This window comes from Apium graveolens, unplaced genomic scaffold (genome assembly GCF_009905375.1).
Source record: "Apium graveolens cultivar Ventura unplaced genomic scaffold, ASM990537v1 ctg6989, whole genome shotgun sequence".
NCBI classification, from domain to species: domain Eukaryota; kingdom Viridiplantae; phylum Streptophyta; class Magnoliopsida; order Apiales; family Apiaceae; genus Apium; species Apium graveolens.
The window spans coordinates 2940-75028 of record NW_027419950.1 but is presented as its reverse complement, the minus strand read 5'-3'; the positions used below and the strand labels follow the sequence as shown (position 1 = coordinate 75028).

The following is a 72089-nucleotide window of genomic DNA, read 5'->3' as shown; positions in this document are numbered from 1 at the left end:
AACAGAAAAGAAGGAAGATAATTTTAAGAGATGACTATGATGATGAGGTACAGGTTCAACCATCAGAACCTGTTGTTGAAGTAACTGAGAAGGTCTCTTCTCAGACAGCTCAAGAAACTGGGAGTTCTAGGCCCCTCAAATGGCTTAGAAAGCTAAACTCTGATGATCAAGCTCCCAAAGTCTCTCCACCAACTAAGAGACTTAAAAAGCAAAGAGCAAGAAAGGCCGTAGAAGAATCAACCTCTGAAGAAGGAATGGAAGCAGTAGATGTGGAAGGGGGTCAGGAATCTCTGATCCCACAAGAATCTACTGTAGTTGAATCTCTTCCAAGTGTTGAGCCAGAACTTCATGAAGCTCATAAATCTCCAATTCAAGAGCCATAGACTACTCCAATGCCTACACCTCCTGTGTCTCCAATAAACTCTCCAGTACATGCTGAAATTCCAGGCACAAGTGCTGAAATTGATATCAATAACTTGGATGTGCCTATGGTCTTGTATCTGGAAGCTCCATTTATTTCACTTACTTCACAGTAAACTCCACCAGCAACTCCACTTCTAGATGCTGATGTTCATGCAGATGAATCTTCTATTGCTTCACATATAATTATTTTATCATAAGATGCTGATACTGAAGATTTTGCAAGTTCTGTTGAAGTAAATGCTGATAATACTGGTGAAGTTGCTACAAATGTAAATGTTGATGCAGCTGGTCCTTCAGGACATGCACCTTTACAAACAATTGATAAAGCTGATTTGATTAAGAAGTTTGTGAAAGAGGATGCACCAGTACCTTGGAGTGAAACCTCCAGAGGAAGAGAGTGGATCAAGGAGTGGAACAAAGTTGATTTTGTTCCTACTGCAAATATTCTTGTTGAGCACCTGGCTAAAGCTGATGAGATGCTAATGAATGATGACTTCAAAGCACAACTCAGAGTTACTGCATTGAGTACCAGGAACCTTCAAGGTCAACACTCAATAACTCAAGCCAAGGTGGACAAACTTCAAGAAACATTGATTGAGCAAGACATGAATTTCACATTGGATAAGAAAAGGTTTTTTAAGCCAGCCTTTGACCGCATTGGGTATATAAAAAAGACTCAAGAATAGCAGCAAGATCAACTATCTGATATTTTAAAGAATCAAGCTGCTCAACAAGACTAACTCAATGAAATCCAAAACTCTGTGGAATTGCTTGTCTCCCTGCTTCTACCAGATGATGCCAAAAAGGGGGAGAAAGTGATTAAGTCCAAATGCAAAACTGATCAACCACTGAAGGGTAAGGATGATGATAATGAAGACCAGGGAAACTCTGAAAGGAGTAGAGGTCTAAGTCAAGGCAGGGGTTTTTTATCAAGGGAAGCCAGAACTACAAGTCAAAGAACAAGTTCTGATACTGGTAAAAGGATGAGTTCTGATGAACAAACTCTGAAACTTGATGAAGAGATCTCCAAAAGGCTGTTCCTAAAGGACAATCCAGACATGGATATTGAAAGTCTGAAGGAAGAAGAGATTAGACTGAAAGCTGAAAATGAAAAATCTAAGTCAAAGTCTAAAGCTCAAGTCACAGCAAAGAAACCACATAAGCCTAAGGGCATTGTGATCAAAGAGAGGACAGATACTGAGGTATCTAAGGCCAAGTCCAAATCACAGGTGGAAGTTGATCCTAGATTCAAGGGTAAGGCAAAAGTTGATGAACATGTAAAGATATATATGCCAACCATGGATCTGGAAGTAAATGCTGATGAAGATACAAATCTGATTTTGAAGGAGAAAAGGAATATTCAAGCAACCTCTGATAGAGCTCAAGTTGTCTTGATATCATAAGAAAAGGAAATCTCTGACATTGCTCATGTTAAACCTTCAAAAGTTCTACTACTTGGATATACTAAAGCTCAACATCTGCTCAACCTATGAAGACTTCAACAAAAGTTTTTAAGGGTAGATTGCTCCAAGGGAAGGAAGCTAGAGATAAAACAGGACTGGGTAATGCTTATGAGATAAGAGTAAACAACTCTACCTCAGATCCTACATCTCTTTTTGAACCAGGAGTAGGAACAACTCCAGAAAGACTAAATCAATTAGAGTCTGTACAGCTGGTTTACAATTCCAAGCTGAAAGAAGACATAATGCTTTATTTTATGACAGATGGGAGAGTATTCCAGATAAGAAAGAATGCAATTCGGTTGAAGTATTATGAAGAACTGCAACATATTTTATTTCTACTTCAAGTGAAGAGCAGGTCAACAGATGGTGCTGCCAGTTACTTAAAAATCTGATATTCAAAGGCAGAAGAAACTTTACTCTGTAAAGTCTAACAGACCATACTATCTAAAGTACAGAGCTCACAATGGTGAATTAGTTGAGATGAAGCCCAATACTGCCAAGATCACTACTTTTCTGGGTATTAAGGGTGTTGAATTTAATCTGGAGTCTGACAAAGCTTATCTGATCAGACTGGATCAGGAAATAAGGAAAGCAAAGATTAATGATCTCAGGGCTGCTATCTTTCAGACAGGAGAAGATACAGTTGAACTTAAAGATGTTAAAAGGAGGATGATAAATGAACTTGAATATGCTGAGAGAACTCTTTTGAAGAACTATCTCAAAACAATTCCTGACATTCAAGAGATCACAAACTGAAGCCAAGTCAAGAACTGCAACTGTTAAATTTTGAAGGATATACAGGCTAAAGCTGATATCAGACTTTAAGGATGGTAAAAGCTACAAGGACTGTGAGTTGTAGTTATCTAGTCAAATTCTTATATGCATTTGTACTTAATGTTTTTGACATCATCAAATATCTATTGAACTTGTATATTATGCTAATTTACAAGTTGGGGGAGATTGTTAGATATATTTGTGATGTCATGTCTAATAATGATTTGTGTTTAGTTTTCAGATCTTGACTAACAGGACAAATCAGGACTTAACTGGAAATCAGTACTTATACTGAAGTCAGAACTTAAGATATCGGAACTTAAGTTATCATAACTTAAGATATCAGAAGATATTCATCAGAAAATAATATCAGGACTTAAGAAGACTTTCAGATAAGGAAGGCGACTGCTTGAAATGAAAGAAGATTAAGACTAACACAAGAAGATGTATGCATGGAGAAGAATATTATGAAGAATAGAAGACTTGGAGGAAAAGATAACTAATTGATATATTTTAGGATGCAGACTTATATTCGATATTAATTAGAAGATTATCTTGTAACTGTGTGGTATATAAGCACAGCATAGGGTTTACACTAGAAGTGTTATCATTATCGAGAATATTATTCATTGTAACCCTAGCAGCTCTCGTGATATTTGTTCATCACTGAGAGAGAACGGTTACATTGCAATACTGTTTTATTAATAAGATTATTCTGTATTTCATACTTGTGTTCTTAATTCGATTTGATTGTAGTATACACTGTATTCAACCCCCTTCTACAGTGTGTGTGACCTAACATATACATAACACAATGTTTAGCTAGTGTGATGCACTGAGCATTCTCTAAATATGTATAAATATATTGATTTGTTTATAATTATTTTATTTGTTTATATGTTAGAAATGTGATAAAAAAATATTTTGTGTATTTTCTGTGTTAAAAATGTGATTAATGAGTCATACAACACTTACTAGTTAATAAATATTTGTATTACACTTTAATACATGAAAGTTCTTTAATCTTTGTCAGAATTTAATTTCATTTGTACTATAAAAATATAATAGTTAAATTATGACAATAGTATATATAACTTATCTAATTAGATGCATAAACAGTTCAATACACGTATGTATGCTCGATATATAATTTTTTTCACTTGACATCTAACTCATACATTATTATTTATCAAATTAATAATATAAATAAGTGAATTTTAAATGTTGAGATTTAGAATTTTAAATTTCATTGGAAAATCAAAAAGTAATTAATTTGAATTAGATTTATGTTTGAAATGTTTCTCACGTATAGTTATTGGATGATATACTATTATGATTAATATTATTAGTATAATTATTATTGACAAATACATGTATATAAGAACCTACTACTTAAATATAAATCTAAATCAAAATAAGTATTTTTGATATGCCATTGAGATTTGAGAATATTAATATTAACGATGCGTTAATTGAGAGAATAAGTCTGAAATAAATATTATTAACTTATGCACGGGCATGAAAAAATATATATAATTTATTGATTTTTTGAGATTATTTTATGTGTTTATATTAGAAATGTGGTTAAAATTATTTTGTGTATCAAAAATGTGATTGATCGAGTAAAAATTATTAGTTCGGTCGAGTATTTAGTTCGAGTATTAGCTTTTGACCCTAGTTTGGTTCAAATAAGTACATGTGTGTGTGTATATCTGTATGTGTATATGTATATATATGTATTTAAGAATATGTATCTATGTGTCTACTAATTATGCAAAATTAATAGATTTTAACAAATAATGATATAATGTTTTAGTTAAGTAAATTTTACATTTATATTAATATATATATATATATATATATATATATATAAAGTACATAATGATGAATCATATTAATGATGACTCAATTAATATATATTAATTGTAAGCAATAAGTAATAGATATTAATAGTCAACTAACAAATATTAATTATGAGAATAAATGTAAAATAAATACTATTATATAAATATTAAATGAAAGCTAATAGTTACATGAATTAATTTGCTTAACAAACCATCTATTGTATAATCTACTATTCTTAATTCCTTCTAGTGAAGAATTCCATGAAATTACCTTTGTACCCAAAAAATTTAAAATCTACTAACTTTTTTAAAATATGGGCATATATGTAAATGAAGCATCTAAAATGGGTTAACGGATTGGGTTATGGACTATCCATGGGTAAAAATCAAATTCATGGGTAAAAATTAAATCTATACCTAACAGATTGTAACAAATTTTCAATTTTCAAAACTGATCCACAATTCAAGCACTTAATTTTTGCAAATTGACTATCTTCTCACCTTCTTGGTTTCATTCACCATTGATGGCTGCCGAAGGACTGCAAAGTTCTTCATTACTTTGTTTGGCTCAATGATTTTCATATAGATCATTCTGTAACCTGAAGATTAATGATGAAAGAACCAATGGATGAAGAACCCAAATATCGAACACCAGGAAATCATTCACATTAGAAATTCGTCCTCCTTCATCGGCTATGTACATTACATTTTCTCATTCCTTTCTTTCATGAATTATAGCTTTCAAACGACTGCCTATGGCCTTGCCACTGTCTCCACCTTCATTGGAACCTGGTAATATGAGTATTCTGATGTTTTTATTATACAGAGCATGTTCATGTTAGATTATACATATCTTGTTCATGTTAATCATAGATTATATCTCTGTACAATATGTTTATTTGTTGATCTAAATCTTAACAACATATAACAAGCGATGATTGAAATATACAACAAAATAACTATCTTCTCTTTCAAAACGAAGTCTGTTTAGGAGTAATAGTTCTTATTATACAGAACATTCAATGAGAGGTATGTGTGCCTTGCAATATTTGTTTATGTTTTTCCAAATAAGTATTATGTGCTCAGTTTATTGGACGTCATATAGCAAAGAATCGTTTGTTTTTTGGACGTACCAGGTTCATCAGGTTTTGCGGATGAAAATGCACACATTAATACTAGCCAATCTTTTGACATTACTGAAATTCCAAAGCATGGTAAGGTGTTTGTATTACTTTTTTACCGTTTTATTTCACATGATTAAATCATGTTTTTTATTCAAATATAGCCAAAAATCGTTGCTTTTGTATGAACCAGGTTCATCAGGTTTTGCGAATGAAAATGCACACATTAATGCTAGGCAATCTTTTGACAATACTGAAACGCCAAAACATGGTTTGTGTTTTTATTTATTTTTTCTGTGTTATTTCATATTATTAATTTATGATATGATTAATTGTATGTTCTGTTTAGTGTCCGAAATACTAAACAACCAGACATGCACACAATATTTGAAATCAAAAGAACAAAGTTCAGTGATCAAAAGCGCAAGATCTGATGCTACATCGGATGCAACGAAGCACGGTAGACATCCATAGAAAAATTTGTCCCGTCGTGTTCTCCGTTTATATTAATAAATTATTCTTAAATTATTGCAGGAACAAAATGAATACCCGTGAATCCTATTGATAAATTTGCAACTACCCATACTACTCAAAAACCGATAATGAACAGTACTAACAAGGTTTCTACAATAGTGAATTAGTGTACGTGTATTAAAAGAAACAATTTGTTAAATTGTTTATTTCCATTCAATGTGTCATGTACACATGATAAAATTATTTTAATTTTTCCTGCAGCACAGAAACGAATTCCACTGTCAACATTGAATCTTAATGATTTCTCACATGGATCCAACATAAATTGTGTCCACGTACATTTGAAGGATTACCTCCTAATCCAATGGGTAACTTAATTGACAGTGAGCGATGCAGATCTTCCAGTGCCTCATCTAATAATTTTCAAATACCACCCACATCGAAACTTGGTAATCATTTGCATTTATAGATTTTCCAAACTTACATTTAAGAATTGTTTGTGGTATAGTAACACAACGGCTAATTTGGAACTAAAAAATTACAGGTCCAGGTATATTTACGTTGTCACCATTGAGTGGAACCACATATACTCCTGTAAATTTTGCTGCATTTAAATCAATTAATTCCTCATATGGAGATGGTCAGTGTTTACAAATGTTATTCATTTAATTTCTTATATTCTGAATTGTGATATTATTTAAAAGCATCCTGAACATGTAGGAAAATCATCATGCATGGGTTAATTTGCAAGTGGGGTCACTTCTTCATCAAGAAAGTTATAGAACGTGAACTTGCAAGGTTTAACAATTTTATCCTATGAAAATTTGTTAGTTTTAAGGTGTTAATTTACCAGAATTTAATCCCATCTGAAGCAATCATTTTAATTTGCAGATTTACCGGAATTTAGGAAGAAACAAGTTCCAACTCCAAAATCCATGACACATGTGGGACAACGTAAGATTATTTTTGAACTTCCAACATTCTAACAATTCAGGTAAAATTCATTCAATACGGTGGATTGTTAAATTATATTGTGACTTCCGAATACTTATGTTTTCCTAAATAATTGCAGATATACCTAAACCAGTTCCAAAATGCACACAACAGCTGGGACAAAATAGGATAAATTTATAACTTTCGGCATCTACAATTATAGCTTCTACAAATCTAGGTACATCGTCTCATGAAAGCGTAAAATTTATTAAATATGGAACTAAATATGTTATTGTGTCAAAATCAATGGAATGCAGATAACACCTACCCGTCTGTGTCAAGATCAAAAAGACCTTTTAAAATAATGCAAAACCTAAAAGATTGCAATTAACTTGAGTTTTTTGATAATATGGAGGTGGAGGATCATTCCGAAGGTAAACATATAATAAACATGATGCATTGATACAGTTATCAATTTAATTAAATTTCATATATTTGATCATTACCATTAATAAAAAACAGAAATTATAATGGAATTCGGAGGATATGATTTTGACGAAGAATTTGATCTTCACACTAACGATATGATGCAAAACTTATTTTATAACTGCATTGAATGTAATATATTGATTCCTTTATATTGTGTTTTTTAATCATCTTTGACAGACCTATGCCAAGGATATATGGATTTTGGAAATCCCGACAAACTTTGTCCATACTATAAAGCCATCATGTGGAATAATGAACGGAATAACAAATCAAACAAGCATGCGTCGCCAACTTTTTCTGTTTGTTGTCAGAATGGGCAGGTCCAGTTACCACCGGAGAAACCTACTCATCCATTTTTAGCTAAATTGTTATCTGGTGGAAATAAAACTCAGCATTATATAATAAAGATCCGAATATACAACTCACTGTTTGCTTTTACATCAATTAGAGATAAAATTGATAATAGTATAAATAGAGGAGGAGCTCCTTATATTTTCAAGCTCTGTGGTCAAAATTATCATTTGATTGGAAGCATATTCTCGACGCCTGATGAATCTCCAAAGTTTTGACAGTTATACGTATATGATACTGAGAATGAAATAGAAAATAGAAATCGAGTGATTCATGGTAGCGATTTTACAGATGCAGACATTATAAAAGGTCTTTTGATGCTCGATGAGAATAATCGATTGGTTAATAGCTTTCGTATGGCTAGAGACCGGTTCAAAAACAATGAACCTGAGGAAGTTCAGCTGGAATTAGTTTCATGTAAAGCAGCGGATGGTAGATCTAATAATGTTGGACCTTCTAACGAGGTTGGTGCTTTTATTGTTGGTGACCTAGAAGACTCATGCGGAACCCGGGATATTGTTGTCCAGAAAAAACTAAAAAACTTCAGAGGATTTTCGAGACTAATGCCAATTTCATGCCTTTATAGTATCCTTTACTTTTCCCTCATGGTGATGAAGGATTCCACTTGAAAATTCCATTAATGGGAAAAAATGGTGGTCCACCTCCCAGAATTATTGAAGGTGAAGATGATGGAGAGGAATCAAAACAAAGATGTTATGTTTCAATGCGGTAATATTATGCCTACAAACTCATGATCTGGCTAACTGAAGGTACCACATTACTGTTATAAATGTTATAAAAATATTTGTTAATTTTATTATACTTTTATATAGGAATGTAAATTGAAGATCTCTATATATAGATTGTAGATTGGTATTAATAAGATTTTAAAATTTATTATGTAGGATTAACTCCTCACTTGAGTGGTCGTTTATGGCAACAATATATTGTTTATGCATTCACTGTAGTTGAACGGTACTGCCTGGAATGGATTAAACGGAATCAAAAAATTATTCGATCTGATCTATACAATTCCATATGTGACTCCTTGAGAAAAGGTGATTCTGATACAACATGCCAAGGGAAGAATATAATTTTACCTGCTACATTCACAGGTTCTCGGAGATATATGTCCTGGTATTTTAAGGACTCTCTTGCTATATGTTATAGTATTGGTCATCCATCATTCTTCTTGACAATGACTTACAACACTAAATGGCCAGAAATTCAGAGTATGCTCCAGCATATGTCTGGCGTTAATGTTGCAGATGCCCTGGATTTGGTTGCCCGTGTTTTTAAAATGAAGCTAGATCAATTGGTTGATTTAATAAAAAATCAAAATTACTTTGGAAGATGCACCGGACGTGAGTATTTTTACGCTTTTACAAAACAACCTATAATAGTTGATTTTATACTATATCCTCTACTAATTTATGAAATTTTTGTAACAGTCATGTATGTGATTGAGTTCCAGAAAAGAGGATTACCTCAGGCTCACATGTTAATTTGGATACATCTTGTTGATCGTCCAAATACGATAGAGCAGATTGATGATTTGGTGTGTGCTGAAATCCCGCATAAGGAAACTGATCCGACCAGGTACAATGCTGTTAAAAATTACATGATACATTGGCCATTTGGACAGGATTTTTCGTATTCTCCATGTATGTCGGATGGAAAATGCGGTCCTTATTTCCCAAAGAGGTATATTCAAATCAATTACATGATACATGGCCATGTGGACATACTTTTATGTATTTGCAATGAATTTCCCAAAGTTTTTTGGAAAAAAATATCATCATCATGGTAAATATAAAAGGAGACCTAATTATATTTGTATTTAAACCAATTTTACACATAGGTACAATGGTCACACATTCTTTGATGACTGTGGATTTCCTGTTTATCGGAGGAGAATGATGGACATGATTGTTGAGAAGAACAAACAACAACTAGACAATCAATTTATTGTACCTTATAATCGTGATCTGTTACTACGCTTTCAGTGTCATGTGAACTTGGAAATCTGCAACAATTCTCGCTCGTTGAAATATTTATTCAAGTATTGTTTGAAGGGACATGACACAGCTACAATGATGATACGAAGGAAAGAAGGATTGCCTTTAAATTTAGAAAAGGGTAAAACTATTGACGAGGTGAGACATTTTCTGGATGGTCGTTACGTTTGTGCATCCGAAGCTGCCTGGAGATTATTAGGATATGATATTCATTATCGTTATCCTTCCGTTGAGCGTTTGCCTGACCATGTAGAAGGAGGCAAAAATGTTACCTTCAATGTTAATGACACTTTGGAAGAAGTAGCAAATAAGGCATCAAACAGGAAAAGTAAGTTAGAAGCATGGTTTGTGGCCAATAAAACTATTCCCGGTGCTCGGGATTACACTTACCAGGAGTTCCCACGAGGTTTTACTTGGCTACATGGGCAGTCTAAGTGAAAACAATGTGAAAGAGAAATTGTCATCGAAAGGTTAACAGAAGTTCATGCATCACAAGTAGATACATTTTTTTTGAGAATGCTTCTTTTGTGCAATAAAGTTGCAACTTCTTTTCGTGATTTGAGAACTATTAATGGTCGAATATATAACACATATAAAGAAGCATATGAGGCACTTGGTCTCCTTAAGGATGACAATCAATGGCACTCTACACTTCGAGAAAATGCAGAATCTGGCATGCCTTTTCAGCTTCGTTCAATGTTTGTTCATATATTGACCAACTGTCCAGTAGCAGATCCTCTTAAATTATGGACCGATAACTGGAAATTTTTGTCTCATGACATTTTGTACAACAAACGGAAGAAGTCCGGTAATGTGGAGCTCAAACTTTCTGACGCTGATTTGGAGAACTATAAACTTGCAGGTACTTTTCAAATATAATTATTCACATATAGTTTATCTTTACACTTTTTTCAAAATAATTCACTTCAACATATACATGTTAACTAGAGTATTTGATGATAACATGACAGAGGTAGAAAAGCTGTTAAATGGTGTTGGCAAGTCTCTAAAAGATTTTCCAAATATGCCATATCCAGAAGATATCTACATGCATAGTACGACTAACCGGCTAATCGAAGAGGAGACCAGATATGACAAGAATCAACAATTTGAAGAGCATTCCAAAAACTTTCAGAGTTTAAATAGTGAGCAACTAGAGGTGTACAATTCAGTATTAGAAGCTCTCAATAAAGGAGAAGGAGGTCTCTTTTTTGTATATGGAAGTGGCGGATGTGGAAAAACATTTTTATGGAAAACATTATGTCGTCGTTTGCGCAGTGAAGGAAAAATAGTACTTCTAGTAGCATCATCCGGCATAGCTGCAACACTGCTTCCAAATTGTAGAACATCTCACTCTCGATTTCACATCCCACTAAAATTGGATCGATACTCTGTGGCAGGTATTAAGCACGGATGTGACATTGTTGAATTAATAAAGAATACCAGTTTAGTCATATGGGACGAAGCTCCAATGCAGCATCGCCATGCTTTTAAATCTGTTGATCGCTGTTTTTTAGATGCAATGGCATCAGTTCATCCTAGAAATAAGAATATTCTATTTGGCGGAATAACTATTATTTTTGGAGGATTTTCGGCAAATCTTGCCTGTTATTCCAAAGTTTTTGTGCTCCACCAGAATATGCATCTAGGATGCGGTAGGAATGTTGAAGAGAACCAGAAAATTGCAGAATTTTCAAAATGGGTTCTTGATGTTGGCGACGGCAAGGTGCAGAATATACATCCAGATAACATTTATAAGGATCCAGAAATCATCATTCCAAGGAAATATTTGGTGGAGAAGAAAACTAACGCAGTGAAAGATATTGTTGATGTCACCTATCCAGATTTTATGAAAAACTATACTAGTAAATCATATCTCAAGGAAAGAATCATCCTCACGCCGACAAATGCAATTGTTGATGAAGTTAATTCTCATGTTTGAAATCTTATTCCAGGTATGACGCATTCTTACCTTAGCCAAGATTTTATTGATACTGAGACAGTAAACGATGATAATGACTATGAATCTTCTTTCCCAATTAAGTATCTCAAATCAATTAATATACCTTCCATTCTGAAGCATGATTTGAAATTAAAGGTAGGAGTTGTAGTCATGTTGATGAAGAATCTTAACCAGATAATGGGTTTGTGTAATGGTACACGAATGGTTTTGACAAAATGTTTAAAGAATAATGTGGAGTGCCAACTTTTAACAGGATCCCATGCAGGAACAAAGGTTCTAATACCAAGGATCGAAATGGAACCGACTGATACACACTTTCCTTTTGTTTTCAAGAGAATTCAATTCCCTCTGTAAATCTATTTTGCAATGACAATAAACAAAATCCAAGGTCAATCACTTCAGACCATTGGACTTTTCTTTCCAAGACCTGTATTTTCTCACGGACAGCTGTATGTTGCCGTTTCAAGAGTCACTTCTCCAGATGGGTTGCATATTTTAATAGATAGCGATAACGGGAAGACATGTAACTTTACTGCTAATGTAGTATTTGACGAAGTGTTTTATAATCTTCCTATTTCAATATAGCATAATTGGTATTTTGATTTCATGTAATGTAGAGTGATATACAAATCATGTTTTTCAGTTATCTTATCTTATTTTTATTGATCATAATCATTTACATGTGTATATCCTCTTACCACAATGAAAATTATATTTAAATATCCAGCTCAGGAGTCTATTTGTATTTTATATATTTATTATATTAATACAAAGAAAATTGTATTTCACATGATTATATTTTTACAATGAGTTAGATAAAGACATAAATTTGACAAATTTATTTTAATAAAAAAACACCTACAATTTTTATAAAAAAATTTGCAATGAATTCCAATTACACGATTTTATGTATTTAGACTGATAATCGTGTAAACTATATTTTTAAAGTAAATCAAGGTATTTAGAGGTCAAACATATGGAGCTAAAAATGGTAAAAAATATTAAGAGGTCATGGTATATCAATTTTGGACATTGTAATTAATTGCAATAATAGACAATATAAATGTAATGTAAAACACATCTAGATTTGAAAATATTGTACAATATTTTTGTATATGATTGATAAACACAAAGATCCGTCAAACCAAATTTCTCCATCATTAACGCTATTATGAAACATATCTCATACAATATTTTCCTTAACAGATTTTTACTAATAAAAATATCGCTAGAGATATACACAATGTTGTACACTGATCTCACCCAAGCAACTTATTTCTTTCAAGTAAGTCATTCTTTCACTCTGTAACAGATGTTTAGTTTTATGTGTCCATTAATATACTATTTTTAATTATTTTCTAGGACTTATTGAACCATAGCCAAAATATGTTTCATCAATTATCTACTCTTAACACTTCATCAACTGCTTGGAGAGTAAAAGTACGAGTAACGAGAATGTGGTCGTCACTATCATCAACTGATACGTTGAAGGCATACAATCTTATATTTCTTGATGCTCATGTAAGTTTTTATACCTATGTATACTCGGACATCCACATATAGTTGTTATTAACAACCAATGATGTTCATTAGTATTTCGATATTTTCTTAACAAGACAGTCATGTACCAGTATTCGTGTATGCTAAGGACTGGCAAGCAATTTCCAGTATTTATTTGAAGGAGATGTGTATGTTATATCGAATTTTCATGTACGGGAAGCTCTTGGATCTTTAAGGCCTACACATTCAAGAATTATGATACAGTTTTCATAACTCACAACCATTGAGAAAATTGATGTCGATGATTTCATGATACTTGTTCACAAGTTTGAGATAGGTGACATGAACAATTTGTTTTGTGCTGCATCTGAACATGGAGATAATCACATCCCACCTTTCTCAACAGGTCAATAAACCTATCTTATTTATATTTCCTGAATTTAATTGATATGTATTAATTCTACTGTAATTTACTGTATATGTACTAAATTTTAAATTAATTTTGGTAGATATCATTAGGTGTTGTTGAGGATTTTGAAAGAGTAAAGTCAATCAAAACAATCTATGATGACAAAGATATTGTCCAGTTCTTAATCACTGATCGGAGGTAGGTTAAAATATGTGAATATCCTAATTCTCTATCTGGGATAATAGTAGGTTAAAAGTATGACTATTTACATCGGATTTAATACAGGTATTTATATATGGTTAGTGTTTGGGCTGATATGGCGAAGGATATTGACAGATAGTATGGCCAAGTTATGGAGGAACCAATTATAGCAATTGTAACAAGTACTAAGATGAAGATTTTTAGGAGTAAGCTCTATAATCTCAAAAAATGTCAAACACAACATACATGTCCATTGTTTCTGAAATTACCAATATACAATGTTGTACAATATACATCTTTTAAAAATTATCTTTGTAGACACTGTCAACTTCAGTACGCTACCACCATCAAAAGTGTATTTCAATCTAGATAACGATTTAGTTCACTCAATGCGCCAGAGGTATAGTTTTCTTTGTACTTTGCAATGAAATATACCGACCTTCTTACATTATGGTGGATTAATTATACTAAGGTTTAAAGTTGGTTGACTGTAATAATTGAGTCATATTTTATGTCATTTAGAGTTTCCAAAGTTTTTTTAGCATTACTGATTAACCAGATGCTCATAATTATTTGTATGATCACAAAGAACTGAAGTTAGTGCATTCACTGCAGACTTAAGAATGAAGGCTACATTCCTCACCAGACTGTTAAATATAAAACTGAATTTGTGAGTCATGTTCCACTGATCGAAATTGAACCAGTATTATGAACCCAACTCCTGAGTTACAGTTTGTCACATGAACTGGGGTTAAAGACAAATATTGATGATGTCAAGGTTTTGCTTTTTTATCTTTTATTTAAAATAGGCACCAAAGAATGTAGATAATGAAGATATATTATCATTTTTAATCCTGATATTTCAACGATGCAGAAAACTTTTTTATGTGATGTGAAGAATACAGATGTGGAAGAGATTGCAAACTGGTGGTATAACAGCTATGAAAATTGCGACAATGAAGAGATTGAGCTTGCTGACAAGATAAAGTGTTTAATTTTTTACTATTCCCATTTTTTTCTAAGTCCTATAAATTACATATTAATTACATAGATATGACAAGTGTTATATCATTGTTTGTAGGTATAGGATTATAGTAGTAGCAGAGGATGAATCAGCGGCATATAACTTCATCCTCATGGATCGTGCAGCCTAACATTTATTGCATAAAATAGCCACTGAACTTCTTTCTTAGTACAAACGGGTGTGCTTCTTTAATTTTTATATAAGTAGCTGTTAAGTATTAGATTAATAGTAGATTAAATAATTTCGTGTAGTGATGGATTTAATTATTTTTGGACTTGCAGTGTGAAACTTATATTCCATATCTAGAATGTATAAGAAAGATTGTTGGAAAAGAGGTTACTCTTAAAATAGAGATCAATGATGGCAATGTTCAGATAAGAGCAAATTTTTTACCGCAACTGATGTAGATTCTGATTCTGGGTGTTTATCATCAACTAATAATGCAGATACAATCAGCTCTTCTTCTAATAATTGACCTGTAAGTGTACAAACTAATGTCTTCTAATTTAAATAAACAATTAAAATTTGTAAATGGTTTATTGAAATGCTTAATTGATCTTTGTATTTTACAGGAAAAATGAATATGGTACAATTACAGGAATAGAAGAGCAACCAAATGGCGATTTTCAATTAAACTCATGGATTTTCTTGAAGTTCAACTTAAATAAATATTTTTTTGGTTTTCTGCGTATTTTTATTTAAGGTTTTTTCCATCCAATAAATTTGCTGAACTATTTCTTAGCGGAGATTTTCTGGGATTTTCGATCCAACATTGTGTTCCTTTTAATGATAAAAACAATTTGCATACTATAGCTCTTGCAATAAAATTTTGTCATTATTCTGTTTATTAGTTAACTATCTTTTGGATTAATTTAGATACATATATAATTGGTAATCTGCTTATTTGTGATTTTACTATCACTGCTAAATTTAATTTTATATAACATTTTATGTGTGATCTTAAATTTAATTTGTTATTTGATTTTTATATGTCTATGAAATAAATAATCTTTTGAACAAATCTTTATACAACCTTGCAGTCTAAACTATTCCAATAGTTTTAGTTATTTAAAATTTTACAGTTTTTTGCAAAATACACATCTCTACAACTTATTACAAAAGACACATCTCTTCAACTCTTTTATTTATTTTCTACAGCTTTTTGCAAAAGACACATCTCTACAACTTTTTTGCAAAAGACACATATGTTCAACTCTTTTGTTTATTTATAAATTCCAGAAATCTTTTTACCATTTATGATATCTTTATTTTGTAATCATATATAGTCAACAACTGTTTTATACATCTAAGGATAATGGAACATGTTGAGCGTATATGTCAATTTCCTCCTAATGGTTGGGTGAAGATCAATGTGCATAGTGAATTTATTCAAAATATTCCTGAAGGCCATAATAGAAATGGTATTGGTGTTGTTGTAAGAGATACATGAGGTCATCTTCTCAAACTGACTTATGACACTAATTCCAGGCCTTACAAATCTGACTTAACAGTTATGGGCTATTGTACTAGGCATGCGCCGTGCATTCCAGGATTCATACGAGCGTGTTATCATCGAAACCGATAATATACAAGCATATCGTGAATACAAATATCACAAAGAAGAAGGAATTACACCACATACTAGAAAGACATTCAGACTTATTCTTTCAAGGCTTAATGATAATAATATCCATTATGAACTTAATTTGGTTCACCCTCATAGGAATGCAGTTGCGTGTCGTTTGGCAACACTTGGCAAATAGAATTCACATGACCTTCGAACATTTGATAGGCCTGTTGCATATATACAGAATTTTCTAAACATAGATTTAGGTATTTGCCCAGAGCAAGCAAGATTTCAAGACATTGAGGGTGATGATCCCGAACCATCAATCGATGGTCAGGTCGTTCAAGCATAAAAAATCTTTCAGTTTATGTAAATTTCATGTAGATAGTTTGTTTCAGGTTATGTAAATTGTAATGTGATATAGTGCATGTAAGGAAAACTTATATGCAGATAGAAGTAATTGTTCTGCAATGTATATATATAGTTTTAATCATATATAACTAAATAATTACCCAATTTTTATCTGCCAAAATGGTAGTTTTCATTTATATTTAGTTTTGCTAATTTGAACAATCATGATATTTGTATTTTGTGATGTGTTTTTAAAGAATATGTTGATGATTTTAAATTAATCAATTTATAAAAAGCCTAAATTTTATAAATAATACATTTTATAAAAAATGGCAATAGTTTATCCATGGTGAATTTATTAAGAAATAGTAAATGACATACAAAACTGAAAGGTAATTAAGATTTATGTAATCAAATACATTGTTCAGAATTTGATTTATGATATATCTTTAATAATATATTCATACTTAGGAGGACATGTAAATAACTACTATTTCAGTATGCATTTGTTTGAATGTTTTATTTTTAATAATTTAAATCAATTCACTATTTAGTGTTTAACAATAATTTATGTGAAACTCACCACTTTCTAGGTGTATAACAATAATTTGTGTGATATTATTATTTTTAAAATTTTAATGTTTTCCTACGTTTGTTGAACATATATTAATTCGAGTATAGAGATTGAACCAATCGGCAAAAAATGACCATTTGATTTCATAAAAATTTACGTTATTTTATATGCTCCAAAAACATTAATATATGTTGCAAAAATATTAACATATATTTATGTTAATGTAATGAAATTGTAAAAATTGCATAATTTTTTTCATTTCGCATATTTTAAAATCTACTATTTACACACACATATATATAGTAGGCTGGATAAAAAAGAAAAACTAAAGGATATATTTTTAAAATATATTATTACTTATAAATTGAAATTTACATCACCCAATATTCCTGCAATTTAATTTTGTATAATTTGAATGTAACCAAGATTCTTGGAATCTTCATTTATTCACAAAATATGAAAAATAATGATATTTTTTATAAAAAAAATCGTTCCAAGTAATACCTACTTACAATTATTATAATTATATATCTTAATAAAAAATATTCCCACTGAACAGTGAATTCTAAAATAATTTCTAACTCCATTTGTATATATAATATATAATAATCAGTTTGTAGATTGGACATTTAATAAGTTCTGTTTCTTGGACATATAATATTTATGGTTCTACAAAAATTTAAGTATGGTAACTGACATATCAATATGTACCATGATTCACATAAATATTTTATAAAATCAATATGTAAACAATATTATTCATTTCATATGTTTTCTTATTATTAGTTTAAAAAGAAATCAATTATCATTAACATCATACTTATCATATGCTATTTGATTTTCTATTTGTAATAATGAAATTATAATTATCTGTCATTTGGATGTAAACTGATTGTAAATATCAACTGCAATTAATTATCACTTATATCATGTATATCACATAGCGGATTTTTTGGGTTTTGATTTATAAGAACCTAAATATAATGAGATTGAGTCAAGGTTATTCCTTCAGTGGACTGAATCAGTTTGATTCCAAGAATCACACTTGCCTCACCCATATCCTTCATTTCAAAATGCCTTTTCAAGAATTCTTTAGTCTCGTTAATAATCTCAATATTGGTTCCAAACAATAAAATGTCATCCACATATAGGCACAAAATAACACACTCATTACCTTTAACTTTAATGTAGACACACTTATCACTTTCATTAATCTTATAACTGAAAGGCAATATAGTTTCATCAAACTTTTTATGCCAATCTCTGGGAGCTTGTTTCAAGCCATAGATGGACTTGATCAACTTACATACTTTCCTTTCATTGCCTGATGCAATAAATCCATCAGGCTGATCCATATAAATCTCTTCTTCAAGTTCACCATGAAGAAAAGCCGTCTTTACATCCATCTGATGGATGATAAGACCATGGACTGAAGCCAATGCTATAAGCATTCGGATTGTTACCATTCTTGCAACCGGAGAGTATGTATCAAAATAATCAATTCCTTCCTTTTGCTTAAAACCCTTAGCTACCAATCTAGCTTTGTACTTATCTATTGAGCTGTCAGGGTTCAACTTCCTTTTAAAGACCCATTTGCACCCAATAGTAGAACACCCAGGAGGGAGATCAACCAACTCCCATGTTCCATTAGAAACAATAGAGTCAATTTCACTCTTGACAGCGCCCTTCTAGTGCCTTGACTCAGAAGAATCCATAGATTGCCGGAAAGTTAAAGGTTTGTCCTCGATATTGTAAATGATGAAATCACCTCCAAAATCCTTGACTACCTTTGCACGCTTACTTCTCCTTGGTTCCTCTAGTTCCTTAGGACTAGAGCTACTACTAGGTTCCGCCCCCACATTTGTCATCTTTTCCACATGATCAGGAATAGAACTTGATGTGTGAGTAGGATCTTCATCAGAAATCATTTCAGGTATTCCAGTTTTCATAGGGTAAACATCCTCAAAGAATGTCGCATCTCGAAATTCAACTATCGTATTTACCACTATACCATCTATGTCAGATTTTAACACTAAAAATCTCATAGCTGTAGTGGTTTCAAGATAGCCCAGAAAGATACAGTCAACAGTCTTTGGACCTAGTTTCTTTCTCTTGTGTTCAGGAACAAGCACCTTAGCAAGGCACCCCCACACACGAAGATACTTAAGACTAGTCATCCTGCCTTTCCATAACTCTAAGGGTGTTTTATCCATGTGTTTCAGAGGGACTCTATTCAAAATATGGCAAGCCATATTTAGAGCCTCTCCCCACATGTATTTAGGCAACCCAGAGTTAATAAGCATACTATTAATCATATCTTTAAATGTTCTGTTCTTTCGCTCAGCAACCCCATTAGACTCAGGTGTGTATGGTGGAGTAACTTCATGAACTATACCATTGTTTGCACAAAATTCATTAAAAGCATTACTCGTATACTCACCAACTCTATCAGATCTCAACCTTTTAAGTAACTTACTAGTTTGTTTTTCTACTTCAGTTTTATATATAATGAATTTACTAAGTGCTTCATCCTTATGTCTAAGTAAATAAACATAACAGTATCTACTACTATCATCTATAAAAGTAATGAAGTATCTAAACTGGTCCTTGGTCAACACACCACCAAATTCACAAATATCAGTGTGTACTAAATCTAACAAGTCTGAATCCCTAACAACGTTATGAAAAGGTTTCCTTATCTGTTTAGCAGACACACATACTTGACATTTAGAATTCTTTTCTATGGTATATTTTGGAATCAACTCTAAGTTCATCATGTTCTTAAGAGCACCAAAGTTTAAATGACCTAGTCTAGCATGCCATATATTTGAGGATTCAATACAGTTAACAGTAGGAATAACATTATTATTCAAATTTCCCAAAACGGGATCCGCATTAATAACAAATAAACCATTTGACAAGTAACCCTTGCCAAAGAATGTACCAGTGTGAATAAGAACTACTTTATTACACTTGAACGAAATTTCAAAACCACTAGAAACTAAACAGCTTCCACTTATTATATTTCTACGCATGTTGGGAACATGATGCACTCTCGTCAGAGATAGAATACGTCCTAAAGGGAACTTCAGATCCATGTTTCCAACTCCATGTACTTGAGCAACACTAGCATTCCCCATCTTCACAGTCAGGCTATGACTCTGTTGATAAGATACAAATAAACTAATATCAGCACAAATATGTACATTAGCTCCAGTATCTATCAACCATTCATTTGACAGATAGGTAGAAAATATTACAGGGTTGTAGGATACATACCGGTCAACGTCGGTTTCAGAAGCCGTAGCCTCACCAACAACCATGTTCACTACAGGCCCACTTGCGGTTCCAAGCACAACATTTGCTTGCGCTACCTCGGTTTTCTTCGCTTTCTTCGTAGGGCAGTCCTTACTCCAGTGCCCAACCTGCCCACAAGACCAGCATGGTTTGTTTGCCTTGGGTTTCTTGGCCTTGTCCTTGTCACTCTTAGGTTTATTACTATTAGCTTTCTTAGCAAAAGCCTTCCTCTTTTGTCCTACAGTTGCTATGTTTACCTTTGATGTACCGTGTTCAGTTGGCATCACATGTCCCTGTTTGGACTTGTGTTGTTCTTGCACCGAGATGTCCAGCATAAGGTTGGTCCAGGTGATCTCTCCTTTCTGTCTTTTCAGGGAGAGAGAGAACTCTTCCCAAGACTTCGGGAGTTTTTCAATCACACTCATCACCTTGAACTTCTCCGGGAGATTCATTCCAGACTCCTTCAAAGCATGCACTATCATCTCGAACTCATGCACCTGCTCAGTCATGGACTTATTGTCCACCAGCTTGAACTCGAGGAACCTTGCCACGGAATACTTTTCTAGACCTTGTGAGTCAGTATTATGTGTCTGGTCCAGCTTCTCCCATAAGAGTTTTGCGGAGTAGGCATAAGAAGAATAGACATCAAACAAAGTGTTTGTTAGTGCCGCCAGAACGGCCGCCCTAGCCACTCCATCCTTCTCAGCCCACTTCGCAAAAGCCTTAACTGTGTCAGCCTTCTCTTGATCCACTACTGGTTTCTCATATTCCACAACCGGTCACAGACCCTTTATAGTCAACCACAACTTCATCCTTTTCTGCCAGCGAGAAAAGCCAATGCCACCGTTGAATTTCTCCGGTAAACCGGTTAGTTCAACAGCCTGTGGGAAACTATAGGTGGTCCAATCAATGGCCCCAGCAGTTGCACCCGAACTGCTACCACCACCAACGATAACCTCACTTTCGTTAACCATTATGCTAAATTCTATATAACTAATATTCTCTTCAAGAATGTTGTAAATCTCACTAACAAATATAGCAACATAGAAGCAAGTGTATAAAGAATTTAGCAAGTTTAGGCCAAGACCACAGTTAACAAATCAAAACATGCAGGTAAACAAAATCAGTAACTGAAATAACGAAGAGAGAAAGAAAGATGTACCCGAAACCATAGCTTTTAATAGTGACTGAAATAAAGGTTCACAGATACAAAATGCCAAGAAAAATGATCACAGCTGAGTCACCAGGCCTTGCTCGAAGTCCTGGCTGCTCTTGAAGAGAATATTGCCCCTACCTGCTGCGTTTTGGATGCGCACAATATCTCCACCAGGATAAAACAGCTCGGAGTTTATGTTAACAGCAGCAACAAAAGCTCCACTTCGACCAGCACCTCAGTCGCCGAAAAAAATATCAGCACTTCAGGACTTTTGGGAGAGAAATGCAGAGAGGTTGAAGAGAAGAGAAGAGAATGTAGTGTGTATAATACATTCACTTTAACCTCTATTTATAGGAGAGGAAAAAATGAAACTGTCCACACACTTAATGTCTGAATTAAACTGCTTCATTAATAAAAAATCAAAACTGATCAGATTTTGAATTTAAATTACTTGTAACAGCTTTTCACATTAACACCCATTAAAACCCACATTATTATCAGACCTTAAGTTAAGTTCTGATCTGATATCAGAATTTAAGTTCTGATCTGATATCAGAACTTAAGTTAAGTTCTGATATCAGAACTTAAGTTCTGATTTTATTCATCAGTTACAGATCAGATTATATTTGTCCAGGTTCAAGGTATTTATACTAAGCCCACTAACAAAGTGACTTTCAGTATCAAACCCAGCCCAACAATTTATAATAATCCAATCACTGATAAATAAATTCGAATTAAAATTAATTCACAAATAAATAAAATCCTCGCTCAGGTCGCCTCGCGTACGCGAGACGCCGAGACATTCGCCCAAATCGCCCTTCGATCCGACCCGGTCCGGTGCGGTGCGTGGCGTGGCGTGGCGGGGCGGCGGCGTGTGTGTGTGTGTGTGTGCGTGAAGCACACAACAACACAATGGACCATCACACATCTTAGTAGTTGTATACTACTCATGTGGGTAATACCATATAAAGCACACAACCTCCTTTATTTATTTCAATGTAGGGACAAACATTCTCAAATTTTTCCAAGCTTTTCCAAGCTACTTTCAACTCTCATTTCATATGGATTTCATTAAGAAAATTCTTAAAACCATACATGAAAATTTAAGTTCAAATATCATTGAACAATTTTCAATCATTAGATTTTAGGATTAACATCAAGAACATAATTAAATTAAGCTCTAAAATCCTAATTTTCTAACAAATTGGAGATCTGTTGGCAAAGATATTGTTGAAGAAAATGTTTATATTTTAACCAATTTCTATACAAGAGAGGCAAAGGGAACAATGAAGCCTACCACCTCGAAATATCTTATAAATTTTTCTAATTCTACGTCAGTTCAGAAGTTAGTAGGCGACGACTTTACGATACCGAGACACAAATTTAAATTTGTTGACCTTGGTGAATTGTTTAGTATTGCATCCAAATATAAAAACGCTGAAAGCCCAGAATTTGCTATAGGTCATAATACTAAGATTTCTTGCATAGTATATTTAACTTTTTTTTATGTGTTGTTCTTATTTTTGTGCTAAATTCTTTACATTTGTGCAAATATCATTGGTGTAATGGAGGATTTTGAGCCTGTGATACTGATAGATACCATGTTTGGAAAGAGAGATATCGTGAAATTTCGAATTACTGATGGAAGGTTAGTTATAACTTTAAATATTAAATCTCATTCCAATCTTGCTTTTAAATTGAAGAAGAATCTACTTATACATATATTCCATCTTAGGTACTCCCACAAGGTTAGTGTCTGGGGACAACTTGCTTGTGGAGACTAATAAGAATTATGAGAAGGCTAAAAAGGATGACATTTTCATTAGCAATCGTCACAAGTGCCAAGCTTAAAATATATAAGAGTAACCTTTTCAAAATCATTCCTCTAATATAATTTATCTAGGTGAATCATTTTGTCAAGGACTATTTAACCTTTAATCATAAAATTCTACAGGTTCAGTCCAAATTAGTACACTTCCTTCTTCAAAGATCTACCTCAATTTAGAAATTGATTATGTGAATGAAATGAAGATCAGGTATATATTTATGACTATCTATCCGCTTACATTACACTGAAACATTTACTAATTTTTATCAAATGTTCTTTACTAATAAGTTAACATGTTCTCAATGATCTAAGGCTATAGGAAGAAGGTTATAAACCAGCTCCCAACACACAAGGTTCTTCGATTCCAAGTTCACCAGTACATGTTATTGAAACTATAACAGTGCAACAGCTCAGCCAGAAGACTAGTTCTAAAGACTTGGAGATGATAAAATTATGTTTTCAGTTTTACTTTAATTTTTTTTAAGTTAGAATCTATAATTACTAAAATAAGTGATATGCTGAGAATTACGCAGAAAACCTTTATGTGCCCAGTCAAAATATCCGTTGTAGAAGAATCCGAAAACTGGTGGTATTTGAGCTGCATAAAATGTGAGGAAGATGCGTACAAGTATGAAGGAAGGTACAAATATTCGAAATGTAGTTATATTATGTCGGTGCCTGTGAAGAGGTATAGTACAATAAATAATTATGCATAGATTATTAATTTACTGTTGAGTTTAATATTTGTTCTCTGCGTCTAACCAATTAGATACATGATTGTTGTTATTGCTGGTGATTTCAACGAGGCTTTTAACTTTGTACTAATGGGACAAGCCTGTGAAGCGTATGGTTGGCCAAACTGCAACCAAGATGATATTGGACAATCCTAAGGTAAACATAACGACTGTTTAAGTAATCTAACAGTCCTAACACCTTTTTCCAGTTTCAATGTAGTTTATCAATGCTTAAAATAAATTTATTGTGTAGACTGAAGATGGCTATCCCAAGAAAATCAGAGACATTGCTGGAAAGGAAGTTATATTTATCATTCAGATAACTGACGATAATGTGAAGTTGGAAAGCCAAATCTATAAGGTCATTGACTGTTTTGATAAAGATTATTCAATCTATTCTCCTTCTGATGCTACAATGGTTGGCTTTGTTGTATCAAGTTCTTCCGAGGTAAACTGAAAATAAAAAAATGTTGTTAATTAACTGTTTAAGGTATTCATTGTCCTAAATTATTTCTTCTTCAACTCAGAATATGGTTGATCTATCAAATTATTCTGAAACTCCCAGCTCTGTTCACTCCACTTCGAAGAAAATAAAAATGATATGATGCCTGTTTTTTTTAAGGTTTTATTCTTCATAGTTGATAATGGAATTTTTAAAAGATGCTACAATTTTTTTGAAACATGTAGAAAGTGAAAGAGGGTGATGAATTCTTCGTCGGATTTGTCAACATTGCAGCATTTGTTTTGATTAGAAGGAACTATCTTCAGTTCGTAATAAGTTTTATTTGCTTTCTTATTAAGAAGATTGATTTGATTTACTTTTCAAACTTATTTCTTTTTAATATTGTCATAATTTCATAATTTGTTGCAAATTCTTTGAGTAATGGAAGTTTTTCTTTAAGATTTCAAGATTTAATAATCCATTTATTTGATATTTGTTTTATACTGCATATTTGACGTAATACAGTAAGATCAACAATAATTGTCTTTGCCAACAAATAAATCGCTCTAAGTTATAAGATCCCAGACCTCTTCTTTTCATGAGATGATCTTCCACGTATTGATTAACTAATGCATAGTGGAAGTGTATATGTTTCTCTTTTGAATATTATTAGTTGTAACGGAATAATTCCAAAATGTGGTTAATAATCCACACAATCTATTAAACTTACTTTTATTGCTCCATTTTATCCGAATACTTATACTTATATAGTTTTTGTCTAATTAGTCATATTTTTCTAATCTCCGTATATTACAGATAAAGAAGTGTACAAAAGCTAAGAATTTGTTATATATTCAACTCTATACATTGTGATCCTCTAAGACCAATACGAAACACACATTATAGTAGATGATACATATAGCTTATAATTTAGATTTTTTTGTAGTTAATCGAAAGGAGCATTTCAAATTCTAAATGCTAAAAAGATATAATAATTCAAGTTAACATTACTAAATAAATTCCGACATATCTTGCCCGTCATGATAAAACTTTTACACAAACATAGTCTGGGAATAGTCTGGAACATTAACAGAAGCAAATTTGAATCTAACTTAGGCAAACATATTACTTCAAGGCCTATCTAGGAAAGTCACAAGAAAAACTGTTGCCTCTTCTTCTTCCAACAAACTAAAGACAACTATTTTATGTAAATCAATATTAATATCTCTAGCAAACTAATTCCAGCCACCTGAGAATCTTGGAAGTTTCCGTGATTTCACAATAGTGACATCACAATCCCCATCAACAATTCTTAAAGTTACCATGTCACCAGCTTCCCAATTGTGATTTGGTCGTTGAATGTGGCTCGGGATATACTACAACGAAGATGTAAAAAAAATTAAAAGGCAAAGTATTAAAAACAGTTGGGCTGCTATGTTATAATTTTGTTAGTAATTTAGATATCGCAAATTAATTTTATTTCCCAGTAAAGATACAATTGTTTAAGGGGGGTTGGATACAATTGTATAAATGTTTCGAACAAGTTTAAAAATATAACAGTTCTTTATATTTCTGATAAAAATTGTTACAAACTCTATCAAGAAATACTGATGTTCTTGAGAGCTGCGAGGTCGTACAATTCTCGAGTTAATCACTATGTGATGACCTAAACTGTGTTTATATAATACACAGCTACTACAAATCAGTCTAGGATATGCATTATCAATTACTAACAGAAAATGATACATATCCCTAACTGAATTTACAAAGTCCTATCACTCAGAATGAATAGATATCCATCCCTCAAAACAAGGAACAGACTTAATCTTCACAACAGAGTGTCTTCAAATACTGATGTTTCTACAAATACTGATGAGCATCAAATCCTGATGGCACATCAAATCCTGATGACATCCAAAACAGCCAGATCCTGAGCTTCTCCTGATCATTGAGAATCAACACGTAACAATCTCCCCCAATTTATGCTTAATGTAATGAAGCATAAATTCCATTCTCAATGATGCCAAAACCAATTTACAAAATATACAAGGAATAAGGTTTACTTCAGTATCCTAAGATAACTGATAGTTGTTTCCTAGAAATTTTTTAACCTTTCTTCCACCTTGTCTTGAAGGACTTTGACAAGCTTTTTCTTCAACTCTTTCTTCTCTTCAGTATCTTCCCCAAGCTGATAAATGGCAGATCTTAATTTAGAAATCGAACTTTTAGTTATTTCAAGATCACCAATTAACATAAAGCTTAAGCTGACATCTTCATGATCAGGACTGAAATATAACTGAGGGTTGTTGAGAAAAACTTTCAGAACCGCGGCTCCCTTTTTCATCTTCATTTCTTGACCAGTGTAACTTATGTACATAGGAACATAATCACCATTTTATTTGTCTTCTTTGTTCATGACTCTTCTTCTGATACTCTCAAGTATCATAGAAGACCAGTTTCTGGTGACTTTGTCCTCAACTCTAAGAAGATAGTGAATATATTCCAACTCTATCACAGTCTTCATCAAGAGTTGCTGCAATATAAATCTTTTTACTTTACCATCTCTCAAGAAGTACAGAATCTCTTCTCTGACATCATTATCATTTATTTTTCTATATACAATCTTCACAGCTTCAACTTTCTCAAGATGTGAAGGAGTAATTCTCTCACCAAGATTGTCAGTCAGAGTATCTATATCAAGTAAATTAGACCTCAGAGTCTCCATTCCAGAATGACCAATACCTCCTCTAGTACGAGTTTTGATAAGCTTTAGATTTTCATTATCTTCCACCCAAGACGGTTTCTTGATGGACTTATAAATATCCTCATGTTCTGAAATATAATCCCTAAGTCCTGCTGACACACATTCAGTATGCTTGAATCCTTTAGGATAACTGAATGAATAGATATCTTTCCATATTTTATCCTTCTTGCTGAGAGGAGCATACCCCGTAGATAAATCATGAATCTTCCCTTTTGATTTCTACCAGTAACTCTCTCCTTGAATTTAAAATTCTTTGCACGTAGATATTACATGCTTGATCAGCTCTCCTTCTGTCAGTTCTTTCTTGTTCATCAGCCTCTGAATTATGAGAAACAACTGTTGTATTAAGAACTGATTCATCCAATACTTTGATCTCCTTCTCATCAGTATCAAAGTCAGCTTTCAGATTCACAACATCAGGATCTGCCTTTTTCTCAGGATTTGTATCTGCTTCAAGAGACACATTTGCATTAGTTACATCAACTTGAGCAATGTCAGCGGTTGATTTCTACTTTCTGGGGACAATCAATTCTTCAGTATCCTCGGCTTTTTCTTTTACATCATTTCCTTGCACAAGAACAAAACCTTCTCTGAATAGAACATTCAGAAATGCAGAATCAATTAAGAACCTCGACTTAAATTAGAATTTCTTCCTCTTCCTCTTCTTCCTCTGTCTCTTGTAGTTCTTCCACCTCTTTTTCCGCTTCATTTAGAGGTGTTTGCTTCAGCTTCAATTTGAGTCATTAACTCATTTTGTTGCATAACTGCTTCTTCAGTTGTTAGATTAGGAAATTCTTCAGTTATCAACCCAAGAGCACTTCTGGCATTCTTTTGCTCAAACCTCTTATCCTTGTAGTACAGAACAATCTCTTCACTTATTTCCTTGTGTCTATAAGGAAAGAATAATCCTTTAGCATCTGCTATATTAGAGATTGTAACATCACTAGTTTTAGGAGCATCAGCATTAGTCTTGTGCTTAACTTTATGAGCACCAGTAGACTTTCTTTGTCCTGAACCAATTTTCTAGAATGTTGAGGTTGTTGAGCAACAGGAAGCAATTTGAACATTAGCAACTGGATTCTTATCACCATCATCATCAGTATCTTTATCTTTCAACTGAATAGAGTCAGGTGTATATTTTGTGATAGCTATCTTCTCCCCCTTTTTGGCATCAGGATTTGAAAGAAGAGAAAATATAGCATCCAGTTTATCAGCCATTGAAGACACTTTATCTTCCAAGGAAGAAAATCGAGTATCCATGCTTTGTTGAGATTGAACCACAAGCTTTAACAACCGTTTTTACACTTATGAGTTCAGCTGAGGTAAGTGGATTGATCATAAAAGCATCAATCTTGTTCTGTAAAGTAGCATGAGATGTCTTCATAGCAGCAAGCTCAGAGAGAATTCCTTTCACAGAGATGGTAGAAGCCTTGAGATGCAATTTAAGGTCAGGGTTTTGAAGTCCATCATATGCCCTATGAACATGTTGCAAATTAATAGCTGAGGAGATAGAAGTATGTGCATCTCTCCATGCAAAATCCCATTCAGCATTTCGAAAATGCGCAGCATCAGCATTGTAATAAGAGGGATCAACATTGAAATGTGAAGAAGAACCAACATTGGACTTCTTAGATGCGTCAATAGCAGTCTTCAGCTGAGCTGTGTCAGGATCATCAGGATCACTGTCTCATCAGAATTAGAGCAAGACAAACCCTCAGAAGAATTTGCAGAGCTTCGTAGAATTGTTTTGCCTTTAAGAGGATCCTTAGCAAGAATTATCTGTTTCTGATGAGATCCTGAAATAGAAAACAATGTAACACCTAAATCTCTCTTTTATTTTTAAGTGATCTCATCACTTCTCACACAATATATTAATTTGAAGAGTAATATGTTTCTCACATAAGAAAGTTTATAAGCAAAGAAAAAACTTATAAAATTCTTTTCTCAAAACTACCTCTCTTTTTGCCAGTACAGGATTGCCACTCATAATTTGATTTTCTCACATAGTATTTTGCCAGTACAGGAGAATGCACTAGACCATCATCAGTACTTTGAACTGATGGTTCTTGTGGGGCCGGAGGAATATGAGCTGCTTCAGCAATCATTGGTGAAGGTTCTTGTGTACTCTCCTCAAACATAAGATCATTAATAACTGCATCTACCCTTGACAATACATCCTGATGAGCCTTCTTTTCTTGCAATAGTTGTTCAGAATCAGTAAGAAGATCACCGTGAGCAAAATCAACAATTATTTATGCAGCCTTTTTGTCTGCATCTTCCCTTTGAGAAGATGGTTCTTGTGGGACTGGATGTTCTTCAGTTGCTAAGTCCATTTGAGACTTAGGTTCTTGTGGACTGACATTCATAGCAGAGGACTGAGTCTTTTTCTTCTTTCTAATGAACCTAACTACATCTTCAGCTTTTCTTTTCTGCATATTCTTGGCAGTGTTCTTGGACTCAGCAATGTCTTTAGTCACTGGAACCTTTTTGATCAGAGCACTAGCACCAGTAGTTGGCTCCTTAGTTCTAGTTGTGTCAACAGAAACATCAGGAATTGCTACTGTTGATTTCTTTTTCTTCATTCTTGGCCCAATGGCCATCTGATCATTAGAGTTAGAATCATCTTGCATGATCAGCCTTCTTTTTTGAACTGGAAAGCATTCTTATTTCTTCTCACTCTCACTCAATGAGGCCTGTTGAGCTCTCTGTTTAGATTAAACAAATTTCTTAACCAGTCTTTTCTTTAGTACAACTGATGTCTTTTGGGAGACATCAGAGGAGGCTAATTTAGGAGATGGATTGGAGTTCTATTTGGTAGAAGAAATGCTTGGGATAGAAACAAGATGGGTAGTGTCTTATTCCACAGCATCTAGGAAATGTAACAGAGGTGCCAACATCAAGATTCGCAGGCACTTGTGAAGGAGTAGGACTATTTCTCAATAGAAATTGCCTGACCTCTTGAGGCAGGAAGGGAAGTCCTAAAAACTTGTTCTTTTAATCTCTTTTGATATGATCTGTAATAGCCTTCTAGAAATTTGAAATACAGATTCATCATTATCAAATTCAACATTAGGGCATAAAAAATTAAAAATCAGTTGAAGAAATCTAGTATATCGTATTACACCTGATGCATCTGTTCTCCTAGCAATTATGAATTGAAGAATTGTGTTACCATAGTCAAAATTACCAAAATGGAGAAGAGAATACCCAATTTTCAGAGAAGTGAAGGGAAGAGCATCAAAATTTGTTATCTTATTCAAGAAACATTTGTTGATGCAATCAAAGAAGAAATTTCATTCTCTCTTTAATTTTGTTCTTGTCAATTTCCCAATTGTTGTGATGTCACCTTTGTAGTTCAGAGTTCTGAGCATATCAAACAGCTGCTCAGTTGTATAATTGTCAGGAGCACCATCACAAGCAGGCAATCTTAGTGCTTGAACAAGAACATCAGCATCAACCTCATACCCGTGTCCCTTAAATTCAAAAGAGAAACCAGTATTTATTACATTAACTAGAGATGTATCCCATACCTGCATTACAGCCCTGTATGATACCTTGGTAGGATTTGTGAGAGCATATCCAATTGGACATTGGAGTAAGAAATCATGTATATCATGAAAAGATTGAGGAGACTGCTGATGTGTAAGTGGAGCCAAATAGTTGTTGGTTCCAATAGTGTTTCATGAATAATGGTGGTTTGACTAAAGAGGGGTGAAAGCTCAGAAGATGACATGATGTTTGTAGGTGTTAAGGAAAGATGTTCATTATATGTGAATAGTGAGGCTGTGTCTATGATAATATGTGTCACAGAGGTTCTGGTGTAAATATAAGTTTGCAAAGCTTAATTTGATGTAACACACTTGGAGAAGGAAGCTTTGGTGGATTAGACTTCTGATAGAGGATAATTACTGAAAAATTGGAGTGGAAAGTGGAGTAATATGCGGAATTAGCAACAAAGAATGCACTGCTCTTGTAGTAAATCGTTGTGTGACTTTGTTCAACAGTTTATCCACTTTTAAACAATAATTAAGAAGACAATCACTTTTTCAGCATTAAATAATTCAGAAATCATTTGTCAATAATATTCTAAATTTAAAATAAGCTGACTTGTCATCAGTATTTGGTACCTCTTATCTGTCAGGATTTGACATCGTCGGGATTTGATGATTCAAATTCATCAGTGTTTGTCAAAAACACTCAAGCTTATCAGAAGACCACAATTTTAATCTCAAGAATCATTAAAAAATAGATGTTAATAGTGTGATGTAGAGATTAACAGGCTACACAAAAAAACACTCACATACATACACAGCTAAAAAACATAGACTAAATCTTCTAAACAAAAGGAATTTTATTAAAAGATCAAAGAAGTACATTTCATGAAATTTCAAGATTACATGCAAAAGATGATTATAAGAAAATCCTCAGTCTAAATAGAAGAACATCAGCAACCTTGGTCTAAGAAGCCTGACAAAGCTGATGGTGAAGAGAAATGATCGGAGGATGTTCAGTGCTTTTTCCTGCTTTCAACAAAAAGAACAACAAGGCAATGACTCTCTGTTGCTGTCGAATAGTGTAGAGGTGAAAATCTTTTTGGAATCCCAGAAGATCATTTTTGATGACTTTTGGAAGTTGAATCCAGATGTCGTTTGAGATGGCATTGATATGGTACGGAGTTTGCATTCTATCATGAAAGATAGTCACAATATTAGTGAAATGGTTGTAAAACTAGTTGAATTGTGCCATCGTGTGAGAAGAAAGAGATATGAGAAACACAAGTGAGGAGAGTGTATTGTGTATAGGAAGAGATGATTGGACTGAAAGAGAATGACGGTTTAAATAACCGATGGAATATCAAGGGACTGGGAGACTGATCAATTATTAAGTGTAGAGTTAACTTAATGATTTAACCAAAAGATGTCTTATTAAGGCACGTCTCCCTAGACTGATTTGCAATGATGACAATGATATATATATTCGTACATGCACATTTAGCAAATAAATTCACTTAATTAATCATGCATATAATAAATTACATCATAAATTCCCAGTTTAGTATCTTGAACAACATTTAGGACATATCAGGATTTGATCAATATATATCAGGATTTGATCAAATATAATTAAAAGAATTTATTGTCCCAACTAACCATAATAAATTCATTGACAAGCCAGCTGCTGCTCAGTAGGAACAAAATGAAGCTCAATTGTTCCTTCCATGACATGCTCTCTTATAAAATGATATCTGATGCTGATATGTTTAGTAAGAGAGTGTTGCACTAGGTTTCCTGTCATAGCAATAGCACTTTGATTATCACAATAAATAGAAATTTTAGAAAATGATAATCCATAGTCCATGAGCTGATTTCTCATCCATAACAACTGAGCACAGCAACTCCCAACTGCAATATATTCAGCCTCAGTAGTCGAAGTAGAAATAGATTTTGGCTTCTTACGGAACCATGAGACTAATCTGCCTCCCAAAAATTGACAGCTCCCAGATGTACTCTTCCTGTCTATTTTGCAGCCAGCAAAGTCAGCGTTTGAATAACCACATAATTCAAAATTAGCTTCCCTTGCATACCAGAGACCAAGTGATACAGTACCTTTGAGGTATCTGAAAATTCTCTTTACTGCAATAAGATGTGGCTCCCTTGGATTTGCCTGAAATCTTGCACACAGACAGGTGGCAAATATAATGTCTGGCCTACTAGCCGTTAGGTACAAAAGAGAACCAATCATACCTCTGTAATTTGAGAAATCAACTGTTGTACCTTCATGAGGATCAAGCTTTGTAGCAGTTTCCATTGGAGTAGTTGTTTGCACTAACTTGTATATTAAACATTTTCAACAGATTCTTTGTGTACTTTGAATGATTAATGTAGATGCCATTATCAGTCTGTTTAATTTGCAATCCCAAGAAGTAACCCATCTCTCCCATCATGCTCATTTGATATCTTGATTGCATCAACTTTGAGAACTTATCACACAGTTTTTGATTAGTTGATCCAAAAAATGATATCATCAACATAAGTTTGAACTAAAAGAAGATCTTTACCTTGATTCAAATAAAATAAATTTTTATCTATTGTACCTCTTTTGAATCCACTTTCCAGCAGAAACTGAGCAAGAGTCTCATACCATACCCTAGGTGTTTGCTTTAGTCCATAGGGTGCTTTGTCAAGTCTATAAACATAAACAGGATGTTTAGGATCCACAAAACCTGGTGGCTATTCAACATAGACTTCCTCTTCAAGTTCTTCATTGAGATATGCACTCTTGACATCCATCTGAAAGACTTTAAATTTTTTGTGTGCAACATATGCCAAGAAAATTCTGATAGCTTCCAGCCTAGCAACATGAGCAAATGTTTCATCATAGTCAATACCTTCCTGTTGAGAATATCCTTTAGCCACCAATCTTGCCTTGTTTTTGATAATTGTTCCATCAGAATCAGTCTTATTTCTGAAGACCTACTTTGTGCCTACAATTGACCTGTTTTTAGGTCTAGGTACCAGCTTCCACATTTCATTTCTTTCAAACTCATTCAACTCTTCTTGCATAGCCATGACCCAATCTGCATCCTTGAGTGCACCTTCTACTTTCTTTGGCGCTTCTTTTGAAAGTGGATTGTGATATAAGCATTCATTTTGAGTTGCACTCCTTTTCTTTACACCTTCATCAGGATTTCCAATGATCAGATCAGGAGTATAATCTTTAGTCCATTTTCTGGCACTGGGAAGTGTCCTTCTGGAGCTAGATGCTCCCCCTGAATTGTATGCCTCATCAAATGCATCTGAGGCTCCCCCTGAATCTGTGCTGTTATCTCCTGATGAAGTTTTGGGACTTGAATTATGTCCATTTGATGTTGAATCAGCATTGGATTTTGAATGACCAGATTGAGAAGAACCTTGAGTTGATTCTTCAGTGTTAGTACCATCAGCTGAACCTTGCTATTGCTCCCCCTCAACATGTGCAGGTTCATTAGTACAATGATTATCTTCAAAATCTGAAGGAGTATCAGGATTTGGATCATCAGGATTTGACAATTCATTAAAGTTTGATCCAGATTCCAACAATGCATTTTCATTTGCAAAGATTAGACTTTCATGATTGTCTTCTTCAAAACCAGGAATCTTTTTATCATCAAAAGATACATTTATCGAGATAACTACAGTATTTGTTCTCAGATTGAAAACTCTGTATGCTCTTGATGGTGAGTATCCAACAAAGATTCCTTCATCAGCTTTTGATTCAAACTTTTCTAGCTGATCAGTATGAGTTCTCAAAATAAAGCACTTACATCCAAATACATGAAGATGTTTGAGACTGGGCTTCTTTTCTTTCATCATCTGATAAGGAGTAATGCCATGTCTGTTTATCAGTGTAATATTCTGAGTATAACATGTTGTGTTTACTGCTTCAGCCCAAAAGTAAGTGGGTAGTTTTGCTTCTTCCAGCAGAGTCCTGCCAGCTTCAATCAAGGTTATGTTCTTCCTCTCAACAACACCATTTTATTGAGGTGTACTAGGAGCTGAGAATTGTTGTTGTATGCCTTTGTACTTGCAGACTTCCTCCATTTTTGAGTTCTTGAACTTAGTGCCATTATCACTTCTCAGAATTTTCACTTTATGGGTGGATCCATTTTCAATTTGCCTTATATAATCCAGAAGAATTTCTGGAGTTTCATCCTTCCTGTGTAGAAAATAAACCCGAGTATATCTAGTGAAATCATTAACAATTACAAGTGTGTACCTTTTCTTGTTGATGGACATTATGTTCACTGGTCCAAAGAGATCCAAGTGTAACATGTGATATGGCTCAGAAATAGAGAATTCTGTTTTACTTTTGAAAGATACTCTTCTTTGTTTGGACTTTTGGAAAGCATCACAAAGACCATCAGATGAGTATAGCATATTTGGAAATCCTCTTACTAGCTCCTTCTTGGCAAGTTCATTGATTGAATTGAAATTGAGATGTGAGAGCTTCTTGTGTCAGTTCCAGCTCTCATCTACTGATGCCTTTGAGATAAGGCAAGTAGCTTCTTTCTCAAGACTATCATGCAGCCAAGACTTTCATGCAGCCTTGCTTTATATATGTTGCCATATTTGTGTCATATCAAGACAATTTTATTTGACTTGTTATGAACAACTTCACAGTGTGAGTCATAGAATACCATATAATAACCTATGTCAGTGATTTGACTGATGCTGAGAAGATTGTGCTTCAGTCCTTCCACCAAAGCTACATTCTCTATTGCTACCTTTCCAATTATCAAGTTGCCATATCCCAGAGTGTGTCCTACATTTCCATCTCCATAAGATACATCTGGGCCAGCCTTCTTCTCAAATTCTGACAGCATGGATTTATTTCCAGTCATGTGTCCTGAACATCCACTATCCAAGACAAGAGTATTTTCTTGTTACCCTGCAGTCAGAGGAATAATTAATTAGAAGGATTTTTAAGGACCCACACTTGTTGGGCCCTCTTTTTGGACAACTTAAGCCTTTGTGAATCAGGAATACTTCTGACAGTTTTTCCTTTGTCAGGATTTGTCTTGTCAGAAGCAGATTTAGTAGAAATAGAGGAATTGAGCACACAAGTAACTTTATTAAATTTAGGCAAAGGTTCATAATAGTTGTGATACAGCTTATGATAGGAACTACAAGTATAAATCGAATGACAACTACTACCACAATGAAAATAAGGATTTTGTGGTTTATAAAATACTGATCTACCCCTAACATCAGACTCAGGAATAGCAGTTTTCATTTTCTTATTCCTCCTTAAATCAATAGCAAGATGATTAGTATTACCACAGTTAAAACAAGTTTTTCTAGGAGCATTGGGTACAAACTTATAGTTAGAATCCTTAGAGATACCTTGCTTACCATTCTTGTTCCTTTTAGGACTTTTTACTTGAGGTTTGTTAGTAACCTCAGATAATTTCTTTTTCAATTGTCTTTTAGACAGAAGTCCTATGTTCTTTTCTTTATTAACAGTCTTAATGGTGTCCTTATTTTCCTTTCTTTGAGATTTATCACTTACTGATTTTTCTTGGGATGTTGATGTTGAACCCTTTTCATAGATGGATTTGGGTTCGTCAGCTTCTGAAGAGATAAACTTAATAGAAGTTTTAAGAGCAGTCGTATTCTCAGTGTCAACATTCTTAATTCCATCTACATAACCAAGACATCATTTCCAGTTTTTCTTAGTGAAGTGATCATCTCATGAACCTTTTTGTCTGAAACAGTCCAGGCATTAAGAGTTTTCCTCTCATTTTCTAATTCATTTTCTAACATACTGTAAAGCATAATGTAATGTAACATGTAATCGAGGATTTAAAACTCAACATGAAAATAGAAACAGATAAATATTATTAAACTGTGAAGCACAGGAACCCTTCAGATAAAGACAGGATAAACACAAAGAACCAAATAATGTGATTGATTCATTAAGTCCTCCTACAGATCATGGGAAGAAGTTCATTACTATGTTCAAGCAGCCATGAAGAATAAGACATCAAGGGGCTTTAAGTATCAGTTGCATGTATTGACTTCAAATGTTACAGATCAAGGGTTCAGTAAAAGAAGCAATGGATAAACATCAGTATGTATCAACTCATAATCACAAGACAAATTGAATGAGGATCCTCTCAGTACTAGTTGTTTGTGAACCAGACCAGTGCACCAAACATCAGCATTCAAGGAAGTATTTTGATTCAATTAACAGAAGAAAAATGATTGATACATTGAAGAATGGTTTGACAAATAGCCAAAAATATTCTAAGTAAAAGACAGCTCTCTCTACCTGTCACCACAAGAGATGTAACCACATAGAAATGGCACCAAGGTACCCCTGTCGCCACAGGAGATGTAACCACAGAGATATTGCTCTAAGGCAACTCTGTCGCCACAGAAGCTCTTGTCGCCACAGAGGTGTTGGAACAATTGCTCAAGGCAACTGTCACCATAGAGGTTGTCGCCACAGAAGAGCAACTATCGCCATAGAAGCTTGTCACCACAGAGAATCACAAGACAACTCTGTCGCCACAGAGCTATCGTCACAGAGGCTATACAGAGAAAGCTTGTCGCCATAGAGATGTCGTCACAGATGTGTTGTTCACTGATTCAATGTACAGCAAAGTTAAATGATTTGTGTGGACAATAATTGGCCAGCTGTCTATTTAATTTTGAAAGACTACAAAGCAGCAATTGAATGTAATTCAATTCAGTTGGTTATCTTCTTCAGCAAACACAGAAAGTTTACGAGAGCTCCATTAAAGCTTCACATTTATTATCCTTGTAAACAGAATGTTATGCTGCTGAATTTATTGTAGCTAATCAATACTTTGATTAGATTGTAGCAACCTCAAGGTTTATATTAATAAAACAATATATTCCTCGAATTGTTTTGTGTTGTTTTTTATTCCGTACTTTTAACGAAGAACTTGAAACGAATCGAAAAAGATTGTAGGTATCGTATTCAACCCCCCCCCCTTCTATGATACTTTGGGACTAACAATTGGTATCAGAGCTTGTTGATTGACATACAAATCAAGATCCGGAGAAAGAAATAAGTTCTTGAAAAATTCTTGAATTTTTTAATTTTCAAAAAAATCTCAGTTCTTGAAATTTCTTGAATTTTAAATAATTTAATTCCGCCAAGAAAATGAATAACCAAAGAATTGGAAGCATAAAGGTTCCTCCATTTGACAGAGATAATTACAACCTATGGAAGAAAAAGATGATGTTGTTTATGAAAGCTTCGAATTCACTTTACATTGGGATACTACTGAATGGACCTTATGTTCCGATGGAAGTAATTGCTGAATCCACTAACTGCAACTGGTGTAAGAATTCCTTCCACATCTACTCCCAGGTATCCGTCTAAATATACGGAAACCGATAAGGAGTTGATAAATCTGGGCACAAGCCTTCAACTCATAGTTGTGGAATCGACCGATAATGATATGAGCCATCAGCTTCTAGGAAGTAATAGTGTAAAAGATATGTGGGAGACCATTAAGCTTTTGATGGAAGGAATAGAGGAAGTCAAAGAAAACAGGATGGATATTCTGACGACTCAGTATGAGGCATTCAAACTTCAACCCGGAGAAAGCACTGTCTTCACCCTTTGAGAGATACACAAGACTGTTAAGTGAATTAAAGCTGCAAGGGAAAGTTTACCCCATACGAGAGTCTAACAGAAACGTTTATGTTGACGCTCCCAGTTCACCTGGAACAAAAGAACATATCAATCAGGGAAAGATTAGATTTTATCACTATGTCCATAGATGTGATCTATGGTAAGTTAAGAACACATGAGCTAGAGCAAGATTAAAGAGCCATTATTTATGGACCTGGTTCTGTTGACAGTAAGAGTACGGCACTTGCAAAAACCACTGCACTTGTAGTTCGTGAACCAGAATCTCAAGAAAACAAGGTTGCACCCTCCTCAACAATTAAAGAAATTATCGTAGCTGAAATTACTCATGGTGAGCCAGAAGATGAAAGTGAGTTCTATACTCAAGAGGAACTTAATTTATTATATATATTCAAAATCTACAAACCAATATTAGTTTATATTCGATTTGATCGTATAATAAGAATCTCGACTTTATTATAAAAACCCTTCATAACCCACTCTTTTATTGGTATACAAAAAGAATATCTCATATTTTTTTTAATTTAATGCTTGATGCACTAAATTATTATTTAGTTGAAAATAAATTTATTTCATATGGAGTTTTAAAAAAGATAGGAATTTAGTATATGTATATATATAGGCAAATATTATTAAATTCTAAATATATAATTATAGGCAGTTAATATTCAATAATAAATGGTAACATATATAAAATTGTTAATATTAATGAGTTAGGTCTAATGAATATATGTTGATAAATATGATAATTATTTATATTTTTTTTAATAAAGAGTAATAATGACTTGGGTGTAATTAATACATGATATTAAATTTAACAATTGTTTGTATTTATTAATGAGAGATAATGTAGTAATTTTAAGTGGAATAAAATATCTCATCCAACCCCCTATTTGTTCTATTATATATACTAGCATAAATCTCGTGCGATGCACGGGTTTCCATTAATGTTTTAAATTTTTATTTATCAAGTTATATTATATTTTTAAAATATTTATATAAATATATAATGATTATAAATTTATAATAAAAATAATAGAATAACATGTGATCGTAATTTAGTAGAATAAATAGACTATCTCTAGTAGTTTAGCAGATATGTAACACTATTATTTATATATTTTAATAATAGGATAAGTTGTATTCGTAGTTTAGTAGGATAAGTATACTATATTTAGTAGTAGTTTAATAATTTAGTATTTTGTTAGATATATAACACTATTTATCTATTTTGTAATAATCAAAATTAGGGAATTATCGTTGAACCAAACCGCTGAACCAAATTATCTCTATTTCCGCTATTATAATATAGTATTGATATATCCTCTTTATGAAACAATAAAGTAAATTCTATTGAGATGATGTAATTATTTTTGAAATATTATTGTATCACTAATGATTTTATAACTAATTTATTTTAATTACTTAATAAATAAAATGAAATATGTTAAAAATATATAAATTTTGCAAAAATCTTTATTTTGCATAATTGTTCGTTCATAAAAATAATTAGGTCAATTAAAGTAGACTTTGACATTTTTTATATCTTTTTGAAAAAAAGAGGAGTTTGTGGATGGAATTTTGTGTTAACAGAGTAAAAAATATATTTTCATTTTTTTATAAAAATTATTAAACGTAAATTCAGGAAAATATTTTGTAAATAGAGAAAAAATATATGTTAAGAATAATTTATTGAAACGAAAGTAATTCTTTAAATTTAACAATAACTTCTTGAAACGGAAGCAGTTTGTTAAACTCTCTATTAATGATAAATTAAGATTTTGTGTCGGAGAACGATACTACTATATTTTATCACTTGACAATATTATGTCATTATAAATGTTTAGTATTAAATAATACATATTTAGCAAAAAAAAAATAATACATATTTTACATTTTATAACAATAATTAATCTATTGTATAATTGTTTTTTGAATATAAATTAAGAATCTCAATATGAATAATATAATATCCAAGTTATTAATATTCTTTTTACTTAATATAATTTAAGAAAAAGTCAAATTTTTAACTTTTTACTATATTTTTTTTATAATTACAAAAATAACTAAAGCGTAGCACGGTCATATTGCTACTATATATAATAGATAACGGATAGATTCGCTTTTTACAGCAAAGTTTGAGTGAGGTGAATTGGGGCTGCTAGCATGCTACTATTACCTATTTATAACATAAACTCATGATCATTCTAATTAGTATCAATATTTATTAAGAGAATATGTAATCCAAAAACTTATTTCCGTAAAACTTACTAAATTTTATAGTACAAATACAGAGGTAATATAATAGTATTTTCCATAAATATTATAATTAGTTATAAAAAAATTTAAAATTTTCTGTAGCTGAATTCTGTGTATGTTGTAAACAGTATATTCAATAATAAAAAATTTACTTGACAGAGAGAATCGAACAGTTTTGTTATATTTTGCAACTAGTCCGGCTAGATACTGAGCTTTTCTTTCGGACGAGAAGCAAACTGCGCCATACTGGTGGGCATCTCCGGCATACAAGCTTATATAATGTTCAATTGAGAGGATAAAAAATATTTCAACATATTCTGAAATCTTACACTGCTGCTATATAAGAGGGCACACTAACTTCCTCGGTACAGTTTCTATAAGCTATTGAAAAGCTTTTGTAATACAAACAAAAGTATAGGAAACTCCGTTGTGGCAGCCATTTTTATTCCTGATTCTTATAACTGCACACCATATCTTACTCTTCTTCTGCAGGAGGGTCGACCCAGCGGCCATGATCTTTTATTAGCTGGATCAAGGCGTCAGTTGCTTGCTCCATTGCAATTGCTCGTTTGACCACCGTCTGAAAACATAAAATGTAGATTTAAGTTCCGATATGAGAGGTGACCACAATATCAACTACAACCACTATGAATATAGTTATATGCCCACTATTGAGGCATTCTTTGGAGCTTGTCTGTGTTACAAAAGAACACAAAAACTAAATACAATATACAGAATTTCTACATCTTGTAGAGATTGAAGAACCTATAAGCAATGGCAGCCTAAATTTGGACATGCATAAGATATCTTTATTGTATCACACTACTAAATTCACATCTTCAACATTTATCTCTTCAAAAAAACTATACTGGAATTAGATAATAGGCACTAGCTGAAAATAAAGCATCATTTTCATTGCTAATTATCTCATGAAGATGGAAGGAGGCAAGACAGAGGTGACGTCTTCCATTTAGGTTCATAAATGTCCCAGAATTCAAAAGAATTTCAAAAGAATTACGTATATTAATAAATAAATGAGAGTGAGCTATTCATCAAAATTATGACAAGAAATCAAGAATAATTAAGCGTGAATAAATACTTAATGAGACTTATGGACATTCTTCCATTCACATCCGAACGAAAAAATCACATACAATGTAACAATCGAGTCTATAGGATATATAAAGTGTAAGCATTGCCCCAGATCTACCACAAATCAAGCTAATCTTGTTTAACATAATAATTTACCAAAAGAGGATTTTCATTTTATATAATGATATTTTATTCTACTGGTTAGTGACGGAATGATAAACAAATCAGTCAAATTGATCATCATTGTAAAATCTGAAGGCCCCTACAATGAGTAGAGAATTGATTCTGATGGAATATGGTATGGTAGGTTGTGCCTCTTGGCTATAATTTTCACAAGGAAAAGCTATAATTGCAGTGTCAGTACTTGTAATTGGTGTACGATGAACAAAGATAGATATAAATCATGTGGCAATATAGAGTTCCAGCATCCAAATACAAGAGAAGAAACTTTTTGCTAGTTGTCCACGTAAATGGAGCAAAAATATATATTATAATACTCAAGTGGGCAGACTAATTTTTTATATATCTAAAGTCTAAGGGGATGTATTAATTTTTACCTTTCCAACATAAAGGTCAATCTTTCCCGGAGCACCACCAACATATCCAAAATCTGCATCAGCCATCTCCCCTGGTCCATTCACAATGCAACCCATGATTGCAATCTGTAGCAAGAAATAGAAAATAGTCATAACTATGTTTGCCTAATAAAAAAAAGATTGTTAGCTAATCATAATCGTCTTATCACTGAGGACAGAGTTGGTAATTACTGAAACACCAGGCAAGTGTGATGTCTTCTCTCTTATTTCTGCACTTATTTCTTGTAGATCAAATAATGTCCTCCCACAAGATGGGCAGGATACATATTCCTGTGGTACATGTGAAAAGAAGGGAATAAGACAATGATACTTAGCACCATTTTAAGCTATTCTTCTTCCAAAATTAATACATACCGTTTTTGTGTTTCGCATTCTGCAACCTTGAAGCAAATTGAAAGATGTACTTCTAATAAAATCAAAATCCTGATCTGGAGCTTCTAATAGGATGCCATCTCCAAGACCATCTACTAAAAGAGATCCAGCATTCGCGCCAGCACCTATGACTAAATCGTCCCTGCAATATTATAGAGAAAGTCAATAAAACCATGTTCCCTACTGCGAAAAGTAGTCTTAATTTGTATTTACCGATGAGTCCCTTTTGGAAATTGTATGTGATGAATCACAGGGAAGTTCAAAGAATTTTCTGAAAGATATTCAAATAGCCTGCAGTAATTAAAACAATGAAGTGTGTCAGGACCTCCCATTTGGAAGAGCAGATCTTTCAAAATTTCAGATATGAAATTGGAAGTCACGAGACAAGTTATTTTATAATTAACTAATTAAGTCTCTCCAAATTATCTGGCAAAAAAAAGTCTCACCAAATTACCAGACCTTCAGAGAATCAGAGCATTGAATTTGCAGAAGCCAAATGTGGCCACTTCAATTTAAAATCCAGCGCATACACAAAAATATAGGACAGTCTCATTTTATGTCAACGTTTTACTAGTCAGCTTGTATTCAAGATCAGATCAATTATTCCTTAAGTTCTTATTAGCCAAAAAACAAATTAAACAAAATTTTGATTAATCTAGTTCAAATACTGTATTGGGTCTGCTTAAGTTACGTACTTCAAATATCCAAGATGAGATAGCCATCCTCAGCCAATTACAGATGTGCCTTTAGAAAGTTCTTCCAATTATTTGATCAAGAAAGCGGAATCTTAGGTTTGTCCTAAATTGAATTTCGCGTGTCAATGAACATATATATATCGATCTGTTAAGTATGTGTCTGCATGCATCAGTGTTGTTTAAGGCGCAGATTATAAAAAGGCGCATGACCCAAAATTAAAGCGTGAATCGCGAAGCACCATTAATAGCTCGCCTTTTGACCCAAAAGAAAATAATCACAAATTTAACAAGAAAATAGTACTTAAGATAATCTTAACACTTAAACTAACAAAAGAGAAAAAATAAAATGACAGTCGTATCAATAATGAAGCTTTAATCGATAAGGTACACTAATTGAACAGTTTCGGTGTCGTCTAACTCAATCTCCGGCTTACTTTTAGATGGAGGCCGAGAATTAGTAACCACTGAGAGACCTGTGATGGATGCTGATTGTTGTGTGAAACACTTTAGGGTTATTTTTTTAGTTTACCCTTCTTTTTAGAGTGTTACTGTTTTTACTGTTATGAGCACATTTTAGCGCATTTTAGCGCCTTTTAGCACTTCACGGGCGCCTTTTGGACGATTTCAGAATCGCACTAAATCGCACATTTTCGAATCGCACACCTTGTGCCTAAGTGCGAAGCGCCATTAATCGTGCAATTAATTGTGCCTTTAACACTGGCATGCATGTTCATGTATCACCTTACTACCAGCCTTGGTGAATGGTAAATTTAAACGCCTAACCCCTTTATGCACTATTCTGTACACTAAAATAAAATAGTACTTAAGATAGTACTTAAGATAATCTTAACACTTAAACTAACAAAAGAGAAAAAATAAAATGACAGTAGTATCAATAATGAAGCTTTAATCGATAAGATACACTAATTGAACAGTTTCGGTGTCGTCTAACTCAATCTCCGGCTTACTTTTAGATGGAGGCCGAGAATTAGTAACCACTGAGAGACCTGTGATGGATGCTGATTGTTGTGTGAAACACTTTAGGGTTATTTTTTTAGTTTACCCTTCTTTTTAGAGTGTTACTGTTTTTACTGTTATGAGCACATTTTAGCGCATTTTAGCGCCTTTTAGCACTTCACGAGCATCTTTTGGACGAGTTCAGAATCGCACTAAATCGCACATTTTCGAATCGCACACCTTGTGCCTAAGTGCGAAGCGCCATTAATCGTGCAATTAATTGTGCCTTTAACACTGGCATGCATGTTCATGTATCACCTTACTACCAGCCTTGGTGAATGGTAAATTTTAAATGCCTAACCCCTTTAAGTGAGATTTATGCACTATTCTGTTGTTGAAGAGTCATCATACCTCCTGGCTGCTTGTACTCTGCCAACTTTTTCGTCTGTGTTAGGTAGGTCATGGAACAGCATGGTAGCATCAATGCTCTTTAGGAATTCCAGCTCTTCATATGGTTCATCACCACGTACCGACACAACTATGCGGGTGCCTGAGAATAAAACTTTGATGATTACCAAACTGTTATTAAAACCACTTCCACGAGCTAAACAGATTAAATAGAAGGCAGACCTTTGGGCAAAAGCTTGTGAGTGCCACTTGATAAATCCTTAAGAGTTGCCAGGACAATGGCATTAGGCAAGGGCTTTACGAGTTGCTCCGACAGAGGAGTAATTACTCCCATGCTTACATCTATTAACCTTTTGAGAGCTAGCCGCTGATAACAGCGTAAGAAATTATAACAAGTCAATTGATACTTCAATTTCTTTAAACATAATATAATACTATGATTTACAAAAAGGTACTAATTGCACATCAGTTATGTATATAATCAGAAACCTTTTATTAAAATAAATTATCAAATAATTATGTGGAGTCCTTACAGAATCATTGTCATCTAGTGGTGGAAGCTCCCTCAGTAAGATTGAGTCCACAGTTGCTAGGTCCTAAATCAGTATTAATGTTATTAATATGTAGTGACATGCTGCAGAAGCAAAAGTTTTATCGTGTGAGATTGTGCAATTAAATGTAAAAAAGCAAACCTTGAATGGCATGCCGACAACGAGCTTTGTAGCTAGCGATTTGTAAAGGAGTTCAGGTGTCTGGAAAATGAGAAAAATTTATGAGTAAGCTCAGAGACGTCAAACAACGGAAAAAAACAAGATCCAGTATCGAAGTAGTTAATATAATATTCTCAATTAGTATGTATGAAGATAATAATCCTATGTGACCTTTAACTGGTCCAAGGAGACAGACATGAGAACGGAGCCATCCCGGTGGAGGGCACCTCTGTAATCTACCACCTCACCCTGCAATTAAAATCAAATACGAATATATGAAACAAAGCCTATTTCTTCCACAAGTTCTATAAAATAATTTCACATCCTTTTTCTGACCTCCTTTTGCACTGGAAGTTGACCAGTTCTCCGTTGAAAATCGAAATAATGTCTGTGTTTTTCTTCAAATGGTGCCTAATCAAGCAATTACAAAATTAAAACACTATATAATAAATGAATTCTGAGAGGTTCTCATTTTCGATTGCTTGACCAAAAAAATCCAAGAAAAAATTGTATCCTTACCACTCCTTGCTGCAATTTTGATGCTCTCATACCAAGATTAGCCAGCCTCCGGCAGGGGTCTATTTCTTCCATTGGAGACTCTGTGAGGGACACCCTGATTGTATCTCCCAGACCATCCTGTATATGAAGTTGGTCAAATAAGCAAGATTACAAAATCACGATTTCCACTTGCCACCCAGTCTATGAGAATGTCACAAGTTTGAGGAAGATATTTGACCAAACAATGTAAAATGCATAACTTTTTTACTTTGTTACATTAAATGTCCAATATATGACTTCTGCCTCACTGACTCAAGTTAATATACAGTTTGCCATTTAGAAAACAACCTGAAGAAGTGTTCCAATGCCAATTGCAGATTTCATCCGTCCATCTTCTCCCTCACCAGCTTCAGTAACTCCCAAGTGTAATGGATAATCCCATCCCTGAACATACATTTCAGCTAGAAGTAAACGATAAGCCTGGACCATGATAACTGGGTTGCTTGCTTTCATTGAGAAGACAAAATTATGGAAGTCCAGCTTCCTACAAATTCTCGCGAACTCGAAGGCAGATTCAACCTGTTTTAGATGTAGATGAGTATGGTGTCATTGAATTGTGCACAGGCAAAAAATGATAGACTTCTTGACAAGTATCTGCTTACCATTCCCCTAGGAGAATCACCATAGTAACTCATTATACGATCTGAAAGACTTCCATGGTTTGTCCCAATGCGCATTGCCCTTCCATATTTTTTACATTTCTCAACCAACGGAGTAAACACCTGTTATTATACAGAGAATAAATCAGTGAGATATGTACATAACTGTTTAAATACAATATAAGATCCTGGTAAGTCCTCCACCTTGAGGTTTTTGGGGAGTGTTAAAATACAATATAAGATCCAGATAAGTCCTCCTACCACCTTGAGGTTTTAGGGGAGTGTTAAAATGCAATATAAGATCCTGATAAGTCCTCCTAACACCTTGAGGTTTTAGGAGGACTGGTAACTTAACAATAACATTTTAAGTGAAAGGTCTGTGGTAATGGCTCGTTTAGAATTTACATTCTCATAAACTGATTATGTATTACCCGACACAAACAATGGTGGAATATAAAGAGTTGTAGTATTAGACTGAAACTGAGACCTCATTTACTTTGACACTTCGGTTTCAGCCGAAGTACTGTCGACACGAGATGGGACACTATATTCCTCCCATGTCTGATCATTTGATTAGAAATCGGACACTTAGACCAACTAAAATATTGACCCTGGACACTTTGAATATGAATTCGAGCAACATACACTGCAACTTGTTAGTGGTTTATTGTTATAATGCCAAACTGTTTCGACAAATTTTACCGGGCTAACACATTTCAATTATGAGTAGCTTTTCTTTGCAAGAGAAAATACACTATATGCTTTAAATATATAAATAGTGACAGTATTACTATTTCTATTTAACATCTTCGCCAAGTTTTGACTTCAAATATCACTATTTTTATTTTTCATTTTCTCCCAGTTTAAGGTAACTTCTAATTCAGATGATTAGCTGCTACTTTGGTTCACAATGGAATGTTTTCAGCTATAGTGCCACTCTCTTATTTCCCATCTTATAAATGATATTGTAGGTACAGTTATTATATATATAGAGGCGCCAAGTTGATTTCCATTTATCTACAACACTCACCATGACCTATATTGTTTATTTACAATCTGCATTACATGTCAGGCATCACTAACTAGAATTAGTTTATATATCAGATATCATATATATAGAGACAGGACACATGCTTGTATATAGCATTAGCACAGTTTCCTATAACTCTAAGTTATCTGACCTGCTCAATATGTTCAAGTTCCTTTTGATAGTCATCCTCTGTATACTCCAATGTCTCAAACTGAGCCCGTCTATCAGCTGGGAGATATTTCCATATTAGATTAACAATAATATAAATTTGTCACATTTAACAAAAAAAACTGTGCAGAAATATACCAAAGTTCCCTGGGTTCACACGAATTTTGTCAAAGCATTCTGCAACACGCATTGCAACAGGAGGGGCAAAATGAATGTCTGCCACCAAAGGGATGGTATAACTGCATAAATAGAATATTAGTGATACAAACATGATCTTTTGTGGTGTTATTATTCATTAAGAAAATATGTAATCAAAGGACCTACTTTTTTTGAATGAGGGAATTTTTAATCTCAAAGCATGCATCTGCTTCCTTTTTCCCCTGAACCGTTATACGGACTAAATCAGCTCCACTGTCAGCTATCCTCATTACCTACATTTCAGAAGTTTTATTTGATAATCAGCATTTTTCAAAGAAAAATATGTCAAAAGATGACGTATTAAAGCATCATTAAAATTACAGTATCATTTTTCTTTCTCCCATCTAGTATGCAGCATTGGGTCATGATGTCTAATAACCTTGAGGTTTCATTAATGCATCAAAAGCTATCCTAACATGTTAATTCATCTGTATTAATGTTAGCTCATCTTCATCACTTCTAACTTTGACAGGTAAATTTACTCAAATGGGTTATAAGTTATGACATGGTAAAAGATATAGCAAAGTTGTCAAAATGGACTAGTGAAATTCAAACTTAAAATATTATATAGTACATAGGACAAGAATGATCAAAATGAGAATCCTTGTAAAATAGCCGCCAACTGAACTTTCTAAGTTAGGATATATGTTGGGCCAGTTAAAATTGCGACGCTATAGTATAAAATGGAGATTTAAGAACCTGCTCGACTGTTCCAGCAACATCTTTTGTGTCAGTTGTGGTCATGGTTTGAATTCTAATAGGATGTTCACTACCAAGAGCAACATTTCCAACCATCACTGTACGGGTTTTTCTCCTTACGGTTTTGTTTGTGGATTCACAATACTTTTGCCGAGGAACTACAATAATAAATTGAAAGCAACAATTGTAAACATTTATATTGTACACATAAAGGCAAGCAAATTATATACTGCTATAATATTTAGGAAAACATATATTTTTTGGTACAGAAGACACCTACCTAACAATGATCTGCAGTGACAGTAATTCATTGGTCAACTATGAGAAGGCAAATTCTAGCACCAAAATCTACTTGTGAGATGAGCGTTTTTTTATAAAATTTAAATTTGTGACTCTCTGTGAAGTACCTACTGTAAGACATTTTTTCTGAACATTTTTTTCTTCGAGTGATAAACAAAGTTCTAAACATTTTACTCACTATAAACACAAATTATTACATATATATATGTATGTGTGTGTGTGTGTATATTTTTACTTAATTTACGACATTCTCAAAATGTTAAGGAATACCCTAGATTAAAACCTTATTCCATCACATTCTCATGGATAGCAGTATCTGACTAAAGTTTAAAAAGATAAAAACTATGTCAGTTTCTTGTATATATTAATAGATAACCAAAGAAAACTTTACTTAAGTGCAATGATATATTCAATCAACCACAAAAATGAGAATATTTTCCTTAACGCCTTTAAGTTCTTAGTGACAAAATATTGTGTTACAACTATAACAAACTAAAAATTTAAACAAAGAATTAGAAGGAAAATGATTATACCTAATAGAGGACTCCCTTCCGACGCAGGTTGAAGTTCAACAATCTCTGACTTGGAATTCCTAATCACTGAAACCTTGGTTCGGCGAAACTTAACCCTCTGCAAGTCAGAAAGCTTAATAAAATCCATACTTTTGGTGAAGCCTGTTATATTATCTTTACTTTTTAGTACAGTAAATGAAGATGGAACAGCTCCGGTTGCCATTTTCTCAACAATTAAATTTCACGCACAGCACTGCAACAACACATACAACACATACAGATTAAATCAAATTCAAGTCCTTTAAATTTAATCACAATCAGAATATAGATCATATACTACAGTTTAATATATTGACATATATTTGATAAACAAAACAAATATAGTCAATTACAAGTTTTTAACTGATCAAGATCTGACTGACACTGACTTATAATTAAGAAAACCGATCGACACACTAATCTCACACACACACACACATACACATTATCTCATGTCAAAATGCAAAAACAACTATAAGTCTACAGCATGTCAATATATATGGTGAATTATAATTTGATCCGGTAACTATTGTTTCCAAAGGAGACAATGAAAATTATTTATTTGGTTTTTACTTCTTTTTTTAAACTGATCAGGATCAGACTGATAATAATCCGGAAAATTCAACAACACATAAACTTGCCAGGCAAACAGACAACATCTCATAGATCAAATCCAATTCATTTCAGTTAAATTACAGCACATTAACAACATATACGATGAGTTGCAGTTCAATCTATCAACATTTCTATTGTAAAATTGAAGAAAACTAACAGTTATTTGTCCAAGTGATCAGAATCTAATTGATACAGAGTTCAAATACATTATGTTGCTACTAGACACACACAATACTCAAAATCCGAGTGGTGAATTAGAATTTTATTGAATAAAAACGTGCAACACTACAAAATGAAACTTAAAATTCAACAATTACTCAACGTAACAAATATGCGTGTATACCTCTCTCTCTCTCTCTCTCTCTCTCTCTCTCTCTCTCTCTCTCTCCTCCTCTCTATATCTCTCTCTGTCTTTCCTTCTCTCTCTCTCTATCTCGCTGTGTGTGCGTGTGAGTTGAAGGCAGAAAACAAGAGAAACGAACTTACAGTGGATGAATTTGGCGAAACTTGCTGGCGAGACTAATAAAAATTATATGGAAATGAATGATACTTATTTGTAACAGATTAAAAATACAACGGAAAAAGGAGAAGAACGTGAATCAAGACAAATGATACCAGTCAAGCATCTTTTATTTGATTTATGCTCTTCCCCTCCGGCTTGCTCTTATATTCTTGTTATCCGTCTTAATTAGACATTTTTTACTGGTAGACCCCGTATTGTGTATTTTATCAAAATATATTTATTATTTTTTTTTTGAAATAAAAATAGATTTATTATTATTATATTTATAGTATTAGTTATTATTTGTGTATTGTAAAAAAAGTATCTGAAATATCAATATAATATTTTAGCCCTTATCTAGAATATATTTAAATATTGAATATTAAATAAATAAATAAAAATTCTCATGCTATTGAAGTTTCACAGGGTAAACGCTTTTTAAATATGTATTTTTCTAAAAATGTTGTAATGAAATTCATATAAAAAAATTTAAATATCCGAATAGGGTTCAAGAGTTCTACTTACCTAGATAAGAAAAAGTCTATCAACACAAATATACACATGATAAAAGAAGGATTTGTAAATATTATTATGATAATATTATTAAATTGTCCTACATACTAGTAATATAATTCTCCTAATCATATTTACGTATTTATGGACATTTTGGCAATAGAATACCTAATATTTGTATAAATATAGTTGCAAGAGTAATACATATCTTGTACTATAAATTGAATGTTGGGCGATCTAGATCTAAGAGTTATTATCAACTTTTAATTTTTCATTTTAGAATTTAAGAATGCAAGTATAAATAATTTGTCCAATGAAAATAATTGGTAATATAGAGTCCACTTTCAAAAAGAAACGTGAGGGTCAAAAGAAAAAACAAATGATTAATGTTTTATGTGGTCGTATAAATGCTGCTAATAGTTTCATTTAGTCAACAACTTACCATTGAGAGTATTATGACAAGATGAGAAATACCAAATATGTTACATGTTGAAGTTCATTTTGTCAATTGTCATACTTGTACTGCCCCCCTACTCTATATACTACTCTTTAGCACCATTTCCTTGAGAAATCCAGGAATCTTTATTTTTTAATTCTAAGCTTCTGTTTGCGTGGTAAAATGAAACAAATATTTTGCTCACTCCTCGACTATTGTACATAAAGATTTATTTTAACTTTTTACTCAAAAATTCATTTTAAAAAAATAAAAAAAAAAAAAATTTACTTTCCTTCCGGCCTCTTCATGAAATTCTTATTATTTTCTCTGAATTTTTAAAAAGGAAAAAAAAAACGGATCATCTGTTTGTTGCATGTAAAGCAATAACTGATGACAAACGATTGCACTGTTAGGAAGTGATACATTCCATTTAGCAAGAAAGAAATCGACTGATTCACAAGAATTAAATAGGTTTAAAAATGAACACCAAAAGAAAAAACTACATCTTAGAAAGTTTCAATGCAAGGGTAGCAGTTCATCCATAACCAAAATGGTAGAAGAGACTTGTTGGCAGCGGCTGCAGAAAGAATGGCTTTCCAGAGAATAAATACTTAATTTAGTGAACATTAGTGTTCATGTTAAAAGCATGGAAATGTATAAGTTGCAAACATGGGGATTAACAAACAATACAATCGATTGCAAACATTTTACTCAAGAAATGTATCTATCCTGCTGCTCCTGAAGAAGTCTTGCTGAGGACTTGGCATCTAGGTATAGACTACACACTTCCTCAAGGTCTGCCTGCGAAAATTGTATGACATATACAAGTGAGGAATAGACTTATTGGATAAAGTACAATAATAGCTTTCACCAACAATAAAAAAGCATGAAATGCATTGTACCTTGCAAATACTGTCTCTGCCGTTCATTTTTGCTACAACACTAGCAGGGGATAACAACTGCACAGCGTGTCTGCATAGAGCAACCATTTATCAGAGTAGTCCCAGAAATGGGCGAACCCAGAAAGCCATAACAGCAAAGAAGAACAAAGCAAACCTTAATGATGCTTTTTGTCCAATTTCTCCTAGGTAAGCCAAACTTTCTTCATCTATGACCAGTTCTTCCACCTGTGCACGGATTGCAAGAATCTGGCCAAGTCGAAGGATACATTTGTCAGGCTAGTCCGTCATTAACTTACTTGAGATTATGACAGGTCAAACATAGAAAAAGAATCTAAGAAGCGAGAGCTTTTTACCTTTATCATATCAGATGGATCATATGTTTCTGTCCGTATAATCACCAGCCGGTCTAACAAATCCACTGGTATACCGTGAGGGCTACTCATATCAGTTCCTCTGAAAAATGAACAAATTCCATGTAAAAGAAAAAGATATACACACTAAAAGAGATGTAGGCTACTTCCAAAGTATAAACACAGTAAAGAACTTGTTGAGTGTATATAAATCAGAGAACTTTGATCAACTCTAAAGTTGGAGCCATGACTATATAGCTTTCTAGGTCACCTAGTATGGTAACAAATGATGTGGATACAGACAAACTAAAGTAGGATTCAATATTCTTGAGAAAACAAAATATACAATTACATTAACTTTTTTCCTCATCAGAAGCCCAAGTTAGTGTTTAAGCTTCCTACCTCACTGTGCAAATTCCTCTGTTGGTAGCAAAGATTACTATTGGAGATAATGAGCTCTCCAAAGCACGGTTTAAGTATGAAAAACATTCCATATCAAGCATATGCACCTGTGAAGAAAATTATATGTATAATTTATACAAGTCATGAGAAGAGAAGAGAAAATCATATGGACGGAAAGTATTAGCTAGTAACCTCATCAATAAACAAGACTCCAGGGACAAGCTCTGCTACACCCTCATCAATATACCTATTTACAACCTGCAAGGGACACACTTTATGGTTAAAATATTGTCTTCTTTTATAATGAGTTAATGACATTTTTTAATATTGACAAAAAGGTACCTTATTTATTTCTTGCCGTAATTTCTCGGTAATTTCATTTTTTCTAGGCTTCATCATTTGACCCATCAGAGACAATATATCTTGCCCGCCTTGAGGCCGTGCATTTGCAGCATCCAGATCGTGTAGTGTAACATCCTAAAATAATCATACATCAATAATTTATTACAAAATCATAACCATAGGTGGCACCTGATACTCCCTGGATTTAACAGGAAACATGAGAAGGGAAAAAGAAAGCTCATAGTTTTAAGAACAAATTTCTGTGTCCTAATGTAATTTGCGACATTAAAGGTTTAGTAGCTTTGTTCTTCTGGCAGTTCCAAATTCATGAGCTATATTCTAGAAATCGAGAATACATGTGCGCAACTAGAATCATAAAAGAAACCCCAGAATTTATATGAGCAAACCTGAACTATCTCCTTCTTTTTGTGAACCTCTCCTTTAGGCAGCGGAACATACTCTTCTGCCTCGAGGTCAAATTCTGTTGCAAATGCATCGCTCCTACCTACCCTTTTAACTGCACCACTATTTGCTTCAATGTATATAACATCACCAACAGCTACCTGCAGTTATCATCATGCATCAAATGCTAACAAATGATTGAGCCGAAACTGAATCTACTAATCAAGATAACATTACAAGATAACTTGGAAATATTTTAAACAATCGACATGCCATATCCTTGAATAAATTCAGAAGCCATGTCAAATCGTATAACAAATAGTAAGATCATCAAATATATACATCTTTATGAAGACCTCACAGATAAAAAATGATGTTACCTTTTCTTTGATTATAGCATCATAGATAGTTGGATCCAGCTTCAGTTGTTTAGTTCCCTTAACAGTTTTCAACCCAATAATAACATGACTAATGCTTTTACCATATCCACCGGTGACGCTCTCCATCTCCTCTGGGGAAAGTTCAGTCACCTAAATTATGTCAGAAAAATATCACGTTATGCTCAACAAGAATTATAAAAAAACGTTTATCACATCTAAGAACTAAAGAAAAAAAGCATGATAAAGAACTTGCCTCTCCTTCGTAGACCTCCTTGTTTTCCTTGATACGTAAACCAATGGCACGTCTAAAATTTTCCATCAAAACCTCAGTTTTTTTTACTTCTGATGAATACACTTCTGATCCAACCATGGGACAAAATGGAACCTAAGAGTCACAAGTGAAAAACTTTTGTTTCAAGCCAGTGTTCGAATGTCAATACTCACACCATATCAATTTCTATGCAACACTTCATTTTCCAAGTCATCTCAATTCATTTAAGCAATCCATACTACATACTTTTTTGTTTAAGGAGTGCGTCACCCTTTGTATTGTAAATATATCATTTCAACACATATGCTATCTCAATTCATTCAAGAAATCTATATTACATTCTTTTTTGTTAAATGAATGTGTTGCCCTTTGTACTGTAAGTGTAAATACATCATTTCAACACATAAGGATCCCTCCGCACATCTTTAATTAACTCTTGACAAAATTCCAACAAGCAATAGACGTAGAATCAAACAACAAATTGCAAGTCTCTTAAGTCTTAAATGCAAATGAAAGTGAAAATTTAAACTAATTTAGACCAGAGATTTCAAAATTAGATTCAAATCCTGAAGGAAAAATAGATTTCAGGTGTTAACAAAGCAACATGGTAAAGAAAACTGAAGATGTTGAGCTGAAAATTGAAACGTGTAACTAGAAATTACAAGTGAATCGCCCTATGATGTCTTACCTTGCTCCCTAGCTCCTGAGATATCCCGAGTGCAAGGGCAGTCTTTCCAGTTCCAGGTGGACCAGCAAAGAGAAGAGCCCTACCAGCAATCTTTTTTTGGCGTATCATATCAACTACAAGGCCTGAAGCTTCTCTTGCTGCAGACTGGCCGACAAAGCCAGCAGCCAAAGGTATTGCCGCTCCATTTGTCTAGAAAAAGAGACATGTAAATAAAAAAGTTACAAACACAAACAAATTCATCATCAATCAGCCACACTTTATATCATCAATCAGCCAAAAAAAATCATATAAGATCGAGTCAACAGATTCGATTAATAGTGTGGTATTTAAATATATATATATATATATATATAGCCGGTTATACAAGCTCCAAATGAAAAGTGACCGAAGTGCTTCAACCTAATGTTACCTTCTCCTTTCTCAATAATAAAGTTGAGATTTAAAGCAACAACAAAGGTGTTTACAACTTAAGAACTATTGAGGTAAATTTAAGCAGAAGGACCTCTACATTTTTTTCATAATTTGAGTATTTGACATACATACTAAAATGTCTGCCTGATATGCATGAACGGTTCAGGCAAAATAAAATTTGGCAACTATATAAGGCCAGAGATATAAGCATAAGAAGTGTTACAAATTATTATAACTGCAAAGCAAATTTTATAGTATCAAAATTTAAAAAATGTTAGGTAACTAGCTCATATAAACCTTAAGGTGTTAGAGGAAGGCCCAATTGGATCTTAATATTCTAACAAAAACATGTATGAAATTCCAAAATATGGCCTTCCACTTCTCCAATCCAAGACATTTCCTTATGCTTATCTTCTATCTAAAGATAATTATGTACAGAACCATCATAATCCACACCAAACACTTTATTTTCTATTGCAACAACCTTTTGCAGTTTACCAAGAAAAAAAGAAGACGGAAAAGCAAAACCCGAAAACTCTACAAATATTTGCATCATCTCCCAAGATATGTGTACACAAGCCAAACAGTCTTCATAAAAACAGCCATTCCAATTTCCACTTGTCGGGGTAAAATTGGGCACAGACATTTTAATAACCCGGCTTGCTATACTTAACAATCATTTCCCTGCCCTAAAATTTAATATGCAATTGGGGACCTTTTAATTGTACTATATAAGCATTGGGTTGTTATACTTCACAATAATTTCCCTGCCTAAAATTTAAGATGCAATCGGGACCTTTTAATCATTTTCACCTAGTCATACTCTAGTATCTAACCATTGTCCCAATTATTATCAGTGATATTTGTCGAAAAACTGAGACTTCCATTCAAACAAGCTATTTTTTTAACCAAGTGCCAAAACCCTAAACCCTAGTGTTAATAACTGGCCTAAAATACTAAAACTTACAAAAGCCAAATAAAATAACCAAAACAAAGAGATATATATAAAGGAACCGTGAATTAAAAGAATAATTTTTTTGTATATGTATACCTCAAGTCCAAGGCCTTTGATGTGAGTATGAGTAGCAATTCTTTGCTTCTTTGTTGTAGATTGTACCTCTTCTATCTTCATCCTCCTCTCTCTCTCTCTCCCTCTCTCTCTTTCTCTCACTCTCTCTGAATCTCGCTGTATATATAAATGTACGTATAGGTGATTGAAAGTTGTGTGCAGAACGGAGAAGGTGAGTATAAATTGAATAGCTCAGGTGAGTAACGTTGTGTAGGCAAAAGCTGGCTCGAGTAGGGCTAAATTCGGATCCATTCTGGGCTGGGCCCTAAATTTAAGTAGCAAGTTTCAGATGCTAGCGGCCCAACTGCTATCTCTGTTACTAAATTGTTCCCGGTAACTATTTTAATTTTTACCTTCACATGCCTTGTATAGTCAAATCTATGTAAATTAATATCGTAGCAAGGACAGGAAAATATATTTATTAATTATAAAATATAGAGATTTTTCGTTATTCGAAAAAAATTATTTTAAAAAAAATAAATAGAATAATAGTACTAATTTATGTCTTATAGTCAATATATATTACTTTTCAAATTTATGAAATTAAGGTGTTGATTAATAATTGATAAATAGATTTTTTTAATCACTATTCAGCCTCATTTAGGTGGTGTATTCATTTTTATGTGTACGCCAGATGGAAGTGTTACAAAAACTTCCACTTGAGCTCTTCACATTATCCAAACATTTGCCTCTTATAAGACCATGAGATTATACAAACTTGAGAGAGTTTTATGTTTTCAGTTGACATGTTTGTAGAGTTTCATGCTTTCGGATAATACGTTTGCCCGGGCAGTCTCCAAAATCAAAGTCAGGTGTCAAGTGAACATACAAGGTCTTCAATTCAATTTTTAATATTTGATCATGGAGACGTTAAGAAAAACGAAAACCGCTCTGAAAACAAAAATAAATGATGAACATCCTTGTAGAATCGAAAACAAAAGTTACATCCTTTTGATATCCACATTGAATTGAATTCTGTTACAATCTAAATCATGAAAGCAAATACAACAGTCTCCATTCACTGAATGAGCGCAACTTTAAGCAAGCAAATAGTGATAATTCTGATATCGGTGTGTCAAATTAGTTTGACACCAGCTGCTCTTAGAGAATCAACTACAGCTTTTACCTTGCCATGGGACTCTGATCTTTCTTATAGAAAACAGTGACTGCAGGAATATTATTGAGCATCAGCTGTTTCCCCAAGATGTTGCCTATTTTGGCAGCAGCAGCAGCAAAATCCCGAGTATTTTCCAACGTTGACCACAAACAAGGCTTTCTCTTGTGAGCTTGCAGAGAATGCTACTGACGCTGTTGGAGTGTGGACTACTTGGGCACTTGCATTCTTGTTTGATAAATGCATTCGCAGGACATATGGCTTCAGAAAATTTGTGATTCTGCCAGGCTTCAGTCGAGGAGGAATAACCATTTCTGTTAACAGATAATTAGATATTATTAGTAAAATAGTTTGCAAGTAACGACATCTCAGCTGTCAGCTCTTATCGACACATAACATATACCGGTGCTTGTCACATCTCCTACTATCTATATCAACTATAAGACCACTTGCATATCAAAGAACACAACTCAACAAGACTAACAATCTAACATTACATTTCCCCTTGACACCATAATAAAACCTGTCACAAGCACCGGTGAAACCGGACTTTTGGGGAGGCACTATACGAGTTATAGAGTCATGGGGAGAATCCGCATTTCCCTTTCCCTTATGCTTAACAAAAACTACTTGATAGATTAAAATAACATAATAATAGCATAAAAACTCAAGGCCTATAAACTCAGATAACCAAAATGATTAGCAGAAACAAGAACAATTAAGATTCAATTCCTCTGTTATAGAAATCTGCCGATTTTTCAAAAATCGCCGATAAATCGCTCAAAAATCGGTCAAAAATATTGATCTGATTTGACCGATTCCCGATAAATCGCCGATAAATCAACCGATTATTTAAAAATCGTCCGATAAATCGTAAATCAGTACCTCAACAGAATAATTCCGATTTCTTCAATTCCAACAAGCAGCATTAAATATACCATATCAAGTGTGAAACGGAGAGATTTGAGGATAGTACCTTTTGGATTTGCTGAAAAACCCTCAGCCTAAACCCCGAGGATAATCCAAATTATTAAGGGTTCAAGAGAGAGCGAAATGAAGTTATATGGATCGTTGGATTATTTTGTATGAGATTTGAGCCGTTGGATCACTCAGGATCCTTTCTTTTTAATGTGGGAAACTAGTAAAAAAAACCACCGATTTATATTTAGGGTCTTGGTCCTGTTTGACAAATCGGGTGTTACTCGTTAGTTATCGGTTATATAATATGTCCGGGTTGGATTTATATTATAATGGTTCAGATTGATTATTTTTTTTACCATTTAACTATAATTTTCAGTGGAAAGAAAAAGTTTTTTTCGTAAAAAAAAAATATATCACGAAAAATTATAGCGGAATAGAGAACTTTCAATTCACATTTTTTTTCGAAAAGGTAAAAAATATGATTCAATCCGGAACCTTAAAATATAGATTAGACGTATTTAAAATAATGGGTTAGATAAGGATTTCATGGCAACCAGTTTAACATGATCCATATATTTAAGGGTCAAGGGTTAGTAATTCATAATTACGTTATGATATTTTCCTAATAATGTTCTTCAACAAGTTTCATAACACTGCCCAGTATTGTTTCTTTCGGATGCATTGATAGCCAAAATTTGTTATGAATTTAGTTTCATCGATTTGTTTTGATTATGGCTGAGCATTCGGGTGGTTCGGTCCAAAACCGAACCGAACCGAAAAGACCAAAAACCAAAATTTTGCTTTTTTGGAGCCGAACCGACCAAATTTGTATTATGGACCGAACCAGAACCGAACCGTAATAATTCGGTCGGTTCGGTTCGTCCTTAAGAACCAAATTTGTTTAAAAAAATATTATTAATTATATGCAATATGTAAGTTAAATAAAAAAACAAAAATATGCATCCATTACTAAATCATGAATTATCAAAACTTCAGTAATTTTACAAACAACATAAAAAAGAAATAATTTAAAAATTTAAACCAAGCATAATTTCATAATCATTACAAGTTTAGTGCAGTATTATTGGAAATAGTATTGAACATAGAATTTTTAAATATATTTAAATTTTCTCTACAACTCGGTTGTGGTACGTTGTTGTATAGATTTGAGAATAGAGATTATTCAGCGACTTCGATCATTTTTAGCAATTTAATAATATTCTTAATTTATTATGTATTTTTAAGATATTATAATATATATATATAATATGTCTAATTCAGTCGGTTCGGTTCTACCCGAATTATTTTGAAAAAGAACCGAACTGAACCAAACTTAATTTCGGTTTGGACCAAAAAAACCGAACCGACTAATTTTTTAAAAATTTCGGACTGAACCGAACCGAAATTAAACGGTTCGGTTCGGTTTTTCGGTTCCGGTTCGGTTTTGCTCACCCCTAGTTTTGACCATTTAACGGATGTTTATCATAAAAATATACTTTAGTGAAAATTTTTGATACAAGTTATCCTTGTGCATTCTTTTCTGGCATCAATGTCAGTGACCATAGGCAGCTGACCATAGGCAGCATGTTATAGGGCATGCAACTGAAGAAGTGCTAGGTTTGTTCTCCCCATATATTGCCTCTTGAGGAAGTGAAGTGAGTTCCGATGATCTGGATGATGCTACATTATCTCTAATTCTATCAATATTGCCCTTTAGAATCACTTAACCGCGTCAACGGTGTATTGAACTCGATTTTAAGAAAACAGGCTACACTTCCACAAACAAGGCAAATACATCTCGTAGAAAATCTACCAGAACTTTGTACACATCAATTGTGCGATATTCATTTCAAGGTTACAAGAATTTTAGCCCATAAAAAGATACATATTAAAATTGTGGCTCAATGATGATGTTCACAAAATTTAAACAAATTATATATCTAACAACCGAAAAATGATGATTTAAATATAATAAATTAAGCTACAAGTTTCAAAAGTTAGTAACAATTCCGGCCTGGTTGGAAGATCAGTCGAAAACCCAGTAGTTAAGACATATCGTTGTTCAGTAACAACGCCAATTCTTTAACTAGGAAGCAACTTTGTCCTCTATCAGGGAGTGTTTCTGCAAGACTTCGATGGTTTCTACTGCAGCACTGTCAATACAAACACGATATATCAGAAATACTTGGAAAGATGATGGATAAGAAAGTGATAATAATAGAAGTCAACGGAAGTAGCTTCCGTAGATGTTTCATTAACCAAATTCTACTCCATTGTACTGGTGTATTCATTTCAGATTTTAAAAGATTTTCGTTCATTTTAATTATTCGTGGATTTTCATGAAGTTGATCCAAAATCTTATAGAGTTTTGCAGATTTTGTGAAATTTTTTAGAAATTCATCAAAATCTCATGTATTTTGAAGAGATTTCAAGATATTAAAAATGTACTAGCAAATCCATCAAAATCCACAACTTTTTTAAATAAAAGAAAATTCATGGAATTTTGAATACCATCAGATTTTAATGGATTTTTTAAAATTCAAATTGAATACCACCAAATTTTGATTGATTTTTTTAAATCTAAATTGAATACACTCAGATTTTAAAAGATTTTTTCCAATCCTTGTTGAATACTTTCAGATTTTAAAGGATTATTTCAAATCCAAATTGAATACCCCGTGATTTCTAAAATCCATAAAAATCCTTCAAAATCCCAATTGAATACACCCCATTAAAATATTTGATGGTGTTTGATAACTACAAAGAGCATGTCAACTTCAGATGGGACTGGAGGAATAATGCATGATCATAATTTAGACACGTAGTCTGTTAACTTTGAAATTATTATGGACCCAATGCAAAAAAGAAATATAAGTACGAAAAGGTTAAATAATTTAGGATTGGATAGTAAATACTGACCTGCATGGTCAGAGAAGAGATAATTACATTTCATTCAATCATCAAATTTAGTTATAAAGATCTTACGAAGAGCAATTAGCCAAAAATATTTTTTAGCAAATAACTCAAGCAACATAATAGCAGAGCCCTACTACCATGTACTATTTTCAGATAGCAGGCCATAAAATGAACAAGACATACATATATAACAATTCAACACACTCTGGAATTTTAACCATTATAATTACAGTACCGCTAATCCTAGATTTTCTTCGAATTGACGTGGTTCATACCCACTTTAAGAACTATTATAATACTCACTTGAACTCTCACGGCCTGTTTGGTTTGGGGGTTGCAGGGGTAGGGCTGGGCTGAGTTGGGTTTTAAAAAAAATATGAGATTGTTAATCGAGTGACACAACAACACAAATTATAATACAAGAGACGGGGGTAATAACAAATTCATGGTTAACGGGAGAAAGAATATATATAATAATAAAATTGATCATATGATTTTTATATATCATTCAGGTGTGATAACTCAAGAAAATAGTGTTTTATGTCAGTGCAGGATTAATAAGTAAGACCCTAATGGAAAAAAACACAGACTCTAATGGTCTAATCTAGGTTTTGAGTTTTCTTTTGTTTGGCGTTTATGGTTTATGAAATTACTCTCAGTTGTTGCTAGAGGTGGCCAAACGAACGGTTTGGCTCGGCACGATCGAGATTCGGCTCGCCAAAAATTCGTCTAACTCGCCTTGTCACGTGCCAGTTCATTATTCGGCACAAATCGTGTATTAAGATGAGCCGAACACGAACTGGAAATTGTAAAACCGGAACCGGCCCGGAACCGGAACCGGCCCGGAATCGGAACCGGACGAGAACCGGCCCTTCTAACCGCCTGCGAATAAACAAATGAGAAACCGTTCGGCTCGGCCCGCGAGTTGGCGAATTATTCAGCATGGCCTGCGCGTTAGTGGCACGCGCTTCAAATCTATTAATCTATTTTGGAGTTGTTCTTCAAATCAAACGTAACAAAGTAAGTGTAGTGTGCTTGTCTTGGTTTTATCAATTCAAAATGGAAGATAAAGTATGGAAATTTCCTCTGTTCACACATACAATTTAAATTAATCCGTGTGTACTGTGTCTGTGTAGCTGTAGCCTGTAGCTAATAATAGTAATTTATATTATTACAACTTACCTCTGTCAAATGTCATCTGTCAATCAACTAAATAATCAAGTTGCATCCCATTAAAAAAAATTACAGTGTTCAGTGTAATTCGGCTCGCCAAACTCGGCAGCCCGGCTCGTCGTCTCCCCTCATCCGCCTGCAACTCGGGTAAACCGCCAAATTCGTCTAACTCGTGTGAATCGCGGGCCGTCCACGAACTGTCGTCTGTCGAACCGGCCCGAACCCGGCACGGCTCGTCCTATCATACGGGCTGTTCACGAGTTCATAGCTAAATGAACCGGCTCACCGAAAATTCGGCACGACACGCACGGCACGATCGTGTGGCCACCTCTAGTTGTTGCTAAGAAAGGATCGTACTTGCTTTTGCACAAATTATAAAATAGGATTGTGTAAAAAATTTATCTTTGCAATATGAACATTGGTTAATGTGCTTGAAAATTGATGTCAGCATATTGAAATAGGCAGCCAGCAATTCCCAGCAAAGACTAAATATTTTCCAATTACTGGCAGGATTCACTACTAGTTCATAAGTTGACATTTATATAGTTATAAAATGTTTCGATAGCCTTTGTCCTCGGTTTATACCTTGCTTTTGTTTTTTGTTTGTACCTTCAAATTTTCCAACACTAAGATGGCAAAGATGTAATTTGTTGATAGTGTTTCCTTCTACTTTTTTTTATCCAGTCATTGCACTGCAGGCATTGTAAAGCATATCTCTTCAGCAATGTGTAAGTTTTTCCACATATTGGGCCTGGCTTACACCTTGATACATTTTTTGTTTTTTTCTAAAGCACATCTAACAGACTTCTATAAAACTGTGAAATGCAATTCTGCAACTTAATTCAGACACCCCATTGATACCCTATCTTTTATATGTTACTGCATTCTTGCAATCTGATTTTTTTCCTAATTCCGATAATTGTGACTTCTTTTCTTTTCACGTTGAGCAATTATTGTTATCATTTTATTAAATCAATGTTACTTTTTGCAGATTGTTGAGAATGTTCAGAGAGAAATCAACCACTGATCAGTAAAGCATCCCAGCATTGTGAGGTTCAAGAAAGAAAGAACCCGATACTTTTGCAAATTAATGATTTTATTCTGAAAAATAGTCTTTATGCCAGGAGGTTTATCAAGTTCTGTAATTTTTTTTGTCAAATTTAATAGCACTTTTGTATTTGCACGAATTTGAATCTTGAAATTAGCTTTTTAGGTGAATTCGATGATACATGATATTTGAGAATCAAAATACAACAATTTTGAATATTTGTTTAAACTTTTTGAAAATTTTAAAAAAAATATTGAAATTTCATTTTTCCTTTGTTATTTTTCTAATTTTCATTTTTTCCCAAAAAAATTAACTACCCAAACCCTTCATCCAAATAGGGTAAAGGTCAAATCCTTCTTTATGCAACCATTTTATACAAACAAGATAAAGGTTCAACCCAACCTAGCTCAACTCAACCCCTCCCCAACCCTCTATCTAAACAGGCCCTAAGATATTCCTATAATATGTTAAGTTCTTTACTTATAATTGCAATCATAAATGTTCAAAATAAAGACTACTCACTGAATTATTTAATAAAGGAAATGTCTTCGTAAACTCTACACCATCTAATCATGCATCCACGATGGTGTATAAGCTCAAATTTTAATATACCCTTTTATGTTAGTAAATATTATTAACAGCAGAAATGCTTACCTTCCGGGCCTCAAAATCTTGTACTTTCCTATGCTTGTAAGGTCCACTACTATTGAACCAGCACTCCCAGATGGAAGCACCCCGCCATCATATATGTATGCACAATGTTCCCAAGGGTTCTCGAAATCTTTTATGTTTACACTGTTGGGCTTCCCACTAAGATTTGCGCTTGTCAGTGCCAGTGCACTACCAGAACCCCGAGCAATTAACCTAATAAAGTTACTATCAGGCACTTGAACTCCTATGCTATTTAATCCAGGATTCAGTGACTTCTCCAAAATACTTGAATCTCCTGTAAAATATCCAATCTCTAACATCTTATCATAAAAAATTATCGAATTATAAAGAGAAATCTACTTCAATGTGATGAATCTTATCAATAACTGCACTTGTGTTAGTCCCTTGACAATATGACAAGAATTACAGAAGGGGGGTTGAATGGAATTCTTGAAACTTTTTCTTGAAATAAAGATGTTCTAACTCGAATATATATATAAGTGTGAATGATTAGCACAATGCGGAATAGTTACTTAAATGAATCAAACCACAAGTAATTAAAAACAAGAATCTTTAAAAACTTTCTGGTGGATTTGAATGATTCCACCAGAGATATATATATTATATATCGAGAGAACCCTGTGTGCGAAATACTCACAGCTGCTTACAACAATTGAACAACTAAGACTATAGAGAAATGCTAAGAATTCTGCTTATAAATGTTTCTCTGCTTTGTTGCTTAGATAGTTTCTTAGTTGCTACTTCTTGATTTATATATCACCAAGATTACAAAGTAATAAGACAAGATAATAAAATAAAAACTATCTAGTCTATTACAATGCTACTTCATTACTCTATTCCAGCATCTTTGAATATCTTCTTCATAGCATGGAAATGACAATGTTTCTTTTTTCTCAAAAACCCAGTTGAATAGGCTACCACATTCCATTTGCATCCACTCGACGCATGTGACTGTGTTGTCACTATCAACAGATGTTTAAATTCTTTATCCGTCGGGTTCATGATCATCCATCGAGTTAATGATCATCCGTCGAGTTGTTAATCATCCATTGAGTGCATTGTTGTTTATCCGTCAGGTAGCAATCAGGCACTTGACTTCATTTCACTTATACAGAATTACAATATATACAATTAATCAACCTATTCTGCATATATAGTTAAAGTCAATCATGACTCAAATACTACCATAGATTCTAAAGAATGTTTATGCAGAAATGTGCTACAGACTTATTGTTACACAAGCTACTCACTCGACGGATGTTAAGTCATCATCCGTCGGGACTATAATGAGTCATCCGTCGGGACTAAAAGTCTTATCCGTCGAGTGCTACATTATTTCAATAAGTAAAATCTACCAAGGTGTTTTGTTCATGAAATCATCAAGTACACAACATATACACAACAATCTCCCCCAATTTATGTCTACTGGAATTATAGCCATAAATTAAGAGATACTTGATGATAACAAAACACCCTAAAAATACAACTTTAAAAGAAAGTAGATATTACTGAAAAGTGCTTCAATTAACAAAAATTGTATAAAGTTTTGCTTACAGTCATTTTCAAGATGCTCATCTAGCCTGAGCAGATTTATCTAGTTCCTTGAAGGTCTAGATCTCTTTCCAAGCTTTCTGTTGTTTTTCTCAATCTGATTTTGGAGCTGCCTGTGGAATTCCAATTCATCAGATTCTGAGAGATTTAGCTTTCCTTGCATTTCCAAAAGAGTCTCATTGCTGGAGATGCTCAATTGGTCTTCTAATCTGAAAAATCTTCTCACACCTTTGTCATCCGTGAACTCCATCAGCCAGTAGGGCCTTAGATGCACTCTTCTCCCTGCGTAAGGGATAATTATAGTCATTCGAAGTGCATCTTTAGCTCTAACACTCCTTAGCTCTTCAATCTTCTTCAGTACCAATCTTCTTGCAGTAATATTGAACCCAAAATTCTTCTTGAAGGATGAATAAACTTTAATCAGATGAACTTGGCTTTCTTGAAGGATCCTATGAAGTGGCCACTAAATCTCCTTTCCTCCTTTGTACTTGAACACTAACCTTTCAGGTAGGTTTCTGTATGCATCAATTCCTCTCACTTCATCTGGTTCATCTAGATAGAGGTTTAGATCAGAAAATTCCTTGATGTCACACAAGTACATATAATCTCCCCTATTGATTTTGGACTGAGCTTTGACTACAGATTTGGATTTGAGAGGTGACAGCTTCACTTTCTTGACTGCTCTTGACTTTATTCACTTTGGCTTGTTAAGGATCGGTAGATTGAAGTCAGGAATTGGTATGTTCTCCCATTCTATTGCCTCATCCTTGGGCACAATAGGTTCACCATGAATATTCCTGTAGGGATCCACCACCCTGATATCTTCAAATACCACAGAGGGCTTTGATGCTTGAGTTGTAGATGGTGTGGATTCCTTAGGAAATTGATCTTCCAATTCCTTGTCAACAATATCCAGTTTCCTTTTAGTTCTTTTAGCCAATTCCTTGATTCTTGGAGATTTCTTCTGTTGTTCAACATGCTTCTTTGATTCAGTAATTTCAGATGTCTGAACAAGAATTTGTTGTGATGAATTTACAGCATGTAGCTTGGCCAAGATAGCAATTTGCTTGTTCTTTTGTTTAGTCTTTTTAGCATCCAGAGCAGTTTGCTTCTTTTCCTGCTTCAATCTAGCCTTTTCTTCTCTCTTTGCTTGAGCAAATTGAGGATGTCCAGCCACCACACAAATTTCTTTCCCATTCCTGAAAATTTTGGCAATTCTTCTTTTTGAAGCTGAATCAGCTGGATCTTTGTAGAAAACAATTGATCTTGATAGAAGCTTATTCTCATCATGCTTAGGTGTCTCATACACAGTATTCAAAGGGTTCTTCAATGATGATTTTGAGTAGTTTACCCTTGGTTTCAGAATTGTTTCAACCTTTGGAGATTTGATGCAGGAAGGTTGTCCTCTTTCCAGATAGTTCATGCTCATCTCATTTACACTAATTTGCTTGACTTGAGAGTGATGGATGGCTGACTTAACTGGCTCCTTTACAAGTTCAAACTTCTTCTGTATTTCCTCATCAATCTTCTCCCAGTTGACTAAACTCAACTTTTCCTTATCAGCTGCTCTTATGTTGGATGCTGCTGCATTGATCAGATCTATACTATCTGTAACTGATGGCTTTGAGATAGTAATTGAAGGCACAATTACTTTACTGATTTTAATTTGAAGCCTCTCCCCATCAGTTGGTCCTTTCTCCCCTTTTTGTTATCATCAAGTTGAGATGAGGAGGGAGTTTGAGCAGCCACCGGTTTTTGTAGTAAATTTGTCTGTTGAGCTTGATGAAGATGAATGGCAGTTAAAGATGCTTCCATGGCTGACATTCTTGTGTCCAAGGCATCTATCTTGGTTGACAGATCAGAATTTTTCCTTAATTGCCTCTTGATTTTAAGCATTGTAGCTTCTGGAAGTTTAGAATCTATCTTTTCTGAAATGGCCTTCTTCATCTCCTCAATATCACCCTTCATGGTGTTTACATCCCTAGCATGCTGGAAGCCCTGGATTTGTTGAAGTTGCAGGGAGGCTAGATGTGCCTGAAGGAGCTTCTTGGTGCTGGCATTAGTAGTGGTTTGAAGAGTAGTATTTGTCTGATTGATTAGCTGGATCAGGGTTGTCTTGAAGTAATGTTCATCACAGTGCTTTGAGAATGCCCATGATGGCATACCTGATCTTGAACTTAAGCCTACTTCTCCCCCTATGTCCATTGCTTCATCTTCACTATCCCCACTCCCATCACCAAAGAAATCAGCTGAACCACCAGTCACATAGTCCACATCACCAGCTGTAGAAGGCAAAGCTGTGATGACATCCTTAGCTCTCATCATAGACTGTGTGGTATGCACCAAATTCAGCATCATTTCTGCATTGTCATTGCCCTGTTCAGCTAGAAGTTGATAAGCTGGAACAGGGTGAGTAAATGCCTCAGCATCAAGGGAAGTGGAATCTATAACAGCTTTAGGATGCTGAGATAGTCCTTCCATATCTGCATCCTAGACATTCATTGACTCACTAGCAATGACATCCATCCTTATTGCTCCAATACCTGCATTTCTATCATTTTCTCTCTTTTGTTGCATCAGGGTCTCACCCTGGCTCCCCACCCTCACACCCTCACCTTCACCTACTAAGGTGGGACTCCTCTCACTCTCTTTTTCCAATTCTGAAGAAATGGATTGTATAGTTTCCCTCATTTCCTCTCCTTTTTCCTGGGAGCAACCCAGACTCTCACTCAAAATATTCGTCGAGAGAGTAGAAATGAATGAGTTGGGAATAGAAACTATTGTTGACTCTGTGTTGATTGAAGATATTTTGGGCACAGATGATACAACAGTTCCTGAAAGAATTGGCAAGTTAGCCAACAAATCATCTAAAAGATGATGCTCACTTGCACTAGATTTTGGCTTCCCCAACAGAGTTAAAGAAGGGGAATCAGGAATTGATGTGTTTATCATATCCACATCCAGAGAATTTATTGGTGAGTTTGGTGTTTGAGGTGCTTCTATAACTAGAGATTTTGGATGTGACTCCACATTTATTGGAGCCACATCAAACTGAATTTGTGAAGGTGCAGTGATTGTGTCTGTTGCACCAGTTTGCACTGTGTGTACCCTGTGCATCCCCAAGGGTTTTTGATTTCTTCTTTCTGGCATAAGTTTGGGGTGAGCTTGTGTCCCTAACCCTCTTGGCATGTGCTCTTGGTTGAGAACTTTGTTCAATAGCTACATCCTTTTGGGAGGATGCAGTTAGAAATGAGATTTTATCCTTTTTAAGCACATCAGTTTGTTGGGAAACTGCAGTGTGGCTAGGCTGGGATCCACTCAACTCTCCAACCTTATTCTTGGGGTTTCTTTTATGTTCACCCATTCCCTCACCTAACTTACCCTCCTTCACACTCCCCTCTTTGGCTTTAGTGGATTTTGCAACTGGCATCTTTTGAGAGATACTAGAGGGGGCTTTCTTTGATTTGGATTTTGAAATAATTGTAGGTTTGGTAGCTTGGGTAGGCAACTGTTTGGTCATTGACAGAGTTGTCATAGTGTTAAGAATATGTGTATTAGTTTGATGATAAGTTAAACAAAACACTTAAGTAGAAATCTAATGTTTGTAGCCTCAACGGATAAGACCATATTGGCTATCCGTTGAAGGAGTAGCTTTACTTAGCAATAAGTTTAGTATTGTAGCACATTTCATTCTCTGGATTCAAGTTGTAATTCTTAGATGTTGTAGGAAAGTATCAGTCATGTTGACTACTAGTGGATATGCAAATAGGAGGGCTAATTGTAAATATTTCATGCTTTGTAATTTTGTATAAGTGAAGAAGTATCAACTGATATTGAAGACCTTCGACGGATAAGAAACAAAGCTTCAACGAATGTCTCTAATGCTTCAACGGATAATATCCATCAACGGATAAGTGCTTCAACGGATAAAGACTTCAACTGATAATGCATCAACGGATAAAGTTTCAACGGATAAAGCCTCAACGGATAAGGCATCAACGGATGAAAGCTTCAACGGATGCTTAGTTCATTAGCAGTTGATATTGACAATTTATAAGTTGACAGAGGCACATGGATTGACAGAGACAAACTGGAATGTGGAAGCCTCTTGGAGGAATCAAGAAAATGCAGCATTTCCATTCTGGTGCAAACAAGGAAGTATTCAAAGATTCACAGATTATCCTAGATTGCATTGGATAGAGAAATGAAGAAGAAACATGTGAAGAGCCTTTTTAATTGTATTTTACAGTTTTGTCTTCACTTGTAAACTTGGTGATATATAAACCAAGTAGCAGCTAGTAATTAGATAAGAATTTTCCTGAGCTGTTTAGAAATATCCAGAGAGAAAATCATCTAGTTTGTACTAGGAAGCAGCTGTGATTTAATTCTTTGAATCACAGATTTTCTGAAATAACACATCTCTGGTGGAACAACAAATCCACCAGAAAAGTTTTTAAGTTCTTTGTGTTCTTTACATTTTTGTTTGAATATATATCTGTCTGTATTAGCTTCAAGCAATTCACACACTTGTTCTCAAAAACACTTAGCCTTAGAAACTGCTCAAAACTTGAAAAAGTTTTGAGATTTACATTCAACCCCCTTTCTGTAAATCTCATTGTTAGTCCACTGGGAATAACAATTGGTATCAGAGCAAGCTCTTAACATACAAAGAGTTTAAAGATCTATTATGCTAACATCATGAGTAAGAAGGATATTGGTGTAAAGATTCCAATCCTGGAAAGAGATAACTATCATCACTGGAAAGTGAAGATGCATTTACATCTTCTCTCTCAAGATGAAAGCTACATCAACTGCATTGAAAATGGTCCTCACATCCCACACAAGGTGGCCACAGCTGCTACTGCAACAGTTGTTGTTGGACATTCTATTCCCAAGCCAAAGGCAGAATGGACTGTTGAAGATATTGAAGAGGTTCACAAGGACAAGAAAGCCATGAACATTCTATTTAATGGCCTGGATCAAGATATGTTTGATAATGTCATCAACAGCCAAACTGCTAAGGAAATTTGGGATACTGTGCAGCTTATCTGTGAAGGTACTGAGCAAGTTAGAGAAAACAAAATGCAGCTTCTCATTCAACAGTATGAATATTTTCACTATGAAGAAGGAGAATCATTGAATGATACCTTCAACAGATTTCGGAAACTGTTGAATGGATTGAAGCTGTATGGGAGAGTGTACCAAGTCAAGGACTCCAATTTAAAGTTTCTAAGGTCTCTACCAAAGGAATGGAAGCCTATGATTGTTTCTCTAAGAAATTCTCAAGATTATAAGGACTTCACACTTGAAAGATTATATGGAATTTTGAAGATATATGAACTTGAGATGGAGC

General features: G+C 33.9%; 4 protein-coding genes and 2 pseudogenes across 4 annotated transcripts; 2 read left to right on the top strand and 4 right to left on the bottom strand.

Moving 5' to 3' along the window:
- Nucleotides 1-8522: 8522 nt before the first annotated feature.
- On the top strand, nt 8523-10328 carry LOC141703685 (uncharacterized). The gene is made up of 4 exons (XM_074507128.1): nt 8523-8601; nt 8778-9236; nt 9324-9576; nt 9734-10328. Exons 1-4 carry the CDS (start codon nt 8523-8525, stop codon nt 10326-10328), a joined length of 1386 nt encoding a protein of 461 aa, XP_074363229.1.
- Nucleotides 10329-10406: 78 nt separating this feature from the next.
- On the top strand, nt 10407-14102 carry LOC141703684 (uncharacterized). Its single transcript, XM_074507127.1, has 7 exons — nt 10407-10752; nt 10862-11755; nt 11846-12126; nt 12301-12393; nt 13216-13374; nt 13863-13960; nt 14048-14102. The coding sequence occupies exons 1-7, from the start codon at nt 10407-10409 to the stop codon at nt 14100-14102; spliced, it is 1926 nt and encodes a 641-aa protein (XP_074363228.1).
- Nucleotides 14103-41287: 27185 nt separating this feature from the next.
- LOC141703687 (4-hydroxy-3-methylbut-2-en-1-yl diphosphate synthase (ferredoxin), chloroplastic) lies at nt 41288-51319 on the bottom strand. The gene is made up of 20 exons (XM_074507129.1): nt 51160-51319; nt 50041-50272; nt 49208-49365; nt 48635-48741; nt 48449-48549; nt 48294-48370; nt 47116-47235; nt 46802-47032; nt 46475-46591; nt 46292-46366; nt 46127-46204; nt 45938-45997; nt 45779-45841; nt 45468-45612; nt 45249-45387; nt 43399-43476; nt 43168-43327; nt 42985-43083; nt 42775-42879; nt 41288-41705 (listed from the first exon to the last, which is right to left on the bottom strand). Exons 2-20 carry the CDS (start codon nt 50240-50242, stop codon nt 41601-41603), a joined length of 2220 nt encoding a protein of 739 aa, XP_074363230.1. The 5' UTR covers nt 50243-50272; nt 51160-51319; the 3' UTR covers nt 41288-41600.
- Nucleotides 51320-52553: 1234 nt separating this feature from the next.
- LOC141703689 (ruvB-like protein 1) lies at nt 52554-57554 on the bottom strand. Its single transcript, XM_074507130.1, has 12 exons — nt 57324-57554; nt 55862-56050; nt 55156-55287; nt 54903-55052; nt 54528-54683; nt 54121-54255; nt 53971-54036; nt 53779-53885; nt 53380-53479; nt 53181-53272; nt 53027-53096; nt 52554-52925 (listed from the first exon to the last, which is right to left on the bottom strand). Exons 1-12 carry the CDS (start codon nt 57402-57404, stop codon nt 52836-52838), a joined length of 1368 nt encoding a protein of 455 aa, XP_074363231.1. The 5' UTR covers nt 57405-57554; the 3' UTR covers nt 52554-52835.
- A 707-nt stretch (nt 57555-58261) lies between these two features.
- Nucleotides 58262-59645, bottom strand: LOC141703688 (uncharacterized; annotated as a pseudogene).
- A 5518-nt stretch (nt 59646-65163) lies between these two features.
- LOC141703686 (uncharacterized) lies at nt 65164-65484 on the bottom strand (annotated as a pseudogene).
- Nucleotides 65485-72089: the final 6605 nt, after the last annotated feature.

Coding starts and splice junctions, on each gene's coding strand:
- LOC141703684 (XM_074507127.1), top strand. CDS start 10,407: ATGCTTCTTTTGTGCAATAAAGTTGCAACTTCTTTTCGTGATTTGAGA. Junction 11,756..11,845: donor TTTTATGAAAAACTATACTA/GTAAATCATATC, acceptor ATCTTATTCCAG/GTATGACGCATTCTTACCTT. Junction 12,394..13,215: donor CATGTAACTTTACTGCTAAT/GTAGTATTTGAC, acceptor ATTATTTTCTAG/GACTTATTGAACCATAGCCA.
- LOC141703685 (XM_074507128.1), top strand. CDS start 8,523: ATGGTGGTCCACCTCCCAGAATTATTGAAGGTGAAGATGATGGAGAGG. Junction 9,237..9,323: donor CTTTGGAAGATGCACCGGAC/GTGAGTATTTTT, acceptor TTTTTGTAACAG/TCATGTATGTGATTGAGTTC. Junction 9,577..9,733: donor GGTCCTTATTTCCCAAAGAG/GTATATTCAAAT, acceptor TTTTACACATAG/GTACAATGGTCACACATTCT.
- LOC141703689 (XM_074507130.1), bottom strand. CDS start 57,404: ATGAAGATAGAAGAGGTACAATCTACAACAAAGAAGCAAAGAATTGCT. Junction 53,886..53,970: donor GAGTCTTGTTTATTGATGAG/GTTACTAGCTAA, acceptor TTTTCTTCACAG/GTGCATATGCTTGATATGGA. Junction 53,273..53,379: donor ATCCATCTGATATGATAAAG/GTAAAAAGCTCT, acceptor CGACTTGGCCAG/ATTCTTGCAATCCGTGCACA.
- LOC141703687 (XM_074507129.1), bottom strand. CDS start 50,242: ATGGCAACCGGAGCTGTTCCATCTTCATTTACTGTACTAAAAAGTAAA. Junction 47,033..47,115: donor GTGATTCTCCTAGGGGAATG/GTAAGCAGATAC, acceptor CATCTAAAACAG/GTTGAATCTGCCTTCGAGTT. Junction 43,477..45,248: donor AGAGTACAAGCAGCCAGGAG/GTATGATGACTC, acceptor TAATTACTGCAG/GCTATTTGAATATCTTTCAG.